We start from the raw sequence: 72,089 nt of genomic DNA, 5'->3' as shown, positions 1-72,089 counted from the left end.
GGCAAACACTACCTGTTAGCAAAAATATCATCTATAACACCATCCATGGGAATCCTACCACCAGGAGGAAACCGGACATCAGCCTTCCTGCACAAACCCATTATTAAACCAGGAAAAATCAACCTACATTTCACCCCATCTCCATGAAGAGTCCCATTCAGGGCGACTCTTTTCAGCTCGTTCGCCACAATCCTGGACACATCAATGTTATCACCATTCAAAATACCCTGAACCAAACCTGCCGTATCAATGGTGAGGGAGGAAGTGTGACTCCGTGGCCTAATGTTGTAAAGGACCACCGAAGTCACCAACTGAGCCTCCTCCGTCAACTGACTACGAGTAAAAGTCTTTGGCAGCCCAGCTTTAGTCAGAGTATAGGTGAAACCAGTCCTGCAAATCCTCTCCCTAATACTCTCCACGTCCCAGTTTCCTCTATTCAACCTGGGATGGTACTGGCATTCTTCTACCAAAGCAAGAGGGTTATCCAGAAAATCAAAAATAGCCTCTTTGCTAAAATCAATGGCCTTACCTCTCACCCATGTTTTAAACGGATAAGCTTCAGTACCTGACCAACCGCTCGGAGGCAAGGCGTTTGCGTAGAATTCTCTGACAATTTCCACCTGATAGAATTTTGGTGGAGCGAACAACTTGTCCCAGCATGTTTCAGACAAAGCAGTCCACGCCCTTTGGAAGAGGCCGTGGTCAATAGGAACCACAGTTTGTTCACTCCACACAACGCGGCTTTCAAGCTCATGGTACCTCGCCTCTTGCTCCGGACCTAGAAACTTCGTCCGATCAAACCTGCCAGCTTGTGAGGAAGATCCCTCACCAGAACCAGTCTTCTTTCTCTTTAAAAAGGGTGCCATTCCTGCACAAATTAAATCAAACAAAACACACAAATTGAAACAAAGTTAGCATAACCTCTATTTTAATAGCCTATATCAATCCACAGTCATCATCAATCACAAAACAGACCCTATCTACACCCTAAACAACATAAAAAAAAATTTCAAAGATGAACCCAGGGCGCGACACGCGCTGAACAGGGCGCGACGCGCGCTCTGCGAAACCCAGAAAAATTCTTCAGAAATCTGCAAAACAGAAGAGGAGACAAGCTTCTCCTCCCTTCCAAAGGTTCCAGAAAGCATAAGATACAGCAAACGATTATTTTCTACCCTAGTTTTTCAAAATTATTCAAAATATTCCTAAATCTAAAAACCTAACAACTAAAACTTAAATTAATGGAAATAGAGAAGAAGATAGACAAACCTTTGATGATTGATGACAGTGGAGTGACGAAATAGTGAGAGAATGCAAGAATTGAAATGAGCAAGTGTGTGTTGTGTTGTTCTATTCTTGGAACAAAGAGGAAGAAGGGTGGAATGGAGGCAAAGACCTCCAAAACCCTAACTAAACCTCTGCCAGCGAAACCGGGTCGGGCCCAGCATGGGTGGGCCCAAATAAAAATTATTTATTTTTTTTTTTTCAAAAATATACACAGCGCGCGACGCGCCCTCATCTCTGCCTGGAAGGGGTCCTTGAGTTCACATAGCGCGCGACGCGCGCATATGGGTGCGACGCGCGCTACACCAGAAACAGCAGAAAAACTGCATTGTTTCAGCACGCCCAAAAATACCGGTAGATCGATTCTGGCTCGACGACAACTCAAAAATCCCGCCTGCAAAAAGAACACAAATACAAGAGAATATATACAACTTGAGGTGCCTCCCAAGAGCGCTTTGTTTAACGTCGGTCAGCTCGACAGTCAAAGGCAATCAAGGATCGCCAAACGATAAAACGCAAGTTTCACGATTAAAACCGCTTCCTCGATACACCTTCAACCTCTGACCATTTACTACCCACTCTTGGTTTGATTTTTGGTCCTCTATCACAATAGCCCCTTGGCTTCTCACTTCTTTGACCAAAAACGGTCCGGACCATTTAGACTTCAACTTTCCCGGAAAAAGTCTTAACCGGGAATTGAAGAGTAAAACTAATTGCCCTACCTTAAAGTCCTTCATTCTAACCTTACTATCATGATAGAATTTGGTCTTTTCCTTGTAAATCGAATTGGACTTATAGGCATGCAATCTCATCTCTTCCAACTCATTAAGTTGGATTTTTCTTCTCTCTCCACACAACTTGTGGTCAAAATTCAAAAGCTTCAAGGCCCAATATGCCTTATGTTCTAGTTCTACGGGAAGGTGGCAACTTTTACCATACACCATTTGGAAAGGTGTAAGACCTATCGGTGCTTTGAAAGCGGTCCGATACGCCCACAAGGTTTCATCTAACTTCATTGACCAATCCTTCCTAGAACTAGACACAGTTTTCTCAAGAATTCTCTTAATCTCTCGATTGGTCCTCTCAACTTGCCCATTAGTTTGTGGATGATATGGAGTAGCTACCTTGTGCTTTACTCCATATTGCTCCAACACTTTTTCAAGCGGAGCATTACAGAAATGAGATCCACCATCACTAATTAATACTCTTGGCGAGCCAAACCGCGAAAATATATTTTTCTTCAAAAACTTTATCACGGTCTTACCATCCGCTTTGGGTGAAGCAATCGCTTCCACCCACTTAGACACGTAATCAACAGCTACCAAGATGTATTCATTTGACATTGAGGAAGGGAAGGGTCCAACAAAATCAATGCCCCAACAATCGAATACCTCAACTTCTACAATACTTTGGAGGGGCATTTCCTCTCTTTTCCCTATTCCACCAGTTCTTTGACAACTGTCGCATGAGGCAACATGGTGGTAAGCATCTTTGAACAAAGTAGGCCACCAAAATCCCGATTGAAGGACTTTTGTGGCCGTACGCAAACCATTAAAATGACCACCATAAGGCGAATTGTGGCAATGCCACAAAATGCTTTTTGCCTCCTCATCCGCGACACATCTTCTCAAAAGATTGTCACTACTCAACTTAAACAAGTGAGGATCATCCCAAACATAAAAATTAGCATCGTTTAAAAACTTTTTTCTTTGATTCCAAGTTAGATCCTCCGGTATCCAGCCAGATGCTTTATGATTAGCCATATCTGCGAACCAGGGTCTAACTTCTTGTACCATGTACAGTTTTTCATCTGGGAATTCTTCCCTCACCTCTTTTTCATTGTTTGTCACCTCGGTATTCACTAACCGAGACAAATGATCCGCAATCAAATTTTCTGTACCTTTCTTATCTTTCACTTCAAGATCAAATTCTTGAAGCAAAAGAATCCACCGAATAAGCATTTGTTTTGAATCAGGCTTGGTAAGAAGATATTTGATTGCGGCATGATCAGTATAACACACAACTTTAGAACCAATGAGGTAAGAGCGAAACTTTTCCAATGCAAATACAATTGCGAGCAATTCTTTTTCGGTAGTGGCATAGTTAACCTGTGCCTCATTTAAAACTTTGCTCGCATAATGTATAGCATGGAATTGTTTGTTCTTCCTTTGGCCTAAGACCGCACCAACCGCATAGTCACTCGCATCGCACATGAGTTCAAACTCAAGCGACCAATTAGGAGCGACAATTATGGGTGTGGTGGTCAAATTTGCTTTAAGTTCTAGGAAAGCTTTTAGACATGATTCATCAAAATTAAATTCCATACCTTTGTTGAGCAAATTACTCAAAGGCTTTGCGACCTTGGAGAAATCCTTGATGAATCTTCTATAGAACCCAGCATGTCCCAAGAAGCTCCTTATGCCTTTCACATTCACCGGAGGGGGAAGCTTTTCAATAACTTCAATTTTTGCCGGATCGACCTCAAGCCCCTTTGAAGAAACCTTGTGGCCAAGAACAATCCCATCCGTCACCATGAAAGTGCATTTCTCCCAGTTGAGAACCAAATTTGTTTCAATGCATCTCTCCATTACCACATCAAGGTTCTTTAAGCACAAGTCAAATGACGACCCGTACACAGAAAAATCATCCATGAAAACCTCAATGCTTTTCTCGATCAAATCTGAGAAGATAGCTTGCATGCACCTTTGAAATGTTGCAGGAGCATTACATAGTCCAAATGGCATTCTTCGGTATGCGAAAACGCCAAAAGGACAAGTAAAAGCAGTTTTCTCGTGGTCCGCCGGATTCACTGATATTTGATTGTATCCCGAATAACCATCCAAGAAACAATAGAAATTTCTTCCGGCTAACCTCTCTAAAATTTGATCCATAAAAGGTAATGGAAAGTGATCTTTTCTTGTTGCTTGGTTCAACCTCCTATAATCAATACACATACGCCACCCGGTCACCGCTCTCGAAGGAATCAACTCGTTCTTCTCATTTCTCACAACTGTCAATCCACCCTTCTTAGGAACCACATGCACCGGGCTCACCCATTCGCTATCGGAGATGGGATAAATCATCCCCGCCTCTAATAACTTCACAACCTCTTTTCTAACAACTTCTTTCATGGTTGGATTCAATCGCCTTTGAGGTTGTGCCATGGGACGATAATCATCTTCTAACATAATCTTATGCATACAATAGGCCGGACTAATACCCTTCAAGTCGGATAAAACCCATCCTATTGCTTCTTGATTCTTTGTCAACACTTCCTTCAATCGATGCTCTTCCTTGTTAGACAAACCACTATTAATGATAACCGGCTTAGTAGAATTGTCACCGAGAAACACGTATTTCAAGTGAGACGGTAACACATTCAACTCCACCTTTTGCTCTTCAACTTTAGGTTCATCCTTCAACTCTTCAATTTGAGTTTCAAATGGATTCATCTCCTCACAAGCCTCTAAATTTCTCAAGCAATCTTCAATTTCCTTCTCTTGATCTTTGGTGAGAACTTCGAGAGCTTCCATTAAAGTCTTCTCAAGAGGATTCGACAAGTGCATTTGATTCTCCACTTTCATAATAGCCCTTTCGGTAGCATCGATTCTAAAACAATCATCCTCATCACTAGGATGCTTGATGGCTTCAAAGAGATCAAGACATAATTCTTCATCTTGGTACCTTAATTTCATTAAGCCATCATCAATATCTATCATCATTCGGGCCGTCTTCATAAAAGGCCTGCCTAAGATCAATGGAATCTCAGGATCTTCTTCCATGTCTATGACAATAAAATCAACAGGATACCAAAATTTGTCAACCTTGACAAGAAAGTCTTCCGCAACTCCATGAGGATGAGCTGTGGATTTATCCGCTAATGATAACGTCATCCTTGTCGGCTTCAAATCGTTGATTCCTAATCTTCTCACCATAGACAATGGGATCAAATTAATGCTAGAACCGGTATCTACCAAACCTTTGCCTATGTGAACATTTCCAATAGACACCGGTAAGGTTACCCGCCCAGGATCATTTGATTTTATCGGAGTAGTGCGTTGAATTAACGCATTACAACAAGAGCTCACCGTTACTACCTCCGGATCCAAGAATCTTCTCTTCTTAGTGATGATGTCTTTGATGAATTTTGCATACATCGGCATTTGCTCTAATGCCTCGGAAAAAGGAACATTAATTTGCAACTTGCTAAAAATATCCAAGAACCGAGCATAGTGCTTTGCATCTTCTTTCTTTGACGGACCTGGAGGGTAAGGTAATTTCTTCACTTGTATAGAATCATCCACCTTCTTCTTTCCCTTTTCACTCACACTCAATTTTTTTCTCTCTTTTTCTACAACTTTCTCAAGAGTTTCTTTTTCCACTAATTCTTTCTCTTTCTCATTTTCAACTAAATCACCCTCAACATTTTTTTCTACTTCAATCACCCTATCTTTTTCACTCTCAACAATTTCCCCCTCAACTATTTCTCCTACACCCATATCAATATTTCTACCGCTACGAGTTAGAATTGACTTACAATGCTCACGAGGATTTTCTTGTGTAGTAGCCGGAAAAGGACCTTTGTTTTGATCGGCAAGTTGCTTTGACAATTGCCCGACTTGAGTTTCAAGGTTCTTTATTGCGGCATCCGTACTCTTTTGGCTTGCAATTTGCAATTGCATGAATTGGCTAAGAGTGTCCTCGATTGAAAGCTTTGTTTGTTGAGGTTGTTGATTGTAACCGCCTTGATAAGGATTTTGACGATTCGATGGGCCCGCTTCCGGCCTCCATCCTTGTTGATAACCTTGATTACCTCTTTGTTGGTAACCTTGGTTATTGTTGTAAGGTTGTTGTTGTTGTCTCCCACCATAAACTTGATTAGGATTAGACACATAATTCACCTCTTCACCCGGTGGAGGACAAAAACCTGTTTGATGGTCACCCCTACACAACTCACAACACATCACATGTTGATTTTTAGAAGGGCTCCCATTTATCTCTTTGATTTGTTGAGGGAGTTTTGACATTTGTTGAGTGAGCAATTCTACTTGTTGTGTCAATAACTTGTTTTGAGCAAGTATTGCATCACTAGTATTCAATTCAAGAACTCCCGGTTTTCTTTGCAATGCACTACGGTTGTGTTTCCCTTGATGATCATTCAAAGCCATCCTATCAATGATAGCAATTGCTTCAGCAGCTGTTTTTGACATCAACGAACCACCCGCGGTAGCATCTAAAAGAGTTTTTGGTTGAGGTTGGAGTCCATTCCTAAAGATATGGATTTGAGACAATTCATCAAACCCATGACCTTTGCACTTTCTAACCATGGACTTGAACCTCTCCCATGCTTCATTGAGAGATTCATTCGAACCTTGAGAGAACACGGCAATAGAAGTTTTCGCTTCCATGAACCTATTGTGAGGAAAGAACCGATCCAAGAACTTCTCTTCTAACTCGTTCCAATTTGTCATGACATTATTTGGTTTATCAAGGTACCATTCCTTAGCTTTTCCAATTAAGGAATGAGGAAAAAGTCTCCTGAACACCTGTTCTTCTTGGTCTTCCGGAGCACCAATTGTTCCGGCGATCTCGTAGAACTTTGTTAGATGAGTAAATGGATCCTCGTGATCTGCCCCTGTGAACGGATTTTGGTATAATAATTGAAGTAGCCCCGTCTTCATCTCAGAGTTTCTTCCATTGGCCTGATCACGAGCAAATTGTGCATTGAGTCGAGGGCTATTAACACAAGGCCCTCGAACTGGAACATTAGGAATCTCTCCTGCCATTTCTCCCTCAACTAAATTTTCAACCGGAGTTGAAGAAGAAGATGCCTCTTGTTGTTGTCTTCTTTCCCTAGCTAGTTGTCTCCTCCTACGAGTTTTGCTATTCTCTCTACGAGCAGTCCTCTCAATCTCAGGATCAAAAAGGAGTTGATCTGCAGGAACACGTCCTCGCATAAACTGTTATCTGAAAAACTAACCAAGCAAATTAACAAACACAAGGAAAATAAATTTAGAAACAAGATATTAATTATAAGACTCAATTCAAAACAAACTATTGCAATGCTTGCAATATCTAAACAACAATCCCCGGCAACGGCGCCATTTTGTTGAAAGAGTATTGTGGTGTACTTTTCGTTATTATCGTATCCACAGGGATTATTGCGATATCACCGCCGTTCTATAGCCTATTTTGTCTTGAGTTAATGTTACTTTAAGTTTGGGTTTGCAAAAGATCATTCAACACTTTTAGTAGCAAAGAGTAAAGTAATGAAAGTTCTAAGTTAAAGAAAATGTATCAAGATTTGATTTTATCGACCTAAATTTGTATGTCTCCTTATAAATATATGTATATGAACATGGTAACGATCAACATAATTACGTATCGACGCCTATATCATCCGTGTCCGCAATGATATAGTTAGATTTACCGTATTGTTTAACCGACGATTTCTCCATCCTTTAAACAATACAAATAACGTTTTAAAACCGATACTAAGTAAACATCAAACGCTAAATCCATGTCTGCAATTTATAGTTTGATAGATGATAAAGTTAGATCTAGATACAAATATTGATGTCTCAAACACTTATACCAAAGAAAAAGCTTTAATAAACAAACTAAACCATCTATATTGATCATCACTTGTTCATACACATATATTCACAAGAAAAACATACAAAAGGCTAGGAAGATTACATCTTATCTTGATACAAAAGAGATTTAGCTATCCATGAGAATGGTAGCTTGCTCAAGAAGTAAAGGATGAAGATCAACAAGCATCAAAGGCGATTAATCGACGATCAAAGCTTCCAATCTTCAATTCTTAGTTTGCTACAGTGATTAGGGTTTTAGGGTTTTTGAGCTCTTAAGAATAAAATGTCCACACTCCAAAAATCAGAATTACTCTTTATATAGTAAAACCATTTTCTGTCCAGGGCGCGTCGCGCCCTCCAGCGCGCTTCGCGCCATTACACTAAAGAAATTTAAACCGCCCATGCGCGTGACGCGCGCAACTCTCTGCTTTGAAGCTCCAAAATATCTTGCCCAGGGCGCGACGCGCCCACATCTCCGCGCGACGCGCGCTAACTTCTGCCAGGCACTCTCTTGCAAAGCTCAAAACAAGCTCCAAACTTCCCCAAAATTGGCTAAAACCTACAAAATCATAACTAAAACACATATTAACATAAAATGAAAGCTTAATATTATAAACTATAAATAATTATCTAAAACTTCAGGGAATTGTACGAATATCCGATAAAAACGGTCGAAAGGTGCCATTAATTAAACTAAATATAAACACAATTTGGCACCTAACACTCAACCCTGAATGCAGGAGCTGTTTCGGAATCCAAGAGAGTAGAATGAAACTCCTTTATAAAGATTCTGAAAGATGTTCCGTCGATCAAAACATGGACATCTTCGTTAATCAAAAGGTGCTTCTTCGTCTTAATAAGAACCCTAGCTTCATCCATTCTAACCTTATTGGTGGTCTGAACATTGCATCTCACGAACGATCCGAATGAATCCGCCACTAGGTTGAATAACTTAGAGCCCCATGCATGACACGGTACGCACGAAATTTTAATCCAAGCCCATCTTTCCTCACCCGCATCCTTAATATCCCACGGTTTAATACTTTGGAACCATCATTCCCACCAGCATTTTCTTTCTGTTAAGAAAACCTCCACCTCTCCAAAGACAAGGTCTTCAAGCAAGCATAGATTTAGTCCCAGCAAAGTGACTCTGATAGTAAAAATGCCTTCTTCCAAGAAGATTCGTTTAATCTCTGTCGCATCTCTTGAATCCTTTAAAACCCCTGTGAATGCTCTTCCTTATCTGATTTGATCCTCCATATCCGAAAACATCTTCAAAGTTCTGACTTGATAATCTGCTCCTTTCGTCTCTTCCTTGAACCTTCTGTTCGCCAAAATCTCCGAAAAAGATCTATTGTCCATCCAACCTCCTGTTGAAGTACCCTGGTGCGCTGATTTGTCCAGAGATGCCGCGTGACCTCCTTGCAAAGGCCCCTTTCTGAAAACCCTGCTTCCTTGCTTCTCGATTCTTTGGAACTTAGGAAGGTTGGCAAAAATCTTTTTACCGTCCAAAAAGACATTGTCAAGCTTTGCAGCCAATGTCCTCTCGTCTTCCACGTTAACATATCGGGCAAAACAGTATCTCCGTCCTCTCTTGTCCCTCTTAGGAGGTATGACTACCTCTGTAATATCTCCATAATCTTTCAGTTCAAAAAGCAAATCTCTTGCTCTCCACCCTTCGCCGAACTCAGTAATGAAAAAAGAAGAAACCCCTTCGCGCGAAGCTCTCCTCGCTCCTTCCACCGCCACATCCCAAACACCCTTCTCTCTAGCGTAATTCTTTCTCGTTACCTTTCTCCATCCACCTTCTCGATCATTTGGACGCTGCATTTTGGAAGAAAAAAGAGCCCTAGTTAGGCATCAAACGTTCTATACGATTGAGTCGCTTCATGCAGAAATAATGTCCGTCATATATATTGTTATGAGAGACTAATCTCTTTCACCATTTCAATCTACCAATAAGTTAAGATGAAGAAATTTCATTTCATTAGAGTGGTTCACGAAATCTTTATATGGTTTTTATGATTTGATAGTTTTGGCCTTTCTTTTCCTTCTCTATTGACATCTCTAAATATACCATAGAAAGCGTTAGAAAATCTTTGGCCGAAGTAATTTGAGAGTTGGATTCTAGACGTTTCAAGCAACGTTCTTGTACACCTAACACTACTACACCTTCACACACAATTTCATACAATTTTGGATTGGATTTAGGACTAGGTGTTGGTGAAAGGGCATGAGAAATGAAAATCATTGAAATAGTGAGCAACAAGGATAAATATGTAAAAATAGCCATTCTTTGAATTTTCATGGATGATAAAAGTTACAAGGATTTCTTAATTTATAGAATTATGGTATTCTCTTTGAAGTTATAATAACTATTTTTGTACTATTAAAAAGGAATTCTTAATTAATAGATTTTTGGTATTCTCTTTGAAGTTATAATAACTATTTTTCTACTATTAAAAGGGAGTTTTTAATTTATAGATATTTTATATTCTCTTTGAAGTTATAATAACTATTTTTGTACTATTAAAAAGGAGTTCTTAATTTATAGATTTTTGGTATTCTCTTTGAAGTTATAATAACTATTTTTCTACTATTAAAAGGGAGTTTTTAATTTAATGATTTTTTATATTCTCTTTGAAGTTATAATAACTATTTTTGTACTATTAAAAGGGAGTTCTTAATTTATAGATTTTTGGTATTCTCTTTGAAGTTATAATAACTATTTTTCTACTATTAAAAAGGAGTTCTTAGTTTATAGATTTTTGGTATTCTCTTTGAAGTTATAATAACTATTTTTCTACTATTAAGAAGAAGTTCTTAATTTATAGACTTTTTGGTATTCTCTTTGAAGTTATAATAATTATTTTTCTACTATTAAGAAGGAGTTCTTAATTTATAGACTTTTTGGTGAAAGATCATGAGAAATAAAAGTCATTGAAATTGTGAGCAACAAAGTTAAATATATAGAAAAGGTCATTCTTCGAGTTTTGATGAATGATAAAAGTTATAAAGAATTATTAATTTATAGATTTATGGTATCCTCTTTGAAATTAAAACTCTTGTGGTATTTTTAAAAGTTTTGCTTTTCAAAATGGCTAAAAAGTCTATCAAAATATTAATTTTGTATTTAAGACTAATGTTGTGAAAAACGATACCAATAACAAAGTATAATAGGGAATTAGGGAAGAGAATAAGAACACAAGAATTGGTTATAACTGCTATTCTTTCACTTTCTCTTAAAACAAGATTACAAGTTTACAAGAATAACAAATAACCTCTCTCACCCTAAATTAGGATTTGCAGCTTAGCAATGATGAGAGACTAGTATGCTATTTATAATAAAACCTAACATACTAACTAATGGGCTTTTTCAGCAAGGCCCATTACACAAGCCAACTTAATAAACAAGCTAACTTAACAAATTAGGGTTTAAACACTAAAACCTAATTTAACATGCTAACAACCCTAGCATCTTCGACATCTGCATGCTAGACCCATCTTCGACTACAGCATGCACACTTCGACACCAGCATGTGAACAATCCTTCGACTTCATGCTTAACTCTGTCGAACTGTCGAACCAAGAAGCTACCCTTCGACAATACTAGAGTTCGATCCAATATCTCACAAATCTCCACCTTGGACCTAACTCTACAACGTCAAGGAATAGACTAGCTTTCTTCATGCAGCTTTATCAACTGCATACAGTGGAAAAACTTGCAACTCGGCAATGTCTTGGTGATCATATCAGCAGCATTGTCTTCAGTCGAAACCTTCAGCACTTGGACTTCTCCACGCTCGATTACTCCTCTGACGAAATGCAGCCTCACATCAATGTGCTTAGTTCGCTCATGATAGGCTGAATTCTTCGACAGGTGTATTGCACTTTGACTATCACATTTAACAGTGATACCTCGACCTTGAAGTTTCAGCTCCTTTGCAAAACCTTCAAGCCACAATGCTTCTTTCACAGCTTCAGTTAGGGCAATATACTCCGCTTCAGTGGTTGATAGAGCAACAACCTTCTGAAGTGTTGCTTTCCAACTAATTGCAGTGCCAAACATAGTGAAAACATATCCAGAAATAGATTTTCTGGAATCCATACAACCTGCATAATCAGAGTCGACATATCCTTCTATTACTGCTTTACTATCTTCACCCAAGGCTCCACCATAAATTAGGACTCTATTCAAAGACCCATTTATGTACCTTAAAATCCACTTCAATGCTTGCCAATGAGCCTTTCCAGGATTCGCCATGTACCTGCTTACAAGACTTACTGCGTATGCTATGTCGGGTCTAGTACAAACCATAGCATACATCAAAGAACCAACTATATTAGCATACGGAATGCTATTCATATAGGCTCTTTCGAAATCAGTACTGGGACACTGATCAATACTCAGCTTGAATTGAGGGTTTGTTGGAGTCACAACTGGCTTCGAATTCGACATACCAAACTTTTCAAGAATCTTCCGTAGATATGCCTCTTGAGATAGACATAACTTCGACTTCTTTCTATCTCTTCGAATGTCAATTCCAAGAATCCTGGAAGCTGCTCCCAGATCCTTCATATCGAACTCCTTATTGAGTTCAGCCTTCACCCTCATCACATCTTCAACATTGTTGCTTGCTATGAGAATATCATCCACATAAAGCAACAAAATAACAAATGAATTACCAGGTCGAAATCTGAAGTAAACGCAGTGGTCGAACTGACTTCTAATGAAACTTATGCGTGCCATGAACTTGTCGAATCTCCTATTCCACCGTCGAGGAGATTGTTTCAGCCCATACAAAGATCTCTTTAACTTGCACACATAATCTTCCTTCCCTTTTTCGACATACCCTTCAGGTTGCCTCATCAGGATCGTTTCATCTAGATCACCATACAAGAACGCAGTCTTCACATCCATCTGTTCCAGTTCAAGATCGAACTGTGCCACCATGGCAAGCAACATTCGAATGGACCTATGCTTCACAACAGGAGAAAACACATCATTGAAGTCGACACCTTCTTTCTGAGTGAAACCCCTTGCAACTAACCTTGCCTTGTATCTTTTCGACGTCACTCCTTCAATTCCTTCCTTAACTTTGAAAATCCATTTACAGCTGACTAACCTTGCCCCAACAGGTTTCTTGATCAGTTCCCAAGTATGATTATCATGAAGAGATTTCATCTCATCATCCATGGCCTTCAGCCATTCAGTCTTATTTCGACTCCTCATAACTTCCTTATAGTCTCTAGGTTCTTCGTCTAGAACCTCACTTGCAGAGATTAAGGCATAAGCTATAAGATCTGCATATCCAAGTCTCTGAGGTGGCTTGATGACTCTTCTCGACCTATCTCTCGACAATAGGTAGTCATCGTCAGTTTCCTCAACTTCAGCATCTTCTGCTTCTTCTTCGACTTCATCTGGGATATGCAATTCAGCATCAACATGCTCCACCTCAACAGGAATCTCTACCTGTTCCAGCTCTTCGTCAGATGTTTCTGTACTTCGACCAACATCATCAGTTTTCTTAAAAGCCATTTCAGCTTCATTGAAAACTACATCTCGACTGGTGATACACCTCCTGTGACCTGGCTCTAGGCACCATAGCCTATAAGCTTTGACTCCTTCAGGGTATCCCATGAACATGCATTTCAGAGCTCTAGGTTCGACCTTGTCTTGCCTAATGTGAGCATAGGCTACGCAGCCAAATACTCTCAGTTTGTCGAGATCTGGTGGATGTCCCGACCAAACTTCTTCAGGTGTCTTCATATCTAACGCTGTCGAAGGACATCTGTTTATCAGATATGTTGCTGTCGAAACAGCCTCAGCCCAGAACACCTTTGTTAACCCCGCACTAGTCAACATGCATCTGACTCTCTCCAAAATAGTTCGATTAAACCTTTCAGCCAAACCATTTTGCTGTGGAGTACCTGCAGTAGTTCTATGCCTTGCAATACCAGAGGCAGCACAAAAACTGTCGAATGCCTCATTGCAAAATTCAAGGCCATTGTCGGTTCTCAACCTCTTGACCTTTCTGCCAGTCTGATTTTCAACCAGAGTCTTCCAACTTTTGAAATTCTCAAAAGTTTCATCCTTAGTCTTCTGGATGAATACCCATAATTTTCTGGAATAATCATCTACTATGGATAGAAAATACCTTGCTCCTGAGTGTGATGGACACCTTGCAGGCCCCCAAAGATCAGCATGGATGTAATCAAGGGATCCATGTGTTCTTTGTTTGCCTTTGTTGAACTTCACTCTGCAAGATTTTCCAAGTACACAGGGTTCACAAAACTTCAGCTTTTCGATTTTGTCTCCACCAAGCAGATTTTGTTTCCCTAATTCGACCAGACCTCTTTCACTAACATGGCCCAATCTCATGTGCCAGATTTCTGTTTTCGACAAAGGTTTCGTGGATGCAACATTTGTCGATCCACTTACAACTTCAGCCTCAAGGGTATATAAGCCTTGTTTCTTCACGCCTCTCAAGACTTCCTTCGAACCCTTCATGACTCTTAGGATACTTTTCTCTCCTTGGAAAACATATCCTTTCTTGTCGAATTCACCAAGAGAAAGCAGATTTCTCTTCAAATCAGGAACATACCTGACTTCAGTCAACAACCTTATTGACTCATCATGGAGCTTGAATCTTACAGATCCAACACCTGCAATCTTGCAAGCCTTGTTGTTTCCCAGCAATACTGATCCACCATCTTGATCATATAATTCCTCGAACAAGTCTTTGTTTGGAGTCATGTGCCAAGTGCAACCTGAATCCATAATCCACTCCTTCTTAGAGTCACTGCTTGAAACCACAAGAACATCCGATGATTCTAAATCATCTTGAACAATGGCAGCGTTGCCATTATCCTTACCTCCATGATATTTCAGGCGTTCAGGGCACACCTTTCTTGTGTGACCCTCCCTTTTACAATGGTAGCATCGAATGCCAGATGCTTCGCCACTGTAAGTCTTCGACTGGCTTTTGCCTTTCTTCTTGTCGAACTTACCATCCTTTCGTAAGAGTTTTCCTTTAACGGCCAAACCTTCGCCAACAGTCGAAGGTTTATGCTCCTTTCGTTCATTCAAGTCCTTAGAGTACAAGGCTGATTGAACTTCTTCAAACGTCAGGGACTCCCTTCCATACAAGAGAGTTTCTTTGAAGTGAGCATGTGATCGAGGCAAAGAACACAATAGTAACAGCGCTTGATCTTCATCATCGATCTTCACATCAATATTTTCAAGATCAAGAATCAGCTTGTTGAACATATCCAACTGCTCAGCCAATACTTTGTCTTCAATCATCTTGAATGAATACAAGGCTTGCTTCAGGTAGAGTCGATTTACCAGCGATTTGGTCATATACAAACTTTCAAGTTTCACCCATAACCCTGATGCCGTCGTCTCCTTTGATACCTGCCGGAGAACCTTATCACCAAGGCTCAACAAAATTGCGCTGTGTGCTTTCTCGATCATATTCGTCTTCTCCGCTGCCGTCAATTCTGCATTCATGGCTGCCTCTCCCTTCAACGCTTCCAAACAACCCTGCTGAACCAGTAGGGCTTTCATCTTCAAGCGCCACAGACCGAAATCATTCACTCCGGTGAACTTTTCAATCTCATACTTTGTTGAAGGCATCTTCTCCACGCTCACCGCACCAATTTGTTGTGAAAAACGATACCAATAACAAAGTATAATAGGGAATTAGGGAAGAGAATAAGAACACAAGAATTGGTTATAACTGCTATTCTTTCACTTTCTCTTAAAACAAGATTACAAGTTTACAAGAATAACAAATAACCTCTCTCACCCTAAATTAGGATTTGCAGCTTAGCAATGATGAGAGACTAGTATGCTATTTATAATAAAACCTAACATACTAACTAATGGGCTTTTTCAGCAAGGCCCATTACACAAGCCAACTTAATAAACAAGCTAACTTAACAAATTAGGGTTTAAACACTAAAACCTAATTTAACATGCTAACAACCCTAGCATCTTCGACATCTGCATGCTAGACCCATCTTCGACTACAGCATGCACACTTCGACACCAGCATGTGAACAATCCTTCGACTTCATGCTTAACTCTGTCGAACTGTCGAACCAAGAAGCTACCCTTCGACAATACTAGAGTTCGATCCAATATCTCACAACTAAAATAGAATCCGTTTTTGTAAACTAGAATTTAATTCATTCTTAATTGATAAGTTATGAATTTGAGTAAAAAATATGTCGACCTAGGCATGTTACTATTATAAAATAAATTAATTTTTTATTTATTTTTTGAACAGTATATTTTATCCATATTTTAAATTAAATATTATCAATTACTATTCAATAAATTTGATGACTTAGATTTTAACTTATACTTCATATGTCCCGAAATAATTATATTTGTGAATCCTTTCACATTGAGTAAAAAAATGCTATAAATGAAACAGAGAATATTATTTTTACCAAACTATTTTTATCATAAGCTATTATGGAATCTCAATGGCAAGAGAAATAGCCTATGAATCAAATTGATCTATTGCTACGATGTCAAACAACGAAACATAATTTAAAAAAATTATATAATAAAAATGGAAAGATTATAAATTAAATGAGAACGCTCAATTTGTGCTGTTTTTTTATTAATAAAGTATAATTATTTCCAAAAATAAACTAATAATAATTTTTTTAAAAATTATATAATTAAAATGGGGAGATTATAAATTAAGTTGACCGAAAAGTATTATTATCTAATAAAGAATCGATAATTTATATTTTTCTTTTTTTTTCGTAAGTTATTTTCGGAGTTTATTTTTATCCATTAACTTAAAACACATTATAATTGATTCCTAAACTCTTTAAAAATAATGTTAGTTTTTTTATTTGATTAAAAATAAATGAGAGACAATATTAAAAAATTATACCTAAAAAAATAAGAAAAAAGAGAAAAGTATTTTCATAAATTGAAACTAGTAGTCATTTTGCAGTTACTCTCTTATTTAAAATTTAACCTTTAAAATTATAAGGTCAAACTGTTATTATCCAGGTAGCATTCAATGACAAGAAAAACAACGCATCTTAATGATTTATATGGTCAATGGCTTCACCTGCAATTAAACAAAGAAAGTACATTTCATTGTTAAGTGCAGAAATTGAAGGGTCATGAACCATATTTTCTATAGCCAAATGTTTTTCACATAAGTCAATATATTGGGAAACACCTGTAGCATCCCAATTTGCACCATCTGGTTCTGTGGGCAATTGAGGTATAGCTCTTTCAAATCCTATAATATAGCCACCATACAATTCGTTTGCACACATTTTAAGGGCTTGAGAAGAAGGGTATTTAGTAATTAAACTTTTAAGGTAGTCTTGGCCTTTCTTTGCCTTCTCTATTGACATCTCTAAATATACCTTAGAAAGGGTTAGAAAATCTTTGGCGGAAGTAATTTGAGTGTTGGATTCTAGAAGTTTCAAGCAACGTTCTTGTACACCAAACATTACTACACCTTCACACACCCTTTCACACAGATTTGGGTTGGATTTGGGACTAGGTGTTGGTGAAAGGGCGTGAGAAATGAAAATCATTGAAATAGTGAGCAACAAGGATAAATATGTAGAAATAGTCATTCTTTGAATTTTCATGGATGATAAAGGTTACAAGAATTTCTTAATTTATAGATTTATGGTATCCTCTTTGAAGTTATAATAACTATTTTTGTACTATTAAAAAGGAGTTCTTAATTTATAGATTTTTGGTATTCTCTTTGAAGTTATAATAACTATTTTTCTACTGTTAAAAGGGAGTTCTCAATTTATAGATTTTTGGTATTCTCTTTGAAGTTATAATAACTATTTTTGTACTATTAAAAGGGAGTTCTTAATTTATAGATTTTTGGTATTCTCTTTCAAGTTATAATAACTATTTTTCTACTATTAAAAGGGAGTTCTTAATTTATAGATTTTTTTTATTCTCTTTGAAGTTATAATAACTATTTTTGTACTGTTAAAAGTTTCTTCTTTTCAAAACGGGTAAAGAGTCTATCAAAAACATTAATTTATATTTAAAACTTAAATATTCTCCATCTTTGTTGACTGAGATTCAGTTCATTCTTAGATGATAAATTGTGAATTTGAATTAAAAATTTGTTGACCTGATTCTCCAAAAAAAAAAATTAGTCTCGTCATTCTTATAAAAGAAAATAACTTTTTAGTTTTATTGAAGTGTATGTAATCTATTGTATATATTAAATTAACTAGGTAATACTAACTTGTATTCTTAGGGCATAAGTTAAAAACTACTCCCTCCGTTTTACAAAGGCGCCCTCTTTTCAATTTTTATTTTTCTCAAATTATTTGTCCATTTAAAATATTTATGTAATATTTATTATTTCTTTCCACTAACTTATCTTTATTTATTGTATTTCAATTCATTTAAGTATTTGTTCATTGATTTTAATGAAAATAAAAAAAATTAAATTTGTTATTGTTTTTTTCAAAACATAGTTTCTATAAATGAGCATTACTCAATTATAACCATACTATTAGTTATTCAACAAACATAACAACTGAATTTTACTTATAATACATTTATATTACTTTCTTATGTGTCTCACCCTATCTCTAATATAATTTTATTCAATTTATTTTTTCTATCAATATAAAATTAAAATAGTGATTTATATTCATGCAATAATATATGATTTAGTTAATAAGTATTATTTTTTATTATTATTATTATTAATAATTTGTATCAACATATTAAAAATAATTAATATTAAATATTAATTGGTTGTAAAGTAAATTTACACTATCAGTTAATTGTGACGGTTAGATTTTAATTGAAATTTGACTTTGATTGTAATCATTTATTAAGTCATATTTATGAATGGTTGTGATGCAGTAACTGTATAAAACATTAAAATTCTAGCATGCTTTAGTTTTTTTATACTATATGAAAGATTATTTTTTAGATTTAATTATAGTTTTAATCTCTTTATTTTATCTGATTTAAGATATTGATCTCCTATTTTAATGTAAAATAGTTTTTGTATGACCTTCATATTTTTAGATAAATTCATGTTAAATCATCGTTTATAAATATATTAAATTTATAAATATATTATGAAGCTTTATAGATAAAAATATCAGTTAAAAAACGAACATCACATCGATTTTCTATGTAAAAATATGAAACATATACCACAACTTTTTGAATTTGAATTAGAAGAGTTAATTTTTTGAATAAGATAAAACATGACTAAAATTGTAATTTAATCTATTTTTTAAGGAAAATGCTAATAGGTGCACTGAACAATGGTTAAAACTTTTAAAATGTATGTTTTGTTATTAATACATGTTGCCATTAAAAATAGAAATAATTAAACTTTTTTTAAGTAACAAAATGTATGTTAATATTTGTATTCATTGAACTCAAAATTGAAATAATTAATTTATTTAAATAATATTTTCTTTATTTGGAATCCTTAAAGAGTGCCTCCGGAGCACTTGTTAACATACGGATTTTTTTACTTTTCAAAACGGGTCAAGAGTCGAAGAAAAATATTAATTTGTATTTAAGACTTAAATATTCTTCTTCTATCCTTGTTGACTAGAATTTAATTCATTTTTAAATACTCCCTCCGTTTTTTATTATAAGTCGTTTTAGACTTTTCACACAGTTTAAGAAAAATAATAATTGTTGTATGAAAATAAGAAATTATGAAGGTTTTTTACAAAATTATCCTTCATTAATGACATGTGGAAGATAAATTTATATAATTGAAAGGAGAGAGAATAATAAATATTTAAGGATATAATAGGAAAAATAGCATTAATTATTCATTGGAATTGTAAAGCGACTTATATTTAAATATAATTTTTTTTTCCAAAAAGACTTATAATAAAAAACGGAGGGAGTAATAAATTCTGAATTTGAATAAAATATTTGTTGACCTAGAAACGATGCCACCTCTCTAAAAGTACTAATTTATTCATTATTATAAAAAAAAATTCAATTTCATTGAACAATTTATTTAATTTACATATTAAATTAAATATATCAGTTTTTTTTTAGCAAATAAAATATTTTATTCTAAAAAATAGATAACTAAAATGTCAGTCCGAAGATCCAGGCCTCTAACACACAAAATCGACCAAAAGACTAGGGGACCAACAATAATCAACTTTTATTGTAAAACATAGCAAGTTTTCTATAAAGCTCAACCTGCAAGAGGACTATATCAATGATGTACTGGCTTCTTAAAACCTCCTTAGTATTGTCTTGAAATATGATCTTGTTTTGAGTCGTCCAAATTTTGTAGATTGTTTCAGCTAAAGTCATCTTCAACATTTGCATGATCTTGCAGCCTTTACCACAAGTCATTTGGCTAATCCAGCCAAGCTCAATGTCCCAATTACCCAAAATATGGCTCATATACATCCAAGCAAGAATTTGACTCCAAATCTTGTTGGTCTCAACACACTCAAAGAACACGTGTCTGCAACTTTCCTGTAAGTCACAATATACACAGAACTTCGGTTGTAAGTACTAAGAGTGTGCCTAAGAGGGGATTGAATTAGGCCATCGAAAAATTATGCGGTTTTAGAAACAAGTTGTTCTTATTTTTCTGGTTTGGTGCAAAAGTTTAGAAATGTGCTACTTTCTTTTCTAGTTATGATTTGTGAAAGCGGTAAATGCGGAAAAGTAAATAACACAATGATGTATACTGGTTCCCCTCACAGACCGAGAGTACTTCAGTCCCCTTTCAACATGAAAGAGATTTTACTATAGTTTGTGACTTGTACAAGACCTACACAAACACCAAGAACAATCCTCTTGGATTTTTACTAAGTACACTAAGAGAAAAATTCTCCCTTAATGACTCACTTGTTTCCAACAATCTTGGACAAAAATATTTCAACCATCAAGAATAATCCTCTTGGATTTACTAACTTGATAATGAGAACAATCCTCTCACTAATCAAAAACCCTTGCTTCCAACAATCTTGGATAGAAAGTCAATAATAACCAAAATCTGGAAATATTTTTTAGTAATAAAATTGATGAATATGTATCAATCACTAAGATTGATCTTCCCTTCCGAACAAGCAATTTATAAAGATATATTAGTACTCAAGTGTTTATGAATGAGAGAGAGAGAGAGAGAGATTTTTCTGAAATAATATGAAGAACACATGTAGAAACATTCTCAATAAAAGTTGAAGTATCAAAACACTTGATTTTGAAAATGAATGAATATAATGATGTTAATTGCAATGGAAGACGTGATTTGTAATTTGAAACATCATGTATTTATTGCATAACACCTCTATGAAACATGGTAAATTTTGAGACATTTTCATGAAGGTTTGTAATAGTTTAGAATAACAATGGTTCATGAAAAAACATAATTTTAAATTCTGCACAGTACTTCTTAAGTCAGTTAAAACGGTCACTTGACTTAACAAGTTCGCAACATTTTTCAAATTTCAAATATAAAAATACTGGTTCAGAACGTTGCAAATTGTGGCAGTTTTTGTGGTGTTACGGCTGCTAAAAATGCCGCAATTTACCAAAAACTAGATGTTTGAAAAAATTAAAATATTTAAAGACTTGTCTAAATATTTGAACAAACCTATTGCAACATCTAGTGTTTATTCAAGTCAATATATTATATTTGAAAGTGATTTAGTATGGTTCAAACATGATAAAAAAAATTATATTTAAAAGAGATTTAACACGATTCAAATATGATTAAAAATATATATTTGAATGCTCCCCCTTTTTGATGATGACAAACAATTGAAAGTTGGGATGCCAGAATCTCTTATGTGAATGAGAATCCCGTATGTGAATGCCCCCCTATCTTTGATAACTCCCCCTTGATCAAAGACCTCCCTTGATTCATAGAAAATTTGACTTCTTTATGACTGCAAAAGTTACAGACAAGCATACACATACAGATATATCTTCTCCTCCTTTGTCATTAGCAAAAAGGATGTGAAAAAGATAAATTATATAAATAAATTCTGAAAAACTATTACTTCTTTACCTATGAGTTTTACCTCATGAATGACTTCATCAAACATTCATCTTTGGTGAGTATGATTTTGAAGCTTTTTTCACAAAGTTGATTTTTGCTTAGAAGATTTTGCTTTAGTATTTCAACATAAATTACATCTTCAATTGGTTGTGAAATTTAATGCTTCAACTTTGCCAATGCCAAGAATTATTTCTTTAAGGTATTTCCCATATGAAATAATCCTTGGACTATTAGAACTATATTTGAAAGTTAGTTTATGGTCTTCCCATCAAATGCTTAGAACCACCATCTATCATAGCATCATAGATTTAAGTGGTCCTTAAGCAAACCTACAAAACATATTAAGTTTGATTTGGTACCCAAGGTGCTTTGGGTCCATCATTGTTAGTTCCCTTCTTAACCCACACATAATGTCCACTTGCCACACTAAAGTTTCTAACATGGCAAGCATTAGGTCTATGGCCACCAATACCACAATAAAAACATGTAGGAACAAAATTACTTCTATATCTAGGAGCATAAGGTTTCTTTTTAGGAAATCTTTTCTTATGATAATGATGAACTGCTTTAGGCTTGTTAACTTTTTCTTGGGATGTTTGGTCACTAGCCTTAACAAAAATGGTTTTGTTAGAACTTGGTTTTGAGAACTTTGAATAACCAAGACCACTTTTATCATTAGAATATCTTTGTTGACTAAGGACACCCTCTAAACCAATTTGTCCTTTTTCATATCTTTCTAGGACTCTCTTTAATTGGACAAATTAAAAAGAAAGTGATTCACAATTATTACATGTTGATTTTTGTTTGTCTTTATCAACATATTGTTTCTTTTCATTCTCAAAATCTTTTTGCATGCAATCAATTTTCTCTTCAAGAGATTTGATTTGTTTCTCTTTTGTTGATACAGTTCTATATAACCTTTTGCATTCATTCAATAGTTCATTTATGACACCTTGTACATCATTATCATAAATGGAAAATTCATTACTAACCTCATCGTTTTATCATCGGAATGGTGTAAAGCCATGAATGCTAGATTTGTATATTCTTTGCTTTTGGAATCGGAAGATGAACTTACTTTATTGTCTTCTCGTGCTATATGTGCTTTCTTTGACTTTTTATGCTTATTTCTCTTGAAGTATTTATTCTTCTTTTCAAGTGTAGGGCATTCACTTTTGAAATGTCTTCTTTCTCCACATTCAAAACATTTAACCTTCCTTGCTGGTGCTTCCCCTTTAACGATCTCCTTTTTCTTTTCTTAGGAATTTTTCAAACCTCTTGATAAGAGCACTATCTACTTCACTAGTGAATTCATCGTACATAGAATCTACTTTCAAAGCGATACCTTTGGATTTTGTATTTAAACTTCCATGCTTTTGAAGTCTTCCGAGTTTCGTTTCGTATTCTTGAAGTTTTCCGAACAATGTTGCGGTAGTCATTTTAGTTAGAGTCTTCTTCTCGGATATTGCCGTTACCTTTGCTTGCCATTCTCTAGTTAAGGATCTTAGAGCTTTAAGATTTTGTTCCTCGATAGAGAGTTTCTTTCCAAGAGCGTATAGATGATTTACTAAGTGAACAAATCTCTTTTGTACGTCAAGAATGGATTCTCCGGGCTGCATTCTAAATAACTCGTATTCTTGACTCAAAGTATTTAATCGAGATCTCTTAAATTCAATGGTTCCTTCATGAGTTTCTACTAACGTATCCCATATTTGTTTAGCCGTTGTACATGCCAAAACACGATAGAACTCGTCCATGCTAAGTGCTCCTTGAAATAGATTGATAGCCCTTTTGTCAGCAAGAACTCTTCTCCTACCGTCGTTATTCCATGACACTTTAGGTTTATCTAATGTAACGCCATGGACAATAGTTGTAGGAACAAAAGGACCTTCTATGACAGCCTCTCATACTTCTTCTCCTTGTGCTTCTAAGTGAGCCTTCATACGAATTTTCCAAAAGTTGAAGTATTGTCCACAGAACAATGGAGATTTGTTGTTGCTACCACCGTATTTAAAAACTGGATTTTGATTTTCGAAAGCCTTTTGGATCTTTTAGAAGCAGGTTTGTAATAGTTTAGAATAACACCTCTATGAAACATGGTAAATTTTGAGACATTTTCATGAAGGTTTGTAATAGTTTAGAATAACAATGGTTCATGAAAAAACATAATTCTAAATTTTGTACAGTACTTCTTAAGTCAGTTAAAACGGTCACTTTTCTTAAAAGTTTCGCAGCATTTTTCAAATTTCAAATATAAAAATACAGGTTCAGAATGTTGTAAATTATGGCGGTTTTTTTGCTGTTACGACGGCTAAAAACGCCATAATTTACCAAAAACTGCATGTTTGAAAAAATTAAAATATTTAAAGAATTGTCTAAATATTTGAACCAACCTATTGCAATATCTATTAATTTATTCAAGTCAATATATTTTATTTGAAAGTGATTCAATTTGGTTCAAGCATGATAAAAAAATTATATTTAAAAGAGATTTAACATGGTTCAAATATGATTAAAAAATATATATTTGAAAGTGATTTTGAACACAAATGACCAATGCATGCAAGTTATTTTTTGGAGAATAATTTGAGCACTAAAATTATCAATATAATTGCATGCTTGTACCTCTATGAATCAAGATCCATGCTTAGTCTTCCACTTTAATCTTGAATAATTTGGTGCTAGCTTTTGCTCATGATAAGACTTGGACACTTGAATTGATACATTGTTCTTAAAGCTTTTTCCATACTTTTTTATATGATTATTTGACATTCATTTTTTCTTCATCAAAACACATTGGATTGAGAGTCTTGACTTCACATCAGTGACAGTTCCAAATCTAATTAATCTATCTTTGGTGGAAAATCTTCCCTAACAAGTCATCTAAAGAATAAATGATGCTCTAAGCCTCACAAGATTCTCAAGAAAAAACTATCTCCACATCACTTTAGTTTATTTCCCTCTCATCATTTGATACACCAACCTAGTATCATATATACCTGAAACTTGGAAGGAGTTCCATATAGCAGAATTCATTAAGCTATCTCTATTCTAGAATATAGCCTTAAGAATCCATGAGCAATGAACAACAAATTTATAGATTATACTGAGGTTACACCATTGATGGTGAATCTATAGGATAGCAAGGTTACACAAGCCAAAATCTAACTAATGAACATTTGAGAGAAGCCCATATCTACCATAAGCAGAGCCAAAGAAAGCCATTCTACTGTGTCTTATACTTTTTGTATGTCCATTTGGACCATACACCTAGGAAATATGCTCTTCCTACCATATCTTTTAACCAACTTTTGAGCTAACATAATATTGTCATTAATTGTTATCCCTGGGACAAAAGCATATTGGTTGTAATCTATAATGGAGCTGATCACTTTACCTAATCTTGCAGTAAGAGTTTTGGATATAGTCTTGTAGTAGAGAATTTGTTGGTAGTAAAGAATTCAAGGATTTTTGCAATTACATCATGCTTAAATACTTTCCAAGATGATTTAAATAATAAGGAATAAAAGCCATCAATACATGGGGATTTCGTATTCTCTATGCTGGACAAAGAATTCAAGATTTCCTTTTCCTTAATAGGTCAAATCAGCCGCAGAGCTAAATCTTTTAATAAAATATTCTCATTTCTCACAGTTGGCACATCAATTCCTTTCAACCCAGTAACATTTGTCCCAACCAAATTTCTGTAGAAATCAAAAATCTCTTTTTCAATGGAGTCGTTATTGCTAAGTAATCTCATATCCAAATATTTCTTAGTGTAAAGTCCTTTGTGTTTTCTCTTTCACAGAATCATAAAAGGAGTTGTTGTTATCTCCCAGCTTAAGCCAGTTTACTTTTTTACTTTTGCATCAAGATTGTTTCCTTCAGCTAGTTAAGGTAGACTAACTTATCAATGCAATGTTTAACCTGCTACATGGTCTGATTATAAAATAAGTTTTTTTTAAGGTGATTTTGAGCTTGGACAAGATTCTGCTTAGCCTGATGAATTTGTAATTGGATATCAATGAATTTTCTATTCAAATGTTTCAAGATATGTTTGAGTCTTCTAAGTTTAGTCCACAACCTGTACATAGCATTTCCTTGTACATTATGATGCCAACTACTATAAATCACTTGCATATAGGAAGTATCTTGTGTTATGCAGTTAAGGAATTTAAACGGGGCCCCCTTCTTAGTTTTTTTGCCAATTTAAGCCAACCTTTAATGGAGCATAATTAAATATGTTTAGAGCTTGAACCTCCATAGTGGCATCTTGATACTTTGGAAACCACTCCACTTCCCCAATCATTCTATCTATTCTTGAATAAATCACTCAATAGGTGTGTTTATCCGACAGAGTGAAGTGAGAACATTTATTGATGGCCTCAAACAAACCTATAACTTGCATCATATGGGAAATGTCTTTTATATTCAGTTACCACGAACCCTATCTTAGCTAGTTAAGACATTGTTGTAATCTCCCATAGCAATCCAAGGTTTGCTCATGTTACTTCCCAGGTTTTCAATCTCTTTCCATAAAAGTTTCCTTATATCAATTTGGTTGAAAGCATATATAACTTGATACTGTATTTCAGGTGTTAATCCATACCATAAACCCAAACATGAATAAATTGATCAACAATTTATAGCACCTTCACATCCATCTCACTTTGCTTCTACATAAGCCAAATTTTGTCATTATCATGATGTGTGTAGCTATTAACATGATTCCAATTCTTCCCAAGTTTATATCCTATTCTATCAGTAATGGGTTTCTTAACTCTAGTCTCCAATAAAGGAATGGCAAATACCTGAAATATAGAGAGATATGAGTTAATCTTTCTATGTCTAGCCTCTTTAGTTAAGCCCTAACATTCCATGTAATAATCATTGGAACTGGTTATCAACCCCTTTTGGACAGTCACCAATCCTTATGGGTGTAAGGGGATTTTGATATAACATGGTTTAGTTATTTTTGGGAATATTGATCACATGTTTCTTCCCTTTATCCATTTTATTTGATTTAACCAATGTCCATGTTTCTGGAGGTGTATTCATATAATTATGAACATTTCCCTCTCTATTCTTATGAGTTCCTCGATACTTTGTTCTGTGACCACAACATCCTAGGTTTCCTCCATAGTTAGTTTATTAATGATAGGTTTCTAAACCTTCGATGTTGTAGGATTCAGTTTCAGAACCTTCTTTTTTATAGAGCAGTCATGCCCTATTTTCAAACATGTTTGGAAATAACTTAGCTTCCATTTATATTCAATCTTCTGCTCCAACACTTTACCATTATGATCTTTGTTACACACTTTGTCTCTAGGCTTTTGTGTGATATCAACCTTGGCTAATACACAGGTGAAATTCTCTAGTACAGTGACAGATACAACATGTTAACATTCATGTTCCAACATCAGAACATGACATAAATACAAATAATATGGCCTTTGATCCTTATACTGAATAATAGCATTCACCTGTAACTTTTGCACGCAGTTAAATCACTGAGTGACAACCAACACCAATCATAGTTTGTGATAGATATCTTAACTCAAACAAAAATGTCAGGACATATGTCTTGACATCAACTACTGACAAAAAAAACATATATACCACCCATAAATATATGCAGAGAACTATAGTAGAAAGGTAAATAACACAGTGTAATTATTTACCTAGTTTAGTGCTAACAACACCTAATATAGGGGCTACCAAACTACGAAAGAATTCCACTATCACCAGTATTAGTTCCAAGCTAAACACCCCAGTTTACAACTTCTCGCCTAATCACTACCCAGCGCTACTTCTGCCTAGAAGTTGACATCGAGACCTACAAAAAATTGCCTTCCCACTTCCAATCACCGCAATGATAAAAACAGTTACACACCCTGTGACCAAGGGAACCAAAGTAGAAAAATCATAATTTCCAACCAAAGAACTTAGTTAAGCACCCTAACTAAGAATAACACTTGATCTTGCTTAAAAGGTTTTATCAAGACTATAACTCAACTCTCACACTTAAAAGCTTAAAGAGTGAGAAAAAATGCTTAAATCATTAACTAAAGCCTTTTGAGTGAGAACAAATAGCTTGATAAACAATCAAGAAACATACAGTTTGCTACACAGTGTCAAAAGATACGTGGGAGACATGAAGCACAAGAGACTCTCAAAGCAGCAGACCTAAGACTTCCCATAATTTGTAATTCTTCAGTTGTCTCTTCATTAAGTTAGAGTTCTCTTTAAATAGTCTTTAGGTAGTCCATGGGATTCGTAACCTTTTCCATAATCTTTACATAATCCATACGCTAGAGACTGTACCAAATCTACAGAGCCCGTTTTTAAATCTTGGAACAAATCTTTAAGTTTCCAAAATAGTTCAATCAACCAATATTAGAAACTTTAATTCTGATGTGATTTGATTCTAAAGTTCCTTATTTAAATACTCTTGACCTGTAAATATTATTGAGATATATCTTAAGAGAAATATGACAAATTTAAATCAAATCTGTCAAGATTTAAAATAGCATATGTACTAATGTTCTGGTTCAGAATGCCATGACATCTGTTAAAACATTTGTCTTTAATATAAGCTCAATTCAGTTGTATCATTATTAGTCAAGATGTTATGACATATTGCTCAACATCAGTCAAGTACCATATTTTAGAAAAATTATTTCCAACACAAAACCATGGAACCAACAATCTCCCCCTTTGGAAAATTTTGGCTAAAACAACCAAGACACAACAACTAAACGTAGAGATAGGAATAAAACCACAATCAAAACAACACAAGCTTTCATGATATACATGTAAACTTTCTAACTTTTTGTAATCAAATAATTACATTAACACATCTTAATATTAGCAGAAGATCCTTTTTTCCCTTAACATTTTTGTTGAGAGCGCGACTTGAAAAAAGGAGCAACTAGTAAGGTTTTTAAGTGTAAAGTGAGTTACCTTGGTTGTAACGAAGCTTTACTTTTAACAACAGCTTGGTCAATGAGATAGTGTTTGAAATATGTGAAATATTTGTTGAACTAGTGCTCCACTAAATATGGGGGAGAGAGATATTCTTTTCTTCTCCTTTTTCCTTTACCAAGCATTGACTGCTGAAACCCAATGTTCCTACATTTGAACTGACATGTTCTATATCATTGGAACATGTTTCTTTGAATTTCTACGCATCACTAGATGAGCAAGAAAACAATGTTGTTGACAAGTCTTCCAGACAATTATAGCTATGTTTCTTTAGCAGTACAAAACTCCCAGATTACCTTTTTAGCCTGCAGATAGGCCCTAGAGTAGGAGATGATCATTAGAATGCTCCCAGCTAAGCATACTAACATCCTTTGTTTTGATTTTTTTAAAGACAATATTTTACCACAGTACAATGTCAGAAGATTCTGAAGGACATTGTATTCTTATAGCATCTAAAACAATTTAGAGTAATACTCTCTTGAAACATAATCCTTATTGAAGATCATAATTAACATATTGCTGATCCAAGGGACACAAATTGTATCTTAAGAAGAAACAAATTATCTAACTTCGCCTAAAATTTTAGCTCCTAAAATCACCATAAATGTATATATATATATATATATATATATATATATATATATATATATATATATATATATATATATATATATATATATATATATATATATATATATATATATATATATATATTGAAACAGAGGTAATACAAACTTCAAATAATGGATTCTCTTACAAAAACAAGTTGACCTCTGGAGAAATCATTGATGTCTTGGAAGTTATTCGATTCAGTGTTTTCAAGTTTTTGAATTGGTATCTCTTTTTGAGTGTCAATCTATTTAGATGATGTTCCAACATCTACTTGGACATTAGGCCCTTTCTCCATAATTGGAACCAATGAGTTGAGTTATGGAGTCTTCAACTACTCTCTTATCATCAGAGTACATCCTTTTGGTATCTTGAAGGAGATGATGAAGATCTTTTATTTTTATTTTGATATGAATCAACCAGGAGATATTTAGAAAAATCATCAACAAATATAAGGGCAAACCTTCCACCTTGTATTAATCTTTATTGGATTCCTGGTAGAAAGTTCTAGAACTTTATCAACAGTCTGATGTTGCCACTTCAGTATGATAACTAGGCTTCATCTTAATTTTGATTAGAAAGCATGTAGATGAGCTAATGGATTCTCGAAGAACCTTAAAAATAAAAACTATTTTTAAACCTAGCTCTCCTATGTATCTTCAATCATCAAGTTAGTGGCTAGACAGTAAGCCTTGTCTTAGTATCTTTGGTCACATAACATGCTTATGATTATCATACTAGTCATTAGTTCCTTCAGCAAGGGAACCTTAACAAGTCTAGCTAATCTTTTAAAGATCATCATGACTCTTTTACCTAGTCATGTATTTGGAACAACTAGTACCAAATAAGATATACCAGTCTTCTTCTTAGCAACAAAGGAAAACACCTTTAATGTGTTTAGTCCCTTGTTTTGGTTAACCTTTAGGATAGACATATATCTTGAGATTAAGGTGGCATAAAATGCTCATCCTTTCCCATGGAGGTGACTTTTTTCAATTCAATCCCATATCAGTTGCATGAGGATTTTAAAGTCAGGAATGATGTTAAGACACGTTGTTTAACATCATAGACTCGGCTCTGTCTTGAAAAGAAACAAATTTATGTCACTACAAATTTCCCTTACGTGTTAAAGCATTGAAAATTAAAACATGTCCTTTTTTAGATATCCAATCATCTTTGATCTTGCATAATTTCTCAACATATTGGAATCAATTGTTCACCATTCTCACAAACATGATCATGATTTCAAGTTTGGAGTTCAAAAGAGGTTCTCTCACCCTGCAGGTTAAAGATAGTGTACAAAGAATATTTCTTCATATCCTATAATTGAGAAAAAGTTACCTTTTTTTTCTCTCCTTGCATATATGTTCTCTTGATGCAATTAACTCACAAGAGTTAAGTCTTCATTGCAGGAGTTCACAAAAGACCCTCACTAACCTGTTTAGACAAGTACAAAATCAGGATCATAGTCCTAAACAGATCTGGAGATAGAAGGCCACTTTAGTTTATTCTAGAGGAAGGAAGGGTCTTTTTCCAAAGTAAGTCCAAAACCTTCACATATCTGTTGATCCATCTTTCCTTGAACATCAAGGAACTAGCTGATGTCAAAACAAATATTCATGACATCTGGCTTTAATCTTATATTTTCCTAGAACCTGATAACAATGTATAATGAAATTGAAAATAACCCTTCATCGGAGATTTGGAAACAACCTCCTGTAGAGTTAGAGAGAGAAAGACTCACGCTATTTTCTCCCAAAATAATAGGATATGCCTTTATAAGTGGACTTGAGATCCTCCCAAGTGTCATTGGTCACACCTCTTGTGATGATCTGTCTGACTAGAGCTTGTCAGATCCATTGATCACACCTTCAGAGATACAATCTTGACAACCTTTAAGATTATTATATCAATAAATCTCCGAATACTATTATTCTAGCTTTTTTAAAGACAAAAAGTACCAGAAAAATTATCTCTCCGAAGCTCACCAAATAAACAGATAAGGTTCCTACTATGATGCCACTTGAAATTCTTTAGTACAGTGGCAAATACAACATGTTAACACTGACGTTCCAACATCAAAACATGAAATCAAGACATATGATATGGCATCTGGTCATGATACTAAATAATAACATTCCCCTATAAATTTTTCACACAGATAAATGACAGAGTGACAACCTTCAAAAATTATAATATGAGATTGATATCTCAACTCAAACAACAATGACAGGACAGATGTCTTGACATCAACTGCTGACAACACACATATATACCACACAAAAATATATGCAGAGAACTATAACAGAAAGGTAAATAACACAGGGGAATTTGAAGCAACTAGAGAAATTAAAACAATAAAGTCACCACCGAGTATTTATTTATCCCACGAGAAGGGAAAGGAAAACACCAAAGAAAACCTAAAAGGGAAAAATCAATGTCTCACGACCAAGAGAAAGGGTAAGGGAGTCGGTTATGTAAGGTGAAGGTATTAGCACCCCTCACGTTGTCGTACTCGTCAGGATCCACTCTTGTTTGTTTTAATCTAAGGGTGTAATCTAAAAGTCTTAAGATTAGTGCTAAAAGGGAATGCATGCAACATAAAATACGGGAAAAAGAATGAATATTTACAAAGTTATGCTCGTTTAGGCCCCGCGACCTAATGCCTACGTATCCCTTTTGGGGAATAAGAGCGTCGTAGTTTGGCGCAAAAGTTTCATTTTTGTGTGTTTTTTAGTGAACAATGTTGATTTCACATTCTACTGTTGCTCGATCTTTGGAGACTCACACAATTGTCGTAGAAAGGAATTAACATGTTCTTTAAAGGTAAAATAAAATTAACTTGGTTGGTGTTTTTTTGATGTAGATAAATGATAAATGGATACCACTACAAGGACACTCATTACCTCTCTACTTTATTAAGACTTGGGACTTGAACCACACAAAAAAGATTATGAATGTTGTAATGTTGTATTCCAATGCATTAGTCCAACTTTTTAGAGAAAAATTCTCTCTCATATTTGAGTTTTCAAAAAAATTTCTCTCTTAGAAGTGTAATTCTCAATTAAACCTCTAAAAAAATTCTCACTTCAACAAAAATCTTCTTAAGTTTTATATATTCGGAAACTTTTTAATCTTTCTTCCTCTTATAAAAAAACCTATAAGAGACTAATTTGATCACCTCTTTTTCAATTTTACATCGACACTTCTCTCTAATAAAGCTCATCTATACTTTATCTCATAATTTAACAAAACCCTTCTCTTTGTGATTAATTCTAAATATATACTTATGAGAAGACTAACTACACATTAATTTCATAGATTACAAAGAATAAATTAAATCAATTAAATGAGAAATTATGATTCATAAAATTAAAACTAGTGATTATAATTTATATTAAATAAAAAAATAATTTGAAGGTGAAGAATAATTATAATAAGTTGGTGAAAGCAATAGAGAATAATCACAAAAAAAGAGAAACATGAACACGAAAGAAAATAATAATTTTGAAACATTAAAATAAAACTGAGGCTATTTTAGTAAATATATTAATAAATTAAATATTGTATCTCACATTCCCTCCCCTCCGAATCCGTCTGATTTTGGGGAACGCAAAAAGTGTGCTTTTAAGGGATTTTGCTCCCCTCCTCTTTCTCCTAAAACTTGAAACAAACATATTTCACTTGAAATATCCCCTCCCCTCTCCTTCCCCCATCTACTTCGAACCAATTTAACACCTCGTCCGATTTTAACTACCATGGTGTAATCTACATGCCTTAGTCAATATCGTGTCATCTCTTGTAAATCTTTTACAAATATACCAATACATAAAAAGTATAAACTAAAGAATTGAAATATAAAAGAGTAATAATAAATACTAGATAATACTTAAAAGAAAATTTATTTAGTAATTTATTGATATAATAATAATAACAAATTAATTATACCTTTCATAAAAAAATAATATAATTTCGTACAAGAAATTTTATATGAAATTTCTGCAGCACCTTCCAAAGGTTGAGTGGGGAGGTATCGTGTGCAACAATAGAGTCAAGCCTAAGGCTGTGGTGGTACTCTGGCTTGCCTGTTAGAAAAATGCTTGCCACCAAGAATAGATTAGCGAAGTTTGGCATTCAGACGGGCCAGAAATGCTTATTTTGTGATAGTGCCAAAAATATACACCATCTGTTATTTGAGTGCAGGTACACAAAGGAGCCCTGAGAGAAAATTCTTAGGTGGATGAACATAAGCCATAACATCCAAGGTTGAAATCAGGAGATTGTTTGGCTAGCTTTGCAAGAGCAAAAATTGGCGCAGCCAGATTGTTAAGATTGCCATAGGGAGACAGTATATGAAGTGTGGGGGAATAGGAAAAATGTTGTTTATAACAAAGATTATAAAGATACAAATATGGCTATGAGCATTATAGAGAGTATAGTGAATAGAATGTGGGTGTACCTCAAGTATAAGATAAATTAGCTCAGCTCATGATTTGTTAGTTAGGGCTGAGATTGGTGTATTGTGCTGGACTCTATGGATGGTGTTTGTGTATTAAACTGTTTTTGGTTAAATATAATTTTTATTTTCCAAAAAAATAAAAGATATAATTAAAATGGAAAGATAAATCAAATTGAACAAAAATTATTTTTATTCAATAAATAATCAATAATTTATTTTGACGTAGTACAAGCAAAACTACGTGTAGTTTGACGGTGATCAGTAAAAGAATTCAATGCATACATTCTACAAATTTAATATATGTGGTATTAAAAAAAAATTAAATACTATCCATGCTAGTTTGAACTTATGCATTAATTTCTCTCTTAAAATTAATTCTTAATTAAAACTCTAAAAATTTTCTCTCTTTAACCGTGAATCCTTTTAAATTTTATATATTGTACAACTTTTTAATCTTTCTTCACCTCATTAAAAGAACCTTAAGATTTTTGACAATGAAAAATCCTAAAAATTTCCAAATATGTTATATTGTACTCACATAAACTGAAAATAGATGGTTAGGGAGTAGTGATTCTATTTCTAGGACCTTCTTTTATGATTGGTATAAATTATCTTTAAACTATTTTAACTCTCTTTAAAGTTTTTTTGTAAGGGCTGCACCCCTAGTACGATATCTTATAAAATTGTTTATTAAAAAAAATAAAAATAAACTGAAAATAGAGAAGAGACTTTATTTGGTCGCCTCTGTTTTAAATTTTCCAGACACTTTTCTCTAATAAAGCTTCCTATATAATCTATCTCAGAATTAGATAACTCCCTTCTGTTTGTGATTACTTCTGAATATATATACTTATGAGAAAACTAACTACACATTAATTTCATAGAATACACAAGAATAAATTAAGTCAATTAAAAGAGAAATTATGATTCAAAAAATTGAAACTAGTAGTCATTCTATAGTTACTATCATTTAAAATTAAACCTTTGTAAGGTCAAACTGTTATTATCCAGGTAGCATTCGATGACAAGAAAAACAACGCATCTCAATGATTTATATGGTCTATGGCTTCACCTGCAATTAAACAAAGAAAGTACATTTCATTGTTAAGTGCAGAAATTGAAGGGTCATGAACCATATTTTCTATAGCCAAATGTTTTTCACATAAGTCAATATCTTGGGAAACAACTGTAGCATCCCAATTTGCACCATTCGGTTCTGTGGGCAATTGAGGTATAGCTCTTACAAATCCTCCAATAAATTCACCATAAAATTCGTTTGCACACATTTTAAGGGCTTGAGAAGAAGGGTATTTACTGATTAAACTTTTAAGATAGTCTTGGCCTTTCTTTGCCTTCTCTATTGACATCTCTAAATACACTTTAGAAAGGGTAAGAAAATCTTTGGCGGAAGTAATTTGAGAGTTAGATTCTAGAAGTTTCAAGCAACGTTCTTGTACACCAAACACTACTACACCTTCACACACAATTTCACACAGATTTGGATTGGATTTGGGACTAGGTGTTGGTGAAAGGGCGTGACAAATGAAAATCATTGAAATAGTGAGCAACAAGGATAAATATGTAGAAATAGCCATTCTTTGAATTTTCATGGATGATAAAAGTTACAAGGAGTTATTAATTTATAGATTTATGCTATTCTCTTTGAAATTATAACTATTGTTATAGTATTAAAAGTTTTGCTTTTCAAAACGGGTCAAGAGTCAAAGAAAAACATTAATTTGTATTTAAGACATAAATATTCTCCGTCCTTTTTTACTAGAATTTAATACATTTTTAAATATTAATAAAATTATAAATTTGAATAAAACATTTGTTGACCTAGAAACGATGCCACTTCTCTAAAACTACTAATTTATTTACTATTATAAAAGAAATTATGTTTTTCAGTTTTATTGAACAATATATTTAGTTTACATATTAAATTAAAGGGATTTGCTAGCGTAGATTCATTTGATTTTATAAAGATTTATTTTAACAACATGCATTTTTAGGGGTGTTTGCACTGCGGTTTGGACAATTTTGACATAAAAATCATCCGAACCACAAAAGGAAAAAATGTGTGGTTCGGTTTGATTCGGTTGGTTTTTAGAAATAAAACTGAACCAAACCAAACCAATGCGGTTTGGATTGGTTCGTTTTTTTTTTACAAAAATTTATTGATCTATACATACACTTATTGATGACAACATAACTTTGTATTTATTCATTTAAGCGTTACCAAATAACAATAAAATTTATCATATTTGGATAACAACATTCCATTTAATATACAAAAATAATATTAGATAAAAGTGAAATAAAAAATATAAAATAGTAGTATAAAATATTATCAAAAACATTATAATAAAATAGAAAAAATGAGGAGATGAAATATTAGAAAAGATGAAAAAGAAATAGCAGAAGAGATGCGATTAGATAAGAAGAGGAACATTAAAAACGTAAATGGAAAAGAGAACAGTAGAATAAAAATAATAAGATAAAAAAGAAAGAACTTAAGAGATGAAAGATTAGAAAAGAATATGTGATATGTTTGGAAAAGAAGACGAAAAGAATGTGCAATACCGCTAGGAGAGATTTGAGAAGACTTAAAATGAAACCTTAAGTGTGAGGAAGAGAAAATTATTTGTAATCGCAAGGCTAAGGCATAATAGGTTTGGGTTGGCTATATATAAGTTAATTGAAGTTTGGGGGGTTGTAACATGATGCGGTTTGGTTCGGTTTATAAAATACAAACCGCAAACCGTACCGAACTTTGCGGTTTGTTAAAAAATTGTCCAAACACATCCGAACTAAATGCAATTTTTTGCGATTTCGGTTTGCTTTGGTTCAATTTTGAAGTTTTCTATTGGGCCGGTTTTGTTTTGAACACCCCTATGCACTTTAACGTGCATCTAACTATTTTTAAATTAAGGTTTGCTAAAAGACACACTCATAAAAAATAAGTGGGTGTATTTTAACAAATCCCTGCGGGATGACAAAAATTGTAATTTAGTTTTAAAATATTAGAAATTTTGAAAAAATTATTTTGTTAATTATTAATATTTTAAAATTTTAATTATTTTAAAATATATTTTATGAAAAAAATGTAACTAATTTAGTTATAAATGTTTTGTAAGCTAGGTGTCTATTTAGACTAAATGAATGTAAGCAATATTTTTTATGTAATAATATTTCTTACGAAATTAGTAGTATTGAAAATAAGTAGTTAGCACATATTAAATTGTTTTCAAGATATTTAGTTAAATTTGATTAATTATGAAATATTTCTAAGTTTAAATATATTTTAAAAAACTTGTGATTAATTTAGTCATAATATTTTTTTTATGAAAGTGTCTATTTTGGAGCAAATAAATATTATGAATAATGTTTTTGAAATATTGTCAATTATTTAAGAAATTGTATTAAAAAAGTAGTTTTTTTAAAATAAGCAATGAGATTAATAAAGGGAGCATAAGGGATACTCCGCCTAAAACAGATAGTAGAATTTTTTATTATTATTTATTTATTTTTAGTGAGGAAATCTCTTTTTAAGGCCTTATAACTTTTATATATAAAAATCATTTTAAACTAGTAATATAATTAGTCACCCAACATATTAATTTAATAATTATTATATTACCAATATTTTTAAATAAAAAAAATTTCTATGTCTTTTTTCTATTTAAGATTAATTCTGTCAATGTATTAATTTAATAATCATTAACTTACTATATTTCAAAATAGACTCACTATATTTAAAATATAATTTTTCAATAAAATAAATAAACTCATGAATAGAGTGAGTATATAAATAGAGAAAATGGGTGATGCACTGACAGTGTAAAATAGTTTTACACCGTCAACCAATCACAACCCGCAGGAATCGAACCATGTACCTAGGGGTTAAGTACATATTCATAGCAATTCCTGCTACCACTTGAGCTAGTAGCTCAATTGGTAGCAGGAATTGCTATGAATATGTACTTAACCCCTAGGGGATTATTGATTAAGCTGGTGACATGCTTGGTAGGCCGGAAGCCCTGCGGGGTAAGCGGAAATCCAGGGTGTTACACAACCAATCACATTTTTTTTATTAATTAAAAATTAAAAATTAAATTGTCTCTCTCCTCTTTTATCTCAACCACCCCATGATGCCAATTAAAAACGAAATTAAAATTTAAATAAATTTAAATTCTCTCTCTTTTCATTGGTTGTTCCTAAATATATGGATTTAGGTTCGTGTCCATGCAAGTATTTCTCTGTTTTCTATTGGATGACAGTGTAAAATTGTTTTACACAATCAGTGCATATCCATTAAACCCATATAAATATGTCTTACAACTTTAGCTTGAATTCATTGTATACTTCATATACAAGATAAAAACATCATAGCATATAGTTAATCCTTCCAACTTTCAACCATGGCAACCAAAGATCAAAAGATCCACTTTATTAATCCTTCCAAGGTCGCATGATTCCTATGATGGATATTGCTAAAATATTAGCACAGCATCCCAATCCCAATGTTATTGTTACTATACCAACCACTCCACAAAATACATCTCGTTTCTCATCAATCTTTCACGTTTTTTTCAATCTGGCCTACAGATTCATTTAATCCAACTCCGGTTTCATTCAAAAGAGTCAGGATTACAAGAAGGTTTTGAGAATCTTGACATGCTATCTTCACTTGGCGAAGCATCAGAGTTCTTCAATTCAGCAAAACATCACCGACACCATCGGCCACTAAAGTCGTGTTATCCGCGAATCTCACTCTACTTCGCGTGGCTTGATTGATCTTCATGAACCAATCCTTTCTACCCGTCATATGATTCGAACAACCAGAATCTAAGTACCACTCATCACTACCTTGATCTCCATCTCGAACCGTTACCAATGTGTTCTTCTCCGAATGCGTTCTCTGCATTGTTTCGGTACTGCAGTAGTTGCTATCCAGCAACTTTCTACTGTTGTCCATGCCATTATTCTCCTCCGTAATCACCACAAGAAGTGTGCTATCATCATCCACTTCTTTCCTAGCAACCTTAGCTTCATCCGCATCACTCTCCTTGCACTTGAAACGACAATCTCTTGAGAAATGTCCAAGCTTTTGACAATTGTAACATCTCTTGGTACTTTTATTGAGCAGCTTGTAGTTGCCTTGACTACCATCCTTGGAGGTTCCTTCTCCTCTCTGTCCTCTTGAATTTTGTGGATTTTTTCAGCGAAATTCTGGAAATTCTTCTTATCTCTAGAAGACCATTTCCCTTTCGATCTCTTATTCTTCTCATATCAACGAGCTTGCAAAGCCACTTCCGCTTTTGCCTTATCATTTCCTCTTTCATCCATCCTTTGTTCATGAGCCTCCAATGAACTTTGTAGTTCATCCTTCGTCATGATCTTGAGATCCTTTGATTCTTCAATCGCAACAACAATGTTGTCGAATCTTGCTGTTAAAGAACGCAACACCTTCGACACAATGTTTTCCTCCGAAACCGACTCACCGCAAGCCTTCATTTGATTCACCAAACGCGTCACACGCGTTATGTAATCATTGACCGTTTCCTTCTCTTCCATTTGAAGTAATTCAAACTGCCTATTGTGAGTTTGTAACCTCACCACCTTCGCTTTGTCAACTCCCGCGTACGCCTTCTCGAGTATATCCCAAGCTTTCTTCGCCGAGTCACAATCACCAACCTTTTCGAAGTTGTCTTCATCGACGCAAGAATGTATCAAGAAGAGAGCCTTGTAGTCTTTCTTCTTCTCTTCTTTGTGAGTGGCTTGTTGGGCAGTTGTAGCCTCTTCAAAAGAGGGGTAACACCGGTAGTACTCACATCGAGCACGTCTTGGGAGCCAAATAAAACTTTCATTTGTTTGCACCATTTGTTGTAGTTCTTTGAATCAAGAATGGGAAGATTGGTGGGAATCTTGTCGTTTGAAACGGACATTGCAACGTAATAGGATCGTAGCCAAAGCTCTTGATGCCAAATGTTGGAACAAGCACAAAAACCTTGTATGTGAATCAATGGAGGTGATGGATAATTTTGGTGAAATTGGAGGATTGGGGAAGATCAAGTTTAGAGAGAATAGAGATTAATTGAGAGGGTAAAAAATCATATGGCATTAATACATTCAACATATTACAAAATGTATATATAGTGCTACTAACACTAATTAAAAGCTAAACAAAATCAGCCTAAAAACATAAATATTTTTCTGGTTTTTCCTACAGTATTCTGGCAGCTTTTCCAAAATAGCTTCTCAAATACGTTATTCTCCAAAAACACTTCAAACCAATTACACTGCATTTGACTTATTCTAATCATCCAACAATTCACTGGTCGAACCGCATGACTAAATCGGATTAAACTGGATAACTCGGTTGAATAAACCAGTCTCTATTGCAACTATATATTTATTAAATCGCTTGAACCGGATAACTCTGTCTCTAAGAAATATCACAACACCTACAAAATTTTAAAATTTCAAAGTATCACAATTTCACATGTTTATTCTTTACATTCAACTTCTAGATATAATTATCACTCACAACAAAATAATACAAAATTAAATTTAAATAAATTTTAAATCTGGTCTAATTGCAAACAGGGAAAAAAATTGTTCCAAATAAGGTTTGAATAAAGTCTAATTATATTTTAATTTTAAAAAAAAAATCATGAAAACGACGTCGTTTTGTGCGGAAAAAAAACATGCATTTCAACCGTCGATTTTCTAAAACCGTTGATTCCCTAGTTTTCCGATTTTGACTAGTTCGAACCAGTTCAATAGTATACCTAGTCCAGCAATCAGACCAGACCAATGATCCTTCCTATTTCTGATCGGTCCGGTTTTTAAAATCATGCTTGAATCAACAACCGTAGCAAATATTTGGCAGCTAATAAAAAAAAATTATTTCCTTGCAGTGATGTTCAGTTAATCTGTTCAATATATTATTATCTATTAAATTTTCAATTAAGTTGTTTATTCAATCATGTTGATAATTTTCTTGTAGTGATGTTCAGTTGATCTGTTCAATATATTTTTATCAATTAAATGTTCAATTAAATTGTTTATTCAACCATGTTGATAAAGATATGATATTTTATTCTTTAAACAACGAATAGAATAAAGATACTTGTCAACGTTGCACATGATATGAAGTAATCAAAAAAGTCAGAGGAAGTTAATCTGATCAGATTTGCACCCTTTCATTAACTTCAGATGTTAACAATAATAATTAATAATACATTCATACATATACATAATAATAGACATTAGTTTCTACAATTTCAACAATAATCACATCTTCTAAGATCTACAACTAACATGGTATCCAAATGTCTCAACCTTCATGTCTCTTCTTCTTATCCCAATCTATTTGCATATTCAAAAATTCCAAAGCTCTCTCACTCTCTCACCCTTCATTCATCTTCAACAAAACCAAACAATGCCATCCATGCCAACAATCATTCCTTAGCTAATAATAATGTCTTTGTGAAATCATCCAATTTTAAAGTCCATTTTTCTTCGCCGAGATTCGAGATAGAGCCCGATCCGACGCTTATCAATGATGATCTCAAGCCAACTACACCAAGTCAAAGGACATTTTCTGGCTTGGAAATGGCTAGTCTATGGGTAGGACTAGTGGTGGGAGTCCCTTCTTACTACCTTGCTGGTAGCCTTGTTGATCTTGGCATGGCTTGGTGGCAAGGCATATTGACTGTGGTTGCAGCCAACATGATTCTTTTTGTTCCATTGGTTCTCACTGGTCATCCAGGTACGTAGCAATGGATTATGGATCTACATGTTTATACTATTTATATATAAATTTATTTTTTATTTATAAAAGTGATTAGATTGAAGATTTGGTATCTCCACAATTTAAAATATGGTTAAATATTTTTAGTTCCTATAAATATGCGATCTTACATTTTTAATCCCTATAAAATTTTCCTTTAATGAATGGTCTTTTTAAAATTTTTGTGTATGTAATTTCAGTCCTTGCTGTCAAACCAATGTGTATTTTAGAATGATTATTTTGTAGACATATTCATAATGTTTTAAAAATTTGAAAAATTCATATTTAATCCTTCTCGTTTTGAAAAATTCTAAAACATGGTAAATAAATATTTTACAGTATTCTAAACATATATAAAAAAAATTATTTAAAAATTTAAAAATTAAAGGATAAAAAAATTATTCAAAAATTTAAAAATTAAAGGGTAATTAAACCGTTTTTAAAATTTTAGAAAATAGCAAGACTGAAATTGCATGCATAAAAATTTTAGAAGGACCATTCATTAAAGAAAATTTTTATAGGACTAAAAATGCAGAGTCGCATATTTATAGGGACTAAAAACGTATTTAACCCTTTAAAATATTTGGATCTGTTCATGTAGGTACTCGTTATGGCATATCTTTTCCTGTTCTTGCTAGATCATCTTTTGGCATCCATGGTGCTCACATTCCCACTCTCCTAAGAGCCTTAGTTGGTTGTGGTTGGTATGGAATTGAAACATGGATTGGTGGTGAGACAATTTTCATTCTTCTACCAAATTCAATAAAACAAACTTCATTATCAAAATCTCTACCATGGCTTAGCACTTCCCCATTAGAATTCTTTTGCTTCTTAGTCTTCATGATAGCTCAATTATCAATTGTATGGAAAGGAATCGAAGGGATTAGAAAGCTTGAAAAGTACTCAGCTCCAATACTCATTCTACTCACTTCCCTCCTCTTAGTTTGGTCTTATGTTAATGCTAATGGTTTCGGCCACATGCTTTCGTTATCCTCCAAACTCTCGAACTCCGAATTTTGGTCTTTATTTTTCCCATCTCTAACTGCTAATATAAGTTTTTGGGCTGCCCTAGCTCTTAACATTCCTGATTTTACAAGATATGCTAAGAGCCAAAACGATCAAATTATCGGTCAAGCCGGTCTTCCGATTTTCATGGGAGCATTTACATTTGTTGGTATAGTAGTAACATCATCAACAAAAGTTATATTTGGTAATGTTATTTCCAACCCTATTCAACTACTTGGTAAAATAGGTGGATTTGTGACTACACTATTTGCTATACTTGGAATAAGCCTAGCTACAATCACAACAAACATTGCTGCTAATGTTGTTGCACCTGCAAATGCTCTTGTGAATCTTAATCCAATGATGTTCACTTTTAGAAGAGGGGCTATAGTAACAGCTTTTCTTGGAATTCTTTTTCAACCTTGGAAGCTTCTTAAGTCAAGTGAGAGTTTTGTTTATACTTGGCTTGTTGGATATTCTGCATTGATGGGTCCTATTGGAGGGATTATTCTAGTGGACTATTATCTTGTGAAGAAAACTGATTTAAGCATTGAGGATTTGTATTCAAGAAATTCTCATGGTGCTTATTATTACTCAAGGGGATTTAATGTGGCTGCAATTTTGGCTCTAGTTGTTGGAATCTTGCCTGTGATTCCTGGCTTTTTGCATAAAGTTGGAATGTTGAAATCAGTTTCTGATGTTTTTGTTGTTATTTATAATAATGCTTGGTTTGTTAGCTTCTTTTCTGCAGGTTTGTTTTATTGGATTCTGTCGTGTTTAAGAAAGAAAGTGGGTGGAAATTAATGTTCCTAAGTAGTTAAAACAAAGGAAATCACCTTCATTTGTAAATTGTATGTTTATGCTTTAAAGAGGAGTATGATATTTTGACATTTTAATATTGTTTTTGAGACAATTTTTTTATATGATATACAAAATTTATGTTGCATATTTGATTTGATTTGTTGGCTTCTATAAACAAAGGTCTTCATATTTGTTTCCCTTAGTTGCTTTTCAACTTCACTATCCTTTGAACCTCTAAAATTTGGGTGCAAAATAGTCTAGAAGGGGAGGGAGCTTGAATAAACATTTTTCCTAAAATTATTTTCTTCAAAAATCAGAGTTTTATAAGAAAAACTTGATAGCGAATTTTTATAAAACAACTTCCTAAGATTAGTAGAAAATACAATGACTCTGGGACGAAGATGTTTAAACAAGCATTATATCAATTAAACTAATTTAATTTACACATAATAATTAAATTGAATCTTATAAATCGAACAATTAATATAATATTACGCATTTATATAGTCATAATTACGAGAAAGAAGATTTAAGAGACAAAATCTATCACAAACCTACACTTATAAATAAATCACTATAAGTAGATAAAACCATAGTAGCATGTGATTCTAGAAATCTATAAAGTCCAAGTCATGTCTATCTATAGATGGATGGCTTAAAGGCATATGAGAATACGGTGACTTCGATAGATGGATCAGATATCATCGTCTTCTTTGAGCGAAATCCATGTAATGATTTGTAACAGTTAGAATAAGAAGGATTTGATTGTGGAAATTCGTGAGAATGAAAAGTCGATTTATCATAGACATCGCCACTATTTCGTTTAGGAAACATAAAATAGTTAATGAAGGACTGAAATAGGAAAATGTGCAAACTCCTGATATGGCGGAGTGGGATGGACCTACAAGATTAGCACTCTAACTCTGAAGTTCGTAACTGAAGGAGAAGTAGTATGAGTGTGAGAATGAGTAGAATTCATGGGTATTGGCGCGTGAAGATCTTTATATACGAAAGTCGGTTAGAATCTCCCCAGCTCACTTGGCGTGGAACGCATAGGACCCTTCGGTTAGATCTCATAGAGAGAAATCATTTGAGGGCAAAGATTATGTGTTGGCCTTTTGACTAAGGGTCTACTCGACTTTCAGCAACTCAGTGTATGTGTCTTTGAATTGGGCCTTCTTGTGTTTGGGTCTCTCCTAATTTGGGCCTAAGGTCAGTCCAATCAAAAATGAATTCAATTAAATATGCTTTTCGCATGGCAAATATTTGTAGGATTCCTAATTAAAAAAATAGGAATTGAGGTAGAATCAATCTAAGAGGAATCTATTTTTGAGCTTCCCTCTCCAAATAATGAAAAATAAAATTCAATCTCTTTTTAGGAAAAGTAAATTAACTTTGAAGATTTATCTCAAATATATTTGGAAGGACAAAGGTGTTCATACCTTTATTAAAGCTTAAAAGTGAAGAAGAATTTTGATGGGACTTTGACAAGAGAAGACATTTGAGAAAATTAAAATATATCTAGATAATTCTCCCATTATGACGTGTCTTATAAAAGAAAATCCATTAAAGTTAGATGTGTTTCTACAAAGAAAATGGCTGAAACTTTGTTTGATTAAGATTACTCGAATGGAAACAAGATAGCCATTTATTATTTAAGTAGAACTCTAGTTGGTGTTGAAACTAGATATGTATGTCTTTTGAGGTCTTGTAACTTCTCATCATAATATAATAAAGCACATAATATAATAAAGCACATGTTATTCAAACCTATTTTGCACAGAAGAGTAGAAAAATGGGCTTTTTCTTTGATCGGGTTCTCTTTAACATTTTGTTTCTTTGAAAGTTGTGAAAGAATAGTTTCTAATTTTTGACAAACTATTCTATGAATACCGATGATAATTTTAAGCAAAATTACATTGGCATGAATCTACGGAAATTATATTTCGATGATTCATGACATGGTAGCGGCACCACGATATTTATTGTCTCTTGCAATACTTAAAAATGATTGCCAAAATGCAAAAGTTGTTGCATAATAGCTTAGGAAACTTTTTTCAAGTGTCTTTTATGTGAACGTTGTTTGTTGCCTACTATTATTTAAGACAACGCTCTTTTCCCTTTTTGGGCACCCTATTAACAAGTGTCGCCTAAAATAAGAGAATAGGGGATGTTTTTCTGTGGGATTTAAGGCAACGCTTTTTAAATGTTGTTATATTTAGGAACAATCACTAAACAATGCCTATAATCGTCCCCAAAATTATTACAATTCAAAATAATTTAATTCTATTTTATATTTTACTATTGAAAGAGTTTATACATAAGTGTTTATCATGATAAACTCATGTGCTATAAATTGCAAATAAATAGTTATCTAAAGAAGACTAACTAAAGAGCTATTATAAGGTTTAAAAGCTGCAAAATATGTTGGTTAAGCTAATAGAAAGTTAAATGAAATAGAATAGAAGAAGAAGAAAAACATGATTAACAAGAGAGGCAGAAACAAAATTAAAATTGATCATATAAATTTATTATTAAAAAAATCAAGTTAAATAGTTAAGAAGCCAATCATTTCCATCAATATATGAAACATTAATATATGAAATTGCTTCATAATCTCTGAGTTGTCTTGCATAAGAGACTCTAGATGTATAATTTGCTCCAACTCCTGAACAATGGTACTCTCCAAAGAAAACAGTCCTATGTTAACACAACAATTAAACTCGTGTCAATCATCATGTCTTAATAATAATAATTAACACAATCAAATAAAAATTAATATCATAAGAGAATAAATAAATATTTGGTTAGTTACTAACTGGTCTCTAGATGCATCATTCCAATCGTTCCATCCCTCAGGAGCTACCACATCAGACATGTTTGTTGTTGAAAAAACAACTGTGGCAAATGGTCCCCAAGCTCTTCCAAGCCACACTTTTCCACTTCCAACAATGTTGCAATTCACAAACGAAAATCCTGTTTGTTCCTCTAATGATTGTCGTCCTTGCGCCGTGATAGACCCGTCAACACCGCCTAAATCTTGTTTTGCTATTGAGTTTATGGTGCAATCCTGGTATTACAATTTAATAAGAGATTTATTTACAAACACCTAAAAAAACTTTACATTTCTGTATATGATGTCTCTACACAGCTATCAACTGAGCTGGTTTAACAGGACGATGTATAATTGATTTTATTACCTCATAAAGTGATCTAGCATTTCCAAATATGAAATCAATGGATCCTTGAATGAAACATTCTTTAAAATAATGTCTTCCCATGTCATCATTGAGTGTGTCCTGCGCGCCATAAAAACCGCAGCCATAGAATGCGGCTTGATCACCGGTAACTCTCAGCGCCACTGCCTGTGCTCCAACCTCTCCTGGTGAAGGTGGAGGAGAAGTGTTCTGTTGTTTTCAAAAATTCTAGAAGGTTAAAATGTTACCATGCAAATATGTATTATATTTATTATCTTATAGATATGATACATAGAATGCTTTACCTTAAAGCTAATGTTGTAAGCAGAGAACTTAGAAGCAAAGACTGCAAATGAGTAACTATAGGAAGTCCCACCAGTGGAATTTGAAGTGTCATTCCATTCTATGATTGTATTAAGATATCCTTGACCTTGTAATATTAAATTTGTTTTGTTGGCTTGAACCGCTATCTTCTCTCTAAAAAATTCATCAAATATTTAGTTTGTATATAATATATTATACAGTTTAATATCTCTATATTGGAAGTGTATATTTTTCGACAAATATGTGAAATCACATTTGATAATTCTATCTATTGAGAAATTGTTTTAAAAAAATAATATATTGAGTAAAAGGATAAATTGAAAGAAATATCAACCTGTATATACCAGAATTGATTATGATGAGAGTGGTATTAGAGCTAGATTCAGGAACAGCATCAACTGCTTTTTGAATGCTACTAAAGTTAGCATGACCCTTTAAATCAACCGTGAAAACAATGGTCGCATTACAATTTAAAAATGATTTAGAAGTCCATTCGACCTTGTCGCGTTTTTCCTTATGCTTCTCCCTATGATGATGCTGTGCAATACTTGATACCACCAAAGACACGAAATCTTGAACACCATTTAATTTTATAAACTTGTTTAATATGCCAAGTTGAACACCGAAACTACCTTGAGAACTATTAATAGTAGTGTTATAGGTGTTGGTAAGTGGCGTGCTGTAATGAACAATGATAATAGAAATGAGAAACATGACAAAGCTTGATAGCCAAAAGTGGATTTTGTTGAATCTCATGTTTGAGTTTTAGGATTTAGGATTTGGTTAGTGCATTCGTGTATTTTGGACTTAGAAATGGGCTTTGAATGAAGGGATGGTGCATGGACTAGGAAGGAATGCACATATTATGTGCATGTGAAAAAGTGTGTGAGTGGTTGAGATGAATGATTGGAGTAGGAGGTAAGAAAGTTATGGGTCAATTGCAAAAGCCAACTTTTAAAAGTGTGGTTCGATGAAAATAATGAATTTTGGTTGCAAGATAAAGGTGTGTTGTAAATAATTAGATTGGAAAATGGAGACGCCAAGTAACTGTAGAAAGATTGACATTAGAAAAAGGTGAAGATAACTAAATAGGTTTTTTTATGTCATTCATTTGAGAACGGTGGGTGTGGGAGATTTTGGTCAACATTCTATTATTATGTTTCATTCTAATTAGAGATTGAAGTTGGATTCTTATCTTCTAATGCACCACCATGTGTTTCGTTCTATTGCACTAACTTTGAATTTAATTCATTGCACCGCCTACACTAATGGAAGGTGTATTCACATTGACTGTGTGATAAGAAAAATCTTACACAGGATCATCCTTTGAAAAGGTGATGGTCTCTACCAATTTCTTCCTCTGCAATTTATGAATTAAAAAACTAATATGCCCTGTCAAAATTCTGAATCATACAAGAAACTGATTACCGCATAAAACTGAAAAACTGGAATATCAATAATAATGTTAGACCATGAAACTTCTGTTGTGGGCAACAATTAACTAGTCGAGCTTGTTAAACTTAGAAACAATATCCAAGATCAAGAACATCTGTTTACTTAAAACTATAATTAACATTGAAAACATCATGGGTCATGTCTAAATAATTGACAGGAATGGGTTGAATAATTAATGGCTTAAAGTAGCCGACAGCATATATATTCACATAACTATCTATCTGAAAGGAGGAAGAAAAAAAAGGGAGGCGAGAAGGCTACGAGGTTTCCGCTTCCATGATTGACTTTTTCTCGATAAAAATTTGTGGGGGTTGATTATTGATGATTCGACATGGAGGCACCATTTTATGAAGCATATTTGTCCCTTTGAAGTTCACAAATTGGTTGCAGTTCCTTCTGTAGCTGGCAAGCTGCAGGTCATGGGAAAACTCAATATTTCAAGTTGGAAGCAGGGTGTCATGATGATAAGTAAACATAATTATATCCCAACTTCAAAAAAGCTAGGCTGAAAAGAGGCAAAAATGTCAAAATAGCTACCGCCTGGAAAATAGTAAAACAGATTTTATACCTCGTCTGGTTTAATCTTGCTAAACCCAAATTTATCTGTCCATATGGACAGTGCTTCTTCTGCAGCTGGTAGCACAAGATTCTTTACTTTCATAAAAGCCAGTAGCCGTTCGATGCAGGAGAAGAGTGCTTGGAAGTAGCCCTGTTTTGGATCAAACCAAAGTACAATTAATGTAATATCAAGTCAACGCCGCAAGTGACCACAATACATAGCAAATCAATCAAAATTTTAACGAAGAGTTTCAATAAAGTAGAGAAAAGTGTATGGAGCAAGTGAGGCAGACAACCAGTAATGTCTCACCTTCCCATGATGACTGTTACTTGTTGCAACTAAAGGAAGTTCGGCAATATCAGTGCCGAAGATTCGAAGCATGCCGGCAGATACCACAGATGAACTTCAATATCAAAGAAAGAAACTATAAATAGTATTGTAAATTGTAGGAATCAAATAATAAAAGAGACGGAAAACCACTTCTTACTTGACTATTAGTAATGCACAATGCATTCCTCTAAATTCTTGACCCCGCACACTCTTTCTGTATGTGAGGATACATCAATTGAAACAAAGGTAAGGACAATAAAACATTGAAGAGAAAAATGAGACTAATCAAATGCTTTAAACGTATTTTCTAACCCATAAACCATTGCTCTAATAAGGTCGCGTCCGCTGGCTTCATCAACTATAGGATCAAAGCATTGCTGAAGCAATTGAAGTTTAAATCACAAATCCAATTATTGTAATATTACAATAAAGCAAGCCATGTATATATAAAGCTCATATATACAGTGAAATTATTGGCAAAAAATCTGATAAACAAGTTGAGAGTGGCTTTTAAGTAACAAATGAAAAGACCATTAAAGCCTGTCAAGGCAAAGCAAACCGAAAGATTAGTAGCATGATAATCATCATATAATCATACAGCAACCATGTGAATCTTTAGCAAAGTGCATAAAATCAAATTCCAAAGAGTGCTATCGCAGGATATCAATTAGTTTGATGGCCACTACACTGAAAATTATGTTAAATAATTTGTACTACACATAAATGTGAAAAATAAAATAAAAAACATTATTACTCCCTCCGATCTTATTTATAAGCAAAAATGTCTTATTTCACACAATTAGTTATATTAGCTAAATTATCACTTACTATTATAAATATCACATTAAATTTGCATTGGGACTATGCATTAATCTTAGAAAATTGTGTTTTTAAAACGATGATATTAAATAGAGCTGAATTTAGTAACTATGTTTATAAACAAGGCTAGACAGAGGGAGTATTTGTTACTTGTTAGTAATCAAAAGTCATGGTGGCAAACTGACAATGTCTAGGCTATGTTTTGAAAATCGAAAGGATCATTGAACCGGTTAAGGCACCAGCTCAGGGTACATTGGTTCAAACATGAAGACATAGTATTTGAATAATTTTTAAAAAGTAATATTAATGGGATTTAATTTGTATACACCAACACTGTAAAATTTGTTTACACATGCAATCAATTAAATCACTCCATGATACCACCTTTATTAGTTAGTTAAGTTCTAAAATATCTATATACAAATATCTAATGGACGATTTAATGGGATCAATGTTTAAATACCTCAGTACATAGAAATTAATCAGTTAATATATATCAGATTTCTTTTTTAATTAGTGGGCTAAGATACACTTTTGGTCTCTTAAGTCAATTTTAGATTTTACTTTGGTCCCTTAAGTTTTTTTCGTTTCATTTTAGAGCCTTTTGGGTTAGCTTATATGAGCTTATCTACTCACATAAGTTTTGTAAGACTGTTTGGGAGAATTTATAAGTACAGCCTATGACATTTTCTAAGTGTTTCTTAACTTATTTGTTAAGTTTTCTAAGATATCTTATAAAAAAAACAGCTTATAAGATAGTGTTTGATCTGAAACTGAGTTATGAAAAAGTGCTATAGCCATTGTAAGTCTTATAGCTTGCTAAAAGTTATATATCGATCCTTACCACATTCCACGAAAGAAGGAACAAAAAGGATTATAATGGATTCAAAAGGATGGAAAAAACTTACATGAAAGATAGAGACAGCCTCCAAAAGCAATGGTCTAGTTTCAGGAGAAGCATTTTTTCCACTAAGAAGCCTCCAACTCACATTAATATCATTGATGGGATCCAATCCTTTTTCTCCATGCTTTTTCTCTATAACAGACAAGAGAGACTGAGGGAGTCTCTCAGCCCCTCTAACTAAAACATTCTCCAAAGTAGAATGTATTCTCTTGCAATCATCGCTGCAAAGCCAGTTACCTTTTGGCAATTCCTGCAATTGGTTACAACCATATGTTCAGAAGACAAAGGAAAGTTGGCTATACTAATGTATCCGTATATAAACAACTGCACACCTTTAGAAATGCCATCTTGTGATCCCCCAAACAGCCAACATGATACTCCTTTTCACACTGCAGAAACAGAGGGGGCAACATCAAGTTGGCTCAGTAAAACAATACAAACCCCTAAGTAGATAATTCATACGCTCATCAATCGCTAAACCATTATAAAAAAGAGAAAAAAATAAACTCTATATTGGAGAGGCCTCTGTAGGGACATCAACACAAGAGCACATACCTGATCACACAGTATTATTGTACGTGGACCAAAGCCAGACCTGCTGAAGTCAACACCCCTGCATGTGCAAAAATTTCTCTCTATATAGTACATCTCATAAAAATCACAAAATATACAATATTGGTTTACAATTAATTAAATACAGAAGCACATCCATATGGTGACAGCTGCTAATATGAAGTACAGTAAAGATAAAATCCAAGTCCATAAAAATAAAATGGTTTCTGATCTTTACAAATTTACCTGCATAAAGCACACCCACTAAGCTCAGCATCAATGTCTTTGACTATGCGAATGCATCTCTTGGTGATTTGCTCAATAGGATCAACTCCTTCAACTCTTCCAGCAGCAAAAGCATTGTTATTGTATGCGACAAACTTTTCTCTCTGGAACATGTTTTGGCAAAATTGACAGTACCAGTCACCACGTGGAATACTTGATATAGATGCACATTCTGTACATTCCAAAAATCGGAACATAAAAGTTCACTGATGACTATCTTTTTATTTACCAAATAAAGCAAATGTTGAAGTTATAGGCTTAGCTTTTTAGGTATGAGGGAGGGAAAGGAATACTAGGAATGATAAATTATTGATATGACATGAACAAAATGCTATTACAAGTGAAAAAACAATAATCTTTATGGATACTACTACTAGACACATCTACTTAATTTAATAAGGAAACAAATTATGATAAATAAGGAAATTTGAAAGTCAATCATAAGATATGATTTAAGATGTCATCAATTATATTTGAGACATTAGCGATATAACAAAAAAAGAGATAAAAAAACAACTTAGTGCTATAAGAAAATAGTCCTAGCAGGGTCCACTAAGGAAGGGTCAAACCCATTGTAGGTAATTTTGTTGACAGCCTTATCTTATATATCCAGGAGTCTAATTCCTTAACTTGAACATGTGATTATCCCATCTTTGAAACATTTAGATGATAAATCTAGGACATGTATCAAAAGTTAAAAATGAATAAATCTAGTATAACACAACTGTTAATGAGGTATTTAAATTTACCCAAGAAGGAAAAATGTTTTGCAAAAAAGTAAAATAGATAAACAACCATTTCACTTTGTCCTTCTCCATTTTTATTTTTGCAGGAAGGGTGAATAGTAGGCATGTGACAGATCACAAAAAAGTACTATAATTTGCGTCACCTTTGCTCATGTTCCTCATGATCCCTTAAAGTGTTTTATTCTCAAAGAACTGTGTACATTAATTAGCACCATAGGTGATAGTCATATAGAAACGCTTACATTATAGGTATCAACAACATATGGTGATAAATATGTTCATATAATTTGCAACAACATCATATGAATAAGAGGATAAATAATGGGGAACAAAGATGATTCCACATTTCACACAATGGTTAGCAACTGGCAAATAGATAATTTTCCCCATCAAATATTTTGTAATGTATATCTGACCTTTATGAAATGCTCTTGGGCATCCATCACAAAGCAACAGATTTCCACCATCCCAACAAACAACGCATAAATCATCATTGTCCTTTGCAGAGTATTTTCGGTCCTTGGAGAGCGATATTGATAATTCATGGAGAGACACCCCATTTGATGTGTAAATGTATGCATAACTGCCCAAAAAATTTTGCACTTCCAGTAAAATTCATAGGCTTAAGCAACAAACAGTTCAAATAGTTGCTTAATATCCCTCCCAGACTCCCACCACCCCAAGATAAAAGAAAAGATAAAAGACTCACGGTTTCTTGCGAGAAGCCCAGCCTGCATGGACCTCAAACTGTGAGGGGCTGATCTGCACAACATTAAACATTTAAAGAAAATTATACACAATTTATTTATTCTCAAATAATGCCTAAAAATGTACAGGCTAAGTGTGCAAGTGAGGATACCTCAGTGTTGCAACATCTACACAAAATTCCAGAGCCCATTTTGAAACCTTCAAGCAATTTCTGTCAATCAGAATAGCCGTCAGCACAGCAGTATAATAGACATACAATAACTGTTGCATCAAGCACAAGCAAACCTGTCCGCCTGCATAATAAGCTACTTCAGTTCCATCAGGCAATCCATTTTCCTCAAAAACTAACTTGTGCAACCGAAAATCCCTGGAAAAGAATACATTGGATAAGCAAAACAAGATTAACATCGCCTAACAGTGATAGAATACTACAGCTGTTACCCACAAGTGGAAAGGGGGAGTATGGAACTAACTTCTTAGTTATCTTCAATTGACTCTTCGATAAACAATTTGAAGTGGTCTTCAACTTTACGGAGAGTGACCTGGTAATAACACTTGAATAGAATAAAAGGGAAACGAAAATGTTATTTAGTTTAAACATTACCCACAAGAACATTATCTTAACTACATAAAGGGTGCCGAGAAAGTAAAGGCAGGTACAAACTTCTTTTTCGTCTTCAGAGTAATTTTCTTCTGGGGTAGAATAGGCACAGAAGCACTCTTGGAAGAATTTGAGCTGTTGTCCCTTTTTGATGACCTTGATAACACACGGTTTGCAGCATGTAAGTTAAAAGAAAACAACAAAGCAGACCACTATAGAGAGAAAATCAATTCATGAAATCCAAAAAACTGAAACCATGTAAACACATGGATTGGGCTATGAAAACCAAATATTATGCAAAACTATATAAATGTTTGATATGTTGTATGGATGAAATAGATATGAATACTAACTTTGTTCTTTTCTTCCCATGTCTCTTACTTTTTGAAGAAATTGACAGCTCAGTAGCACAGGATGACTTGGAGACCAACACTGGCCTAGGGGACCTGAAAGATTGATATAAAATGAAAAGAAAATATAAATTAGAGAAGAGCAATGGGAGACCTCGAACACATCTCATTGAACTTTTCATGTGGTCGCTTTAAAAAACTGAAGAGAGCATTTTTCTTAGACTTCAGACTTGGAGACGAACTCAACCTCATAAAACGTTAACAAAGTGAACCTAGCATTTCTCTTAGAATTCGGACTAAGATGACTAACTCGGCCTCATAAAACGGAATTGTAAAGTGAAAATTGCTCCAGCCTTTTAGGCACTGCTTAGCTGGAATGACTGTTATTTGATGAAAAAATTCGACAAATTACATGCGAAAGTTGGACGGGGTGCGCTGAAAAATTCGACAAATAAAGAACAGAACAGAAGGAAAGTAAGAAAGAGGATTGAAGGAAACTGGAAACAAAAGAGAGGAAAAAACAAGAATCTGATGACGTGCGGAAGTTGGACAGGGCCCGCTGCTAAATTGCAGGAAATGGGACACAGAAAGGAAGCTAGCAGAAGAGGGAAGAGAAATGCTTTCAGCAAACACATAAAAGAGAATAACACTAGGTTCGAGTGTGACAAACCCAAAATACCCTTATAATGTTTTAAATTTTGAGACTTTAGAGGAAAATGAGGCTTTTTATCGTCTTCAATATTGCGGAAGAGAACACGCGAGTGACGCGGCCTCAGCTACATGCCATGCATGATCTCTTCTGTGGCGGACGCATCTTTACTCCGCGGCGGCGAAGACGCGATCCCGGCGCTATATACCACTATTAACTACCTAGCTGCCTAAACCATATATTTAGGCAAAGTAGGACTACACACACCCTGGCCTCATGCCCAGCACCACGAAGATGTCCGAGCCTGTAAAAAAAGGCGACTCAAAGCTGACGCAATTTAGGCAACTTGGTTTAAACTGCAATTAAAGCGGTTTTCCAACACACACCCTCACACAGGGCTATAAGCCTTAAGCATTGACAATGTGGGGGGCTAAACCCAAAGTTGTAGTTAAGGCCGGAAGGTATTAGGGAGGCCTAAAGGGTCTCAGATAAACTCTAATGCCATCTTCAAACATAAGTTTAAGACCTAACCCAATTGTACAAAACTTGATTATATGAAGATAGACTTGTAAGCACTACTTAAACCATATCTCTAGGCAATGGGGGGCTAAACACACTCCCTTACACCCAACACAGTGAAGGTGTTGGGCGCCAATAAAGGCAGCCCAAAGTTGTTGTAATTAAGGCCAAGAGGTGTTACAGGTAACTTGAAATTATGGCGACTTTTCAATAATTTCCATTTTAAACGGTAACATTATGCCATTCCATATGATTATATTCCTGTACAAGGCTTAAGTTAACATTATAGACTTAACACTCTCTTGGTCAAGTAAATTAATCTAAGATTAATTTTATTTGTCATTTTATTTCTCAATTTAACAGCGGTAGATTGTTCATCGTAATGAAGGTCCTTGCATTGCAGGCATGGATCCACAAATAGATGTGAACGTATCTCTTAGAAACCAGCTATAGACTGTTAATTTTAATGTCTATCTTTTAAATCGTTCTTTTCCTGTTGTTTTATATAATTGAAATTGGAGAATCGGTTGTACGGTATAAAGTAAGTATGAATCAATGGTTAAAAGTTGGTGCGTATCAATTGCCTATATTTGTAATTATGTCAACGTTAACCAATTGAAGAATGAATTCAAACTTTACTAATGATGGTTTCGTAGACAAGTATTGTGAATCCAGACGGGACCCGTGTGATAGCACGGGTTTTTAACTAGTTTCCATTTTAAATTGTAACATTATGCCATTCCATTAGATTATATTCCTGTACATGGCTTAACAAGACAGATGGCAGAATTAAGCTTGTCATAATTGTCTACGAACTTTGAATCCTAGTTGTTTATAGTTCAAGCAAACAAATGTTGTGTTCACTGGCATGCAGTAATTTGATAAAAACTTGAATACACTAGTTGTATTATACTAGAGTCTAGATTGTTTGAAATCATATAACAATTAGTACCAGCTTAAGATAAATCAATTTAAACAGATCTTGGTAACTGCAGACAGAAATCCATTAAAATGATAATTCAATGGCAAATCTAATTAATCTGAGAAGAAAAATAAGGGCAAAAACATTTCTGTAGTTGCCTGCTCAAAATGTGCTCTGACTCTGATTAAACAATAAAAAATCAACTTTACCCAAAATTTCATCATGATGCAATTCACTCAACATGAGCAAAATATGGGTAGAAATGACTCAAGTACCTGACTCTTTTGCCAACTACATTCTTCGAGCTTTCTTCAGGTTTACATGATTCTGCACAAGAAGAGCATATAGGTCCCGCTCTTTCCATACAAGAAGAAGGGAGACATCCTATATGGGTAAAATAATGATATCAAGAAGCACCCGAGGAAACCAAAAAATAAAAATAAATAAAGAAAGCTATACATTATCTTCCCATAATAGTGACACACAAGATCCGGATCAGCATGACAAGAAGCTCACCTTTGCACCTTTTACAAGTAAAATATTTTTCCTCGGGTGGAGAGCGAACAAAATTTTGAATTGTTGCCTCCAAATCATGCAGGGGAGCTCTCCTGCACGCTCTCAACAGATCAAGCAGGCTCTTCCCATTTTCAAGGCATATATACTCTACTGCTCTCTTATATTGTTTGCAAGCATGGATCTCAAATTGGGAAGGTGGAATAACCTTTAAAAAAAACAAAGTGAATGATGGGACAGATTCAGACCCAAGAAACAAACGGGTAAGCAGGGACAGAATTACAACTCACCCTGCTTCCTTTACAGAGACAGCACGAGCACAATATTCCCCCATTACTTATAACACCCTTTAATCCTAGTGCCTGTAATAAAAACATATCAAAATTGCAATATTAAACACCACAGGTAGTGCCTGTAATAAAAACATATCAAAATTGCAATATTAAACACCACAGGTAGTGAACATATATATTAAAGCAGCATTTCCTAAAAAAAAAAAAAAAACAGCCCACCAAGAGCACCAGTTTGAAGCTTATGAAGAAAAAAAATCCATGATCAAATAACTAGATGCTCAAAGAGCTAAAATCCATGTTGAAGTGCAATGTTACAAGTTATTAATGCATTGTTCGGGGTGTAACTAATAATAATAATTCCTATTAGCAAAAGCGTGATTGATTAGTAACGCTTATGCCATCTCCTAATGCCTCGGATAATCAGTATACACAATCCTCAGCAACGGAGAAATTAATCCATTTTCCACTTTAACTTAAACTGTCCTCCTAAAATTCAATAAAATAAATACAATGCTACTAGAGTTTGCTTTGCATTTAAATATTACAATGTATTTGGGTGTATGCACTATATATGGAAAAGTTTTTATTAGTCTATCTATTCTATGTAAAGTTTTCTCCGGATAATATGTGACACAATTTCACATATATGTTTCTCATTATATTTTCCAAGCTCTAAGATCTTTAATAGTTTGTTTCGATAAGCTAATCAAGATAGCTTGCAGAAATGAAAACAATTTAATCACATTCCTTCTTTGATAGTTAAAATAGTTTATCATTATACATAAATGCTTTTAATCAATTATCAAACTATTTATCCATCCTTCAAGTTTTAAACATGTTTCCTTAAATGCAAACTTCTTGTTTAACGCTAAGCATATCAAAACAAAATTAGGAACCTTCTTGAGGCCGCCAACGTAAACCACAGAGATGCCATCAAGTAATCCGGTATGCAAGAGCTCTTTGACTGTTGTAGGCTTCTTATTAACCACAATCTTCTTTGACATCTTCAACTCCATCTTGTTTCTCGGAGCAGCTAACACACCATTGATATTACCCACAACGGCGGCCCTTTTTTTTTCTAACTTGGTCACTGTTTCCTCACCGGACTCAGGATTTGCTTTCATGGAAGCTGATCGTGTAATCCGCTTGAACATCCTCACTGAACCTTCACCACTTGCAACGGCAGCACCCTGCTGTTCTAACTCAGTCACTGTCTCCTCACCGGATTCAGCCGTCACTTTCCCCGCCGATCGGGTAAACCGCTTGAACATCCCCACCGTACCATTGTCTTTACCACTTACAACTGCAGCACCTTGTTGTTCTACCACATTGAGTGTCTCTTCACAGGACTCAGCCTTTTCTTTCATTGCTGATCGTGTAAACCGCTTCAAATTTCTCACTGGCACCACATGGCCATCATTGCCTTTGCCACTTACAACTGCAGCATCTTGTTGTTTTACCACAGCCAACGTCTCCTCATAGGACTCACCCTTTTCTTTCATTGCTGAACGTGTAAACCGTTTCAAATTTCTCACTGGCACTGCACCATTGCTTTTACCACTTACAACTGCATCACCTTGTTGTTTTACAACAGTAACCGTCTCTTCACAGGATTCAGCCTTTTCTTTCACTGCTGAGCGTGTGAACCGCTTCGAATTTCTCACCTGCACCACACCATTGCCTTTACCACTTACATCTGCAGCACCTAATTGTTCTACCACATTCACAGTCTCTTCACGAGACTCAGCCTTTTCTTTCATAGCTGAACGTGTAAGCCGCTTCGAATTTCTCACTGGCACCACACAATCGCCTTTACCACTTACATCTGCAGCACCTTGTTGTTCTACCACATTCACAGTCTCTTCACGAGACTCAACCTTTTCTTTCATTGCTGAACGTGTAAACCGCTTCAAATTTCTCACTGGCACCGCACCAACTGCAGCACCACTTTGTTCTAACACATTCACCGTCTTCCCATCGGACTCAACTTTCGTTTTCATAGCAGATCGTGTAATCCGCTTGAAACTCCTTACCGGCACCTTACTGGACTCAACTTCCGCTTTCATCGCCGATCTCGTAATCCGCTTGACCGCCGTTTCCGCAACCTCACGAACCTCACTCTTCATCGCATCACCACACTCGCCATCATCTCTACTCCCCGTGCAACAATCAACTCCATTCTCCAACTCAATCGGCGTCTCCGCATCTTCCCTGAATCTCTTGCAATCAACGTCCTCGGAAAAACCATTACACGGATTGAGAGACCTTTTGCCTCGAGTGTAAACAATGCAACCATTCACCGCTGGCATTTCCTGATCAAGCAAACCGGTTCTAGATTCCGATTCTGGCTTCACGGATGCATCCATGAAAGGTTTTTGTGCGTGAATTTGAGAGAAAGAGAAGAAGATCGAGAAATTGAAATATATAATCTAGGGTTTATGGGTTAAATTGGGGGAGGAATTCTTGAGAAGGGGAAAGAGGGCATTGAAGGTTGAATTGAAGATGGTGGAGTTTAGGGTTTTTGGAGTTTTCAGAAACCGTTTGGGGGAGGAAGAAGAAGAAGGTGGTGGGGTCCACAAGTTTCACTTACTTGCTCGGTGCATACTAGTTTCGACTTTCGATGGAATGGATAACGACGACAAACAGACTTAGAAATGGGGCAAATGGCAAACCGTAAACTTGTTGTTTTTCTGAAACGTTTTCTTTCCAATAATAATATATAAAATTAAATAAAATACACTGAAATTTACATATTCAATTAATTATATAAGTTAAATGTGGAAAGAAATTTATTTTTGTTTTATCACTTATAATTATAGTGATGAATTAACAATTTTTATAATGAGAATGGATAGTAATTAATCTCATAATATATAATATTAAATTATAATGATACAATTTTATTTGAAATTTTCCGGTTTGTCAGTTTTGATTGACGATCAATCCACCTCCAATCATTTAAATGCAAGTTTCATAGTTGTTTTCTAAGCTAATCCACCCTAAAAATAGAAGTGATGGAGTTGGGATACAAAAACCCCAAAAACTATCACCTAAGAAATGTCTCAAAAAATGAGAAAGAATTAGACAAAATTTACGCAAGCGCGCTAAGCGGGCTCACTGGGCTTAGCGCGCTTGCCTTTATTGACAAAATATCTAGTATAGTAAAAGAGACATCGCTTAATGGGTTGACCGCGCTAAGCGAGTTCATGAAGTCAATTTTGCCTCTGTTATTGAAACTCTATGCGCGCTACAGCTTCGCTAAGCGGGCTTCTGCCGAATTTTCTCCTTATTGCTCAAAAAATGCATATTCAAAATCGTGTCTTCGACACTTTATTACTCAAGGCTCTGATATGCATCAATACCTATAAAACGAAGGAAAAACTATCAAACGATACATAAAACGAATAAAAACTCAAGTATATGAATATTTACACAAAAGTTAAGATTTTATTATAAAAACGGTAAGAATAGAATCGATAAGTGCCACAAATATATATAGTCAAAATATCGACATTTTGGCACTTATCAAACTCTTCCCAACTTGAAACGTTGTTTGTCCTCAAATAATGTCAAACAACCCAAAGAATCAAAAGTAATAAACCGAAGAATCGTGAATCAACAAGTTTCAAAAAACGAAAAACAAATGTATGGTCAGTGACGGAACTAGGGGGTGGCTAAGGAAGGCCACGGCCACCCCATTGTTTTAAAAAAATAAAATTCAAATCATGATGCAGTATCATTGCTATTTGAAATAATAAATAGGGTTAATAGGTATTTACACCCCTGTAATGTTAGCGAATTTTGCTTTTCCCCCCTCCGTTGCTAAAGGCAGGTTTTGGCAACGGTTTTTCGTTGCCAAAACCTGCCTTTGGCAACGAAGGGTGGAAAAGCAAAATTCGCTAACATTACAGCGGTGTAAATACCTATTAACCCTAATAAATATTAATCATTTTAAATACAAGCTGATAAAGTATCTTGTTCTTTTAATTTACACAAATAGTAGTTTTAAAGTATTAAAAAAAATTGAATGTACTACTATTACTCTATTAGTCATAAGGAAAATGATATTTGTACACTATAAATGTACACTACACCTTATAAGTGTACATTTAATATATTATTTCTATTGATTTTATTAATTTATATTTTTTTGGATTTTGTGCAACCAACATTTTGCTTTCTTGCTTCATACTATGTATGAAAAAGATAGTGTACAAATATCACAAGCTGTAGTCATAATTAGCTATATTTCAATCTCTATAATTTGTTAATAAAAAATTCATTATAAATTTTATATCTATATTTCAATCTAACTATTATCATAACTCCTAATTAATCCATTGAATTAACTATATTATATATTATTAATATTCTTAACTATGTTACACTATTCTCTATAATTTATATTTAACAAAGAATTGAGACAAAATCTCTTTAAAAAAGTAAAATAAATAATTATTGTGTATTTTGTAAATTTTCATTATAAAGACTCTTCATAATTTTGTCTCAATATTTCAGACAGATTTGAGACGAAATATAAAAAATGATAAAATATATACAAAAATTGTATTAAATTTAAAATATATATCAAAGTCTCTGGAAATTCGTTTCAGTATATCACACGAATTTGAGACTGAAGTTCCATAAATTTAAAAATAACAATAAAAAACATTTATGTAATTTTTTTTCCTAAATCTATCTTAAAGTCTCCATAATTAAAAAAATTCTCAAACTCATTTTAATAAATTACAAGAATTTAGAATAAAAGTTTAAAAATATAGCCAAATAAACAAAATTTCTCAAACTCATTTTAATATATTACAAGAATTTGGAAAAAAAATTACAAAATATAGCGAAATAAACAACAATTATGTAATTAGTCTCAAATCCGCCTCAAAGTTTCTATACAACTAGAAAAATCTTTTTTAGTGATTGAATTAGTGACCGAAATATTTGAGTCATTTAAAACTTTAATGTCATTTAAAACGAAATTTATTTTATCCCAAATTTGTATTTAAAATTGTCAATATTTTAATAGTGTCACAACTACATGTAATTCGATGATGATAAGAAATTTCTTTCAAACTCAGCCTAGAACACGCATTAGTGTTAATTTCTTTTCCTCTTATTATAGTCCTCCCTGACTCGAGTAACTAGTATCTGCAATCCATGCAAAAGATGCTCAATTTCTACCAAAGAAAAAAAACTACATTCATTCATCAATCTCATTATCCTTTGGCTTATATAATATATGCTTTATATATATATTTTTTTTATAATTTTTAGATTATTGTCGCGGCCATCCCAAAAAATTTGGCCTGGCTCCGCCACTGTGTATGGTTCAACACAAAAACGTATAAACAAAGTAATACTTACCACTATCCTTCAACGATAACATGTAAACGAAACGAATCTTAAGTACAACAATCATACTAAACATTCTAAAACAATACAAGCTCACATCATCAATCACACCTAGCAAATTTCATCAAGGGATGGAAAACACACAAAAATGAGGGACTTTGACACTCATCTAACAATCTTGCAAATAAAAGACTAAATTATGCATTCATCCAAAAATCATATTGACAATACAAAAGCAAGAATCACAAGGGCTTATTAAGGTTGTAATGTGGCTTGGTTAACAAACAAGAGATAAGTCCTAAAGCTAATCGGGAAAAAAAATTGCCTAAACCTAAGGGAGTGATCAATCCTCAAAGTTTTAAGCAACAAAATCTCGATCAAACTTCTTCTTTATCACAAGTTGTCAAACCAATCATACTACTTATTTGCACAATTATTCCATACTTCTTTTTGTTTTTCTTTTTCAAAGCTTTTTCAATTTTTTTCTTTCGTTTTCACATTTTTTTTCTTTTTCTATTCTTTTCAACCTCATAGCAACAACCAAATAAGCATGCAACATTTCTCCCCCCAACTTGAATTCAACCAACATCAAAGTGTGAATACTCCCTACTTTCTAACGCAAGGTAAAAATTCAAACCAAAAATCATGGTTGAGAGTTCAAGAAAACAAATATCAAAGTCCATGCAAAAAGGAGAACTAAATACTCATAGATAAGCATCGAGTTCAAAAGCCACATGAAGATTGACAAAAAGCTCAAAGGGGTTAGCAAATAATCACACATTCACAAGGTGAATTGACTATTTGGCTAAGGTGGTTGTGCTCAAAATGAAACAAAATACCTTGATCCTTTTCATGATCCCATACAATTAACACAAGTAAAAGATTAAGCATAATAAAATCCAGTTAAAACAAAGATTGTGGCCTCCAGCATTTATGAATAATAGAAAGCTTCCTCACATTTAGGGGTAGGAACTAAAGTAATCCAATCAACAAGCAAGTAATGCAAAAGAGTGAATGACATGGTAATTGTACAAATGAAAAGTTCTCTAAATATATTATGCTATAGAAAGCGATAAATGAGTACCTTGAATGATACAACTTCAAAAACAATATCATTACCATACATCCTCAAGTTGATACACTCAAACTCAATCTTTGAAAATCACCTCAAAAATTCCTCAAGCTAACGGAACAAAATTGACGACAAACAACAACAAAAGGATTAGAAAATATAATACTAGTATCTATTACTAAATAGCCTTGCTGGGAGTGGGAAAAAGGGCGGCCAAATGGTTACAAGTGGCACAAAACAAAGAGACTGAGTTTTTCTACGCGCACTATGCGGTAGCAGAAAAACTAGAACTGAATCAGATCTTCCAGCCACTTTCTACTTCACCTAAACACCTCATAAACAAAAAAATAACCAAAACTTACAACCGTTGGGGTGTTTCCTAACAAGCGCTTGTTTTATGTCGTTAGCTTAACACCTTTATTGGTTTCGTGCTCGAAAGTAGCTTCCTCTCTTAATGTCATGGTGATATCTCACCACGCAAACCTAAAGAAAGTGTCTAAACCAAAACATTCAACAAACTTTACGGGTACAAATATATACAACACTTGCACGAACATAAAAGAAAACACAAATATACAAGTATGAACAAATACAACTATTAACATACAAAAGGAAAAAATGGCGAATGTTGGATTCATAAGTTAAGAAGTGAAAATTTAATATAAAGCACTGGTCCAATTTCAACTTATTTAGCCAACATTCACTAACAAAGTATATTTATATGTAACATATACAAGTAAGCATGTACAGGTGAAAATATACAAGTGAATATAAACAATATATATGATATATACAAAGCTCAAAACCAAGGAAACTATTGCGATGCAACTCCAACGTAAACCCATTCCCCAGCAGCGACGCCATTTTGTTGAAGTTGTTTAGCGGCAAGCAACAAAAGATTTGGAAATATTATTCCGAGAATTATCGTGTCCACAGAGGATTGTTGGTTAGAATGCCGTTCAACGGTTTAAATGTTTTTGCGCTCGAGTTTGAATGATATAAAGTAAAAGGATATAAACATGAAGATAAATACATTCTTAGGAAAGAAATAACTTATCAGGCATGCAAATATACTCACTTGCCACAAACTTAAACTTATCGACAAGTTATACTCAACCTACAATACTCATTAATGTCATCACGTATCAACCACAATACTCACTATATCATCTCGGAGGCGATCTCTCAGCACAACCTCAACAGCACGTGAAACAACCATGTTACTCGCGCCAACGATCTCTCAGCACAATGCAACTAACACAAAGACATTAAGCACAAATACCCAAGTGAATGTCAGCACTAAATCTATCTCTAAAGTCTAGAAACTAACAGAAAATCATCCTAAATAAGGATTCAAGCAGTATATGTCTATAGCAACCCAAAACCCAAGCATAGAACAAAAATCTAAGATAACAATCGACAAAGATTTGTAAAGAAAATTAAATATAACGTCATGGGCGACAAATATTCATAAGTTCAAAGTAAATACATAAACAAAACCCAACTAATAGAAAATACACAAAGAAGAAGAGAAATGAACCGAAAATCTCCCTGTTTGTCAGCTACGATCGATGGTCAAGCCACCTCCAATCATCCAAATGCAAGCTCCATAGTTGTTTTCTAAGCTAATCTACCGTAAAAATGGAATTTATGGAGTGAGGGCACAAAAAACCTAAAAACCATCACCTAAGAAATGTCTCAAATGAAAAAGAAATAGGCTAAATTTACGCAGGCGGGCTAAGCGGACTCACTGGGCTTAGTGCAATTGCCTTTATTGGTAAAATATCTAGTACAATAAAAGAGACCTCGCTTAGCAGGGTGACTGCGCTAAGCGGGCTCATGAAGTCAATTCTGCCTCTATTATTGAAACTCTAAGCGCGCTACAGCTTCGCTAAGCGGACTTCTGTAGAATTTTCTCCTTATTTCTCCAAAAATATGTATTTGAAACCGTACCTTCTACACTTTATTACTCGGGGCTCTGATATGCATCAATACCTATAAAACGAATAAAAAATGAATCAAAACTCAAGTATACGAATATTTACATAAAAATTGAGATTTTATTATAAAAACGAAAAGAATAAAATCGTTAAGCGGCACAAATATATACTCAAAATAACGAAATTTTGACACTTATCAGCTATATAAATAACCATATCCACTTGTATGTGTTTGTGATATGAGTAATGAAAAATCCGCAACATATCTTTCTTCTTCAATTTCTTTTCTGCATTTTTACATGTTTAGCTTGATTCTTAACATAAAAAAACCTAGGCTTAAATACACTTTTCGTCCCTGTAAGTTAGCGTGTTTTTGATTTTCGTCCCTGTAAGTTATTTTTTTGGGTTTTAGTCCTTATATTTCAGTTTCGCGTTCGTTTTAGTCCCTAAAATCAAAATCTGTAGGAAATTTCACAAAAAAATCCGCAGGTAACCTGCAGATTTTCCTGCGGATTTTGGCTTTAGGAACTAAACCTCAACAAAAAGTAAGATATAGGGATTAAAACCCAAAAAAATAACTTACAGGGGCGAAAATCAAAAACACGCTAACTTACGGGGACGAAAAGTGTATTTAAACCAAAAACCTATTAAATTTTTCATGATATTATAATTCATATATTTTCATTATCACGTGTAATTCCTAACATTTGGTGTTGGAACATTATGAATATATTCCAATATAGGGAGATGAATTGAAAAAATTAAAGTCCCACATTGATGAATTGAAAAAGTTAAAGTCCCACATTGTATGTTGGTTGGAAAAACTCCTTAGTCCCACATTGCTTAGATTAGAAATCTTGGCTAGTTTACTTCATTATATAAGGAAGTCACTTGTGTCATTTCAAAATATACCAAAAACTTATTTTGAGTTTTTCCTTCCTCACTCTCATAACTCTGCGTCTTTCGAATTGTCGAAGCGCCAACTTCTCCCCCTTTCTTTCTACTCGTTGAATTTTCCGAGTACTTTCTTGAATTCTCCTTAGAGAATAATGTTAATTTCTCCTCGTTTGAGTTGAGAAATTATAAGTATAATTTTTTCTTGGATTCTCTTTAGAGAATTATTGAAATTTCTCTTGGTTTGAGAAATTACTACGACTGGTTGTTCTACCAGATACTAAGATGGTATGTATACCATATTGAATGGTCTTAGTACCATCTGAGGGTGTATTTCTAGACCGATTATCTACCGTGCAAGTAGTAATCGTATAGTATAGAACTGGGTTGTTTTATCCTGGAGGCGTCGTGGTTATTAAGAGCTGCTTTGCATAATTTGGGTAGTACCGCGAAACGTCTTAAAGAAAGCGTACTGATCCGCGACTCGACCCGGTAATTTCTTCGGTGGCAAACTTGTTAAAATCGTGATCCAACAATTTTAAGACGTTTCGAATTGCCATGGCTACTGAAGAAATTATTGGTACTTTTGCGGATACTTTCTTTGACAAACCGTTCATGTTTGAGAGTTGTCACTTCAAATGTTGGCTACAAATAATTTTCTTCTTAATGTTGAAAAAGATAGCTAACATTTTGACCGAGGACATTTTGTTGCTCCCTTTGGGTCAACCGAACAAACTAACGGTAAGAAATCTGAGGATTAAAAAAGGAACACGTAATAGTGTTGAAGTTGAATCTGTTGCACAGATTAAAGCGAATAATTTACAGCTCAGAAAAGAAATCACCTTATAGAAAGAATGATTATAACATTCTGAATGAAATCGCAAATGATCTGTATGACTATTATAGTAATTGCGATACTTCAAAATATGTTTAAGAGAATCTGAAAAACAAGTATGACATTGAAGAAGCTAGAGAACAGAAGAATGATTTTAGCAGCTACGTGAAGTATCAGATGGTAGATGAAAGGTCAGTGGAAACTCAAAGTCACGAACTTCAAAAATTGCTCATGAAATAATCACTAAATGTATGTATTTATATGAACAATTTGAATTTCTTTTATTATTGACAAACTGTCCCTAGTTTGAAAGTTTTTATGAATTATGCTTTGTTAGAAAACAAAATAATTTTTTATTTAGAGACTGATTATTCTCATTAAAGAAGAATATCAGAGACATGATTAAATAGAAAAGTCTTGGTTGCTTTAAACAACAAAAATAAATTCGGCCTGGTTCTAAAGCCATATGGAAAATTATTATAGAATTAGAACTGCAATATTGTGAACCGAATTAAGAATGGGAACCCTTCTATGACTCCAATTGCTCCAACTAGACAACAACCACCTCAAAGAAATGACGTTGTTTTCCTTTTGTTTCAACTGTGGAAAACTAAGTCATATAGCTAAGAGATGTAGCATGTAATGCTTGAACTTGGTGTAGCCCGTAATGCACGAGTTAACCTGGCTAATGGAAAATTTATTCATATGATCATTGAAATCAACACAGTTGATGGATTTGATGGTTGGTGGATAAACACATGTGTCTCTCGCCGTGTTCCCTATGATCGTGTTACGTTTAAAACATACACGAATACTAAAGATAAGAAAGTGTTGTTGGAAGATGTCCACACCACTAATGTTGTCGATATTGGAGAAGTGGAACAAGGTCCACCTATGAAAAGACTTCAATCTTGAAGGATGTCATGTATGCTCCCGAGATTATAAAGAATCATGTTTATGTTTTTTTTTCTTCTTATAAATAAGGAAAGATTTAGTCAATTTATTGGGGTAGATTTGTACACCATCATCACAAAGAATGATATTTTTATGAATGAAATTGATAAGTTTAAAAACTTTGTAAAGAATTTGAAAATGATTTAGTAAGAATTTGTAGTGATAGGTAATATGTATGATTCTAGTTTATTTAATAATTTTTATAAACTACATGAAATTGTACGTGAAACGAATGCTCCTATTCCCCTGAAATGAATGGTAAAGCAGAAACAAAGAATAGAACTCTTACTGAACTTTTTGTTGCAATTATGATAAATTCTGGTGTTGCACCTCACTAGTGGGGGAAATTTTATTGATTGTTTGTTATGTCCTGAATAGAGTTCCCAAGTCAAAGAGTAATATCTCTCCTTATGAGATATTAAAGAAAAGACAACCAAACTTGTCTTATTTGAGAACTTGGGAATGTCTGGCTTATGGCAGAATTCTGGATCCAAAATGAGTTAAAATCGCTAGTAGAGCATATGAATGTGTACTCATTGGATATGCAGCAAATAGTAAGGCATATAGGTTTTATGACCTAAATGCAAAAGTGATCATAGAATCAAATGATGATGATTTCTAAGAATACGAATTTCCCTTTAAATCGAGAAATAGTGGGGGCACTCAATCGAGTCACATTCTTGTGATAAGAAGCATAGAAAGCAGCAACAATGTAGAAACCGAACTTCGACGAAGTAAAAGAGTAATAGTTTTTAAAGACTATGGGCCTGATTATGCGACTTATAATGTAGAAGAAGATCTAGTAAATCTTCAAGAAGCCTTGTCATCTATGGATGCATATTTATGGCAAGAAGCTATAAACAATGAGGTAGAATCTCTGGAGTCTAACAAGACCTGAAACTTAGTAGACTTGCCTCCTGGATGCAAACCAATCGGTTGTAAATGGGTTTTGAAAAAGAAACTAAAACCTGATGGAACTATTGATAAATACAAGGCTCGCCTTGTAGCCAAAGGTTTTAGACAAAGAGAAAATGTAGATTTCTTCGATACCTTCTCTCCAGTCACTAAAATTACATCCATTAGGGTACTTGTTTCAATTGCTGCTATTTATAATTTAATAGTACACCAAATGGATGTTAAAACTGCCTTTTTAAATGGTGACTTAGAAGAAGAAATCTATATGGAACAACCGGAAGGGTTTGTGATCCATGGACAAGAAAACAAGGTCTGTAAGTTAGATAAGTCTCTGTATGGACTAAAACAAGCTCCTAAGCAATGGCATGAAAAGTTTGATAACTTAATGATATCGAATGGATACAAAGTGAATGAAAGTGACAAATGCGTTTATTATAAATCTGAGAATCGCATATGCACTATCATATGTCTATATATAGACGATCTGCTCATATTTGGATCAAACATTCATGCCGTTAATGCTATGAAATCATTATTGTGCAACAATTTTGATATGAAAGAGCTCGGAAAAACAAGTGTGAATCTTGGTATCAAGATCACTAGATCCGAGTTAGGAATTTCTTTAGATCAATCATACTATATGGAGAAGATCTTAAAGAAATATAAATACTTTGATTGTAAACCTGTGTGCACACCATATGATCCAAGTGTGAAATTGTTTAAGAACACTTGTGAAAGTGTAAGACAAACAGAGTATGCGAGCATCACTGGCAGCCTTAGATATGCCACTGATTGTATTAGACTCGACATTGTGTATGTCGTAAGATTGTTATGCATATTTACAAGTAGATCGAGTAACGAGCACTGACAAGCTATTGAGCGAGTCATGAGGTACCTTAAAAGGACCATAGATCTCGGCCTACATTATCAGAAATTTCCTGTTGTACTTGAAGGATACAGTGATGCAGATTGGATTACCTTGTCAGGTGATTCCAAAGCTACTAGTGGCTATGTATTCAACATAGTTGGAGGAGCTGTATCTTGGAAATTAAAGAAACAGACTATCCTGGCTCAGTCCACGATGGAGTCTGAAATGATAGCATTAGCAAATTCTAGTGAAGAAGCAAGTTGATTAAGATGCTTGTTAGCTGAGATTCCCTTATGGGAAAAACCAATGCCAGTTGTGTTGATCCACTGCGATAGTACCGCGGCTATTGCAAAAATTGAGAACCATTATTATAATGGTAAAAGACGTCAAATAAGAAGAAAGCACAACACTTTTAGAGATTGTATCTCTAAAGGAGCTGTAAGAGTGGATCATGTACGCACTGATGAAAACTTAGCAGATCCTTTGACGAAAGGATTAGCTAGAGAGAAAGTCCATAATACATCCAAAAAGATGGGACTAATGCCTATACATAAATGAGTTGCTCATGATGGTAACCCGACCTAAATGACTGGAGATCCCAAGAAATAGGTTCAATGGGTAATAACAAGTTGTGAGTAATATGAGGCGATCATGCTAGAGTAAATAAAAGAAGTACGAATCCTGAAGTAATAAGAGGATGAGATGATAGAAACTCTTAATGAGATCTATACTCTGTATGAGGGAGTACCTAGGCTACAGAGTACTCTTGATAGACTCACCTATGTGATTGTGGAACTGAGGCCGGTTCCTATGGAATTTTGAGGCAGAATTCCTAGAGCCTTCACTAAACCAGGATACACGTGCAGGGCCATTAAAAGCACGGGCTATTAAGAATACACCTTAAGAAAAGGTTGTGTGCGAGTCTGATGTCTGAGATAGAGTTCAAGACAATAGTGTCACTCTTGTTGAATCGGAATCCTACTTGCTACGCAAAGGTTCAAGTCGTAGACACCTTTGCTTATGCACAATCTTAGAAACGTTTGGCGTTACTTCTGAAACACTTTTTTAAATTCAAGTGGGGGATTGTTGGAACATTATGAATATATTCCAATATAGGGAGATGAATTGAAAAAATTAAAGTCCCACATTGATGAATTGAAAAAGTTAAAGTCCCACATTGTATGTTGGTTGGAAAAACTCCTTAGTCCCACATTGCTTAGATTAAAAATCTTGGCTAGTTTACTTCATCATATAAGGAAGTCACTTGTGTCATTTCAAAATATACCAAAAACTTATTTTGAGTTTTTCCTTCCTCACTCTCATAACTCTGTGTCTTTCGAATTGTCGAAGCGCCAACTTCTCCCCCTTTCTTTCTACTCGTTGAATTTTCCGAGTACTTTCTTGAATTCTCCTTAGAGAATAATGTTAATTTCTCCTCGTTTGAGTTGAGAAATTATAAGTATAATTTTTTCTTGGGATTCTCTTTAGAGAATTATTGAAATTTCTCTTGGTTTGAGAAATTACTACGACTGGTTGTTCTACCAGATACTAAGATGGTATGTATACCATATTGAATGGTCTTAGTACCATCTGAGGGTGTATTTCTAGACCGATTATCTACCGTGCAAATAGTAATCGTATAGTATAGAACTTGGCTGTTTTATCCTGGAGGCGTCGTGGTTATTAAGAGCTGTTTTGCATAATTTGGGCAGTACCGCGAAACGTCTTAAAGAAAGCGTACTGATCAGCGACTCGACCCGGTAATTTCTTCGGTGACAAACTTGTTAAAATCGTGATCCAACATTTGGTGCCATGATTTTCTTATTTTATTATAGACATCAATCGTTTAACAATTTATGGGGGTGTTTGGCTGTCTAAGAATGAGATAGTCTTTAAAGATAGGAAGAGAAATATGGAAGATATTCTCGCTCTAGTCAAGGCTGTCT

At 34.2% G+C, this 72,089-nt stretch overlaps 3 protein-coding genes across 5 annotated transcripts; 1 reads left to right on the top strand and 2 right to left on the bottom strand.

Moving 5' to 3' along the window:
- The first annotated feature begins 41,234 nt into the window (after nucleotides 1-41,234).
- On the top strand, nucleotides 41,235-43,752 carry LOC131610207 (purine-uracil permease NCS1-like). Its single transcript, XM_058882098.1, has 2 exons — nucleotides 41,235-41,748; nucleotides 42,371-43,752. The coding sequence occupies exons 1-2, from the start codon at nucleotides 41,298-41,300 to the stop codon at nucleotides 43,576-43,578; spliced, it is 1,659 nt and encodes a 552-aa protein (XP_058738081.1). The 5' UTR covers nucleotides 41,235-41,297; the 3' UTR covers nucleotides 43,579-43,752.
- A 2,324-nt stretch (nucleotides 43,753-46,076) lies between these two features.
- On the bottom strand, nucleotides 46,077-48,388 carry LOC131610208 (probable pectinesterase 15). Its single transcript, XM_058882099.1, has 5 exons — nucleotides 47,431-48,388; nucleotides 47,078-47,249; nucleotides 46,776-46,982; nucleotides 46,395-46,645; nucleotides 46,077-46,275 (listed from the first exon to the last, which is right to left on the bottom strand). Exons 1-5 carry the CDS (start codon nucleotides 47,850-47,852, stop codon nucleotides 46,119-46,121), a joined length of 1,209 nt encoding a protein of 402 aa, XP_058738082.1. The 5' UTR covers nucleotides 47,853-48,388; the 3' UTR covers nucleotides 46,077-46,118.
- Nucleotides 48,389-48,569: 181 nt separating this feature from the next.
- On the bottom strand, nucleotides 48,570-59,985 carry LOC131610206 (uncharacterized). 3 transcript variants are annotated; one of them, XM_058882096.1, is made up of 20 exons: nucleotides 58,198-59,985; nucleotides 57,299-57,370; nucleotides 57,012-57,216; nucleotides 56,771-56,879; nucleotides 54,409-54,501; nucleotides 54,119-54,211; nucleotides 53,928-54,008; nucleotides 53,740-53,821; nucleotides 53,606-53,665; nucleotides 53,456-53,508; nucleotides 53,163-53,329; nucleotides 51,962-52,172; nucleotides 51,719-51,776; nucleotides 51,496-51,552; nucleotides 51,168-51,413; nucleotides 49,753-49,817; nucleotides 49,598-49,654; nucleotides 49,420-49,513; nucleotides 49,120-49,260; nucleotides 48,570-48,961 (listed from the first exon to the last, which is right to left on the bottom strand). In XM_058882096.1, exons 1-20 carry the CDS (start codon nucleotides 59,665-59,667, stop codon nucleotides 48,809-48,811), a joined length of 3,567 nt encoding a protein of 1,188 aa, XP_058738079.1. In that variant the 5' UTR covers nucleotides 59,668-59,985; the 3' UTR covers nucleotides 48,570-48,808. The 3 variants fall into 3 exon arrangements, 2 of the variants coding, with proteins under 2 accessions (XP_058738079.1, XP_058738080.1); XM_058882097.1 differs by lacking the exon at nucleotides 54,409-54,501; XR_009286417.1 differs by lacking the exons at nucleotides 48,570-48,961; nucleotides 49,120-49,260 and having other exon boundaries at nucleotides 49,489-49,513; nucleotides 49,753-49,980.
- Nucleotides 59,986-72,089: the final 12,104 nt, after the last annotated feature.

Source organism: Vicia villosa, linkage group LG6 (assembly GCF_029867415.1).
Source record: "Vicia villosa cultivar HV-30 ecotype Madison, WI linkage group LG6, Vvil1.0, whole genome shotgun sequence".
Taxonomy (NCBI): domain Eukaryota; kingdom Viridiplantae; phylum Streptophyta; class Magnoliopsida; order Fabales; family Fabaceae; genus Vicia; species Vicia villosa.
The sequence above is the reverse complement of the archived record's forward strand: the minus strand, read 5'-3'. Positions and strand labels throughout refer to the sequence as shown.

Excerpts from the sequence above, each read along its gene's own strand:
- LOC131610207 (XM_058882098.1), top strand. The coding sequence starts at position 41,298 with ATGGTATCCAAATGTCTCAACCTTCATGTCTCTTCTTCTTATCCCAAT. Across the intron at positions 41,749-42,370 it reads GGTTCTCACTGGTCATCCAG|GTACTCGTTATGGCATATCT; the intron begins GTACGTAGCAAT and ends CTGTTCATGTAG.
- LOC131610208 (XM_058882099.1), bottom strand. The coding sequence starts at position 47,852 with ATGAGATTCAACAAAATCCACTTTTGGCTATCAAGCTTTGTCATGTTT. Across the intron at positions 46,646-46,775 it reads ATGCTAGATCACTTTATGAG|GATTGCACCATAAACTCAAT; the intron begins GTAATAAAATCA and ends TTGTAATACCAG. Across the intron at positions 46,276-46,394 it reads AATGATGCATCTAGAGACCA|GACTGTTTTCTTTGGAGAGT; the intron begins GTTAGTAACTAA and ends GTGTTAACATAG.
- LOC131610206 (XM_058882096.1), bottom strand. The coding sequence starts at position 59,667 with ATGGATGCATCCGTGAAGCCAGAATCGGAATCTAGAACCGGTTTGCTT. Across the intron at positions 54,212-54,408 it reads CATGGGAAGAAAAGAACAAA|GTCATCAAAAAGGGACAACA; the intron begins GTTAGTATTCAT and ends TGTGTTATCAAG. Across the intron at positions 54,009-54,118 it reads ACTCTGAAGACGAAAAAGAA|TGTTATTACCAGGTCACTCT; the intron begins GTTTGTACCTGC and ends ATTCTATTCAAG.